Source organism: Thunnus albacares, chromosome 14 (assembly GCF_914725855.1).
Source record: "Thunnus albacares chromosome 14, fThuAlb1.1, whole genome shotgun sequence".
NCBI lineage: Eukaryota > Metazoa > Chordata > Actinopteri > Scombriformes > Scombridae > Thunnus > Thunnus albacares.
Window position 1 is genome coordinate 13696513 of NC_058119.1, and position 60948 is coordinate 13757460.

The following is a 60948-nucleotide window of genomic DNA, read 5'->3' on the forward strand; positions in this document are numbered from 1 at the left end:
ATCATTTTTAAATCTGATGTCATGCACCTCAGCTTGCTCCAATAATGTACTGTAAGTTAAAAGAAATTATAAACAGACTCTCAACATGCTCACTGAAGGGTCAGGGGCCCACAGTTGGAGAGAGGGCCCCTTCAGTGTTTAGTGTCAACAAACTCCGATGATCTTTAAAGTGCTTTTTTTGTTGTTTCTCTTATTCTAAATTGTTCAAATTAGATGTGTTTGTATGTTACGATAGTTGTGTGTGCTGAATTCTCCTGTAATAATAGCTAGAAGCTCCTACGTGTTATGTAGGAGGTTACAGCTATAGACCGTGGGATTTTGTTTCAACATTAGTGTGTTGAAAACGAGAAGTACAAGCCACAGAAACATAGTGTGATTAATCTTTCAGGCTAATCTGATGTTAAAACAGTATTGCCTCATCATAATTGTTTGATAATGTAAATTAAAGTGGTAACTATTCCATCGAAATGAACCATTAAATTCTAGGGAGTTTATTTGTCATGTCAAGGCCTTACTTCCTTTATCTAAAGTGCCAACTATGTATCATCTCTGAGAGCAATTATTTTCACTATATTCACTATTCACACATATTTCACCCAACAATGTATTGATGGGGATTTCAGACTCACCTATCTGTTTCTCCTTTCCAGTGTTCTGAGAAAATGTAGAACTTTTTTGAATAAAAAGGGAAGCCGAGCAGTTTTAGAAACTATTAGGGTGGGTGTGCAACCACAGCTTTAAATACATGCATGCCTACACATCCCCAATTTGATTTCCACTATTAGTTGTAATTCTACAGTACAGTATTTACAAGCCATGTTTTCTTCTTAATTCATCTTCTTAATAGTCTGCAGACACAAAACAGATTTGAATTTTCGTTGTATTGTTTTATTCTTGCCTTGCTTGCAAGTTGCTTTGGATAAAAGTGTCTGCCAAAAATAACAAAATGTATTGCATAAGGAGAAATATAATATAATTCACTATAAGTGAGTTATATTATTTGGATACTATTTGAATACCAATATTTGATATATAAAACTTGGCTAATCTAAAATATTTCTAATAGTTGAACACCTGCTAAGCAAAGAACCAGTTTAGTCATGAGTCATGATTTTTTTTTATTGGACACTCTGAAATTTATTGCTTCACAAACATACTTTGTTTCACGTAGAAGGCAACAAACACAACAAAAGCACAGACAGCTGCAATTTATTTTGTTTCATGGTTGCCAACATCAGGAGCACTGGCCATTACATCAGTCCTTTAATCATCGTTTTAACCATGTCGTCAAATTTCCTGACTAACATCATGTTTCTCAAGCGCTACTGTGACCACATCTTTCATCTCATCAGAGCTTTGGTGAATTGAGAAATTGTGAGCTCCCCCTGATGTCAGATGTCTGGAACCATAAATCATTAATAATGCAGAAAATACTGATATCCTCTTGAAGTAAAAGATGACATTTGATGACAATTTTAAGAATGCATTTCATTTTATAATTGTAATCTCAGTGAAGGATTAGTCGGGCTTATATGTACATTATATATATATATGATGTATGTATGTATGTGTGTGTGTGTGTGTGTGTGTGTGTATATATATATATATAATGTATGTATGTATGTGTGTGTGTGTGTGTGTGTGTGTATATATATATATAATGTATGTATGTATATATATATGTATGTGTGTGTGTGTGTGTGTGTGTGTGTATATATATAATGTATGTATGTATATATATATGTATGTGTGTGTGTGTGTGTGTGTGTGTGTGTGTGTGTGTATATATATATATAATGTATGTATGTATATATATATATGTATGTGTGTGTGTGTGTGTGTGTGTGTGTGTGTGTGTGTGTGTGTATATATATACACACACAAACACACACACACACTTTCAGGCTAATCTGATGTTAAAACAATATTGCCTCATCATATATATATCAACCAAATCAAACCTCTGGTTCTCAAATTTTTGAATGTTTCAAATATTTGGGAACCTGGCTGGATGAAAAGACTGACTTTAAAGACCCATGTGGAACAATTGAACAATTTATTTGGGGGTAATTTTATATTGAAACTAACCATGTTTTTCATCTGCTACTTGGAAAACCTTTCTACAATAATGTTTGCACCTGATAAAAGTGATATTGTAGCTTTTAGACTGCATACATAAATCTCCCTCCACCTTAAAGCCTCTTGTGTTCCCTGCACTTTATTACAGATGATAATTTCTTGACTCACCATTGTATCTTATGTGAAAAAAAGAGATGTTTACCAACAGAAGGGAGATGCATGGTGTATCTATGAGGCCCTACTAGAAGAACTGCTCTCTGATAATGTCTAAATACAATAATTATAGGCTAATGTCAGGTCACAGGATATTTTAGCTTCAGTTGTACCACAGTTGTTACCACTGAGTGTGGAAAAACTGCTTTATAATACTATTTTCCGTATAAATAGTTTGAATGCACTTGTAATTTTATCTAATGTGGAACCTTTCAGTCTGTGTACTGTACTGTATTTTGACAGGACTGAAACTGTGCATATGGCACCATCTAGTGAACAAATGAGGACCTTATCATAGCTTTGGGGGAAGATTTGTTCTTGCTGATGGAAAAAAAGGAAGGAGTGGAAATATTGCACCCATGTTGACATTAAATTCATCAATTAACACCCTGTCCGCTGGTTTGGGTGTGGGTTGGATGGGAAATCCCCTAAACAGAGGGACTAGTTGAAGTCTGCCTCCATGCGTCCTCTGCAAACCAGACACGCATGCGCAGATGCAACGTCTGCCTGCCTGTCAGTTTACATACTTTCACTTTCCGCATATATCAAGCCGCCCCTCGCTGTATGTTTCCATCCAAAACTACTACAAGAACAGCGTAAACGTATCGTTAAAGCTGTGTTTGATGAATTGGGAAGATTGAAGGTTAAATTTCGCCGGTTCACGTCTAACTGTTAAGTGTAAACACGAAGAAAAGGGACCGTAAACAACACGGTTAGCTAACTTTTAGGGCAACAATGTTCTGACATAAAGCGCTGAAGAAATGACCTCAGTCATCTATAAACTCTGACCTCCTGGACAGGTGAGTGTATCTGATCTTTGAGGAGTGGTGTGTTTCTTTTAGTAGACTTAAGCAAGTTATCTGCCTTCAGGAAACTTAAAATTGGCTTTTAACAACAACGACAACTGGCTTTTAATCCTGAGTTTACCAAGCTACTGATAGTATGAGCCAAATACAACATCTCAAGAGCAGTTAATATAATAAAAAGGTGAATTTAAACTGTTGATCCCCGTGGAAAAATAGGTAACTGTTGCAGCAAAATCTTATAATCAGCAACAGTATTAATTCTATGTGCACCACTAGAATATAAAAAGAAGCCCTGAAAGTAGAATAACATAACAATTAAGAGTTAAAATTACCATTAAACTAGTGTTAAGTGAGTTGAGGAATAAATCACTGGCTAACATTTGTGTTATTACAACTTATATTACAATACATTAATATAAAGCAGTACTGAACATTTAACTGTCCAAGCAGATGCAGACGAATACCACAAGTAGTGGAAAATCATGATTAAAAAGGTCTAAAAAGTATAAACAACTGAAAAGAAGCCATACTATACATATTTTGACAGTGACACACTTTTTGTTATTTTGGCTCTACTTCAGCAGACTACCTCTGACGCCACAGCAGACCTCACGTTATGGAGCGTGCAGCACTTAAACAGAGCCAGCTGTGTGGCTCATGGGAGATGAAGGAGAGACTTGGGATGGGAGGCTTTGGGCACGTCTACCTGTATCAGCACCTTGTAAGTGCTGTCATATATGTACCCATGTATAATCAGGAGAACATAAACTGCAGACCCAGGTGTGTCTTTGGCTTAGTTTTACCTCTGACCTGTGTTTGGAGCAGGAGTCTGGAGAAAAGATTGCTGTGAAACTTTGCCGCCTAGAGCTGAACTCCAAGAACAGAGATCGCTGGAGCAGAGAGATCCAGATCATGAAGAAGTGAGTATGAATCATCTGCTTGTGTTTGGAAACTGGCGCAATAATAAGCTTTGTTGTATATTTGCTTGGATAACTGACCACCTCTCTTCTTGTCAAACCATCAATGAATCTTTGGCTTTCTTTCTTTTACAGGTTGAACCATGTAAATGTTGTTCAGGCCAGAGAAGTTCCAGAGGAGTTGAGCTCGATTGCTCTAAATGACCTACCTCTGCTGGCCATGGAGCATTGCTCCAGAGGAGACCTACGCAAGGTACCCACTGTGTATTTCCTAAAGACCACAAGTAATTTATTGTCTTTTCATACATAACAGTATTCACCTCTTTCTCTGTTCCTCATTTTGTAGGTTTTGAATAAACCAGAAAACTGTTGTGGACTAAAGGAAAGTGAAGTCCTCTCGCTGCTCAGTGATATAGGTAATATTCCTCAGTTTCTACTCTGATAAAAAGCCACTGTTTTCACATGTTGATACATAATGTATATCAAATATTTTTTTTTAAATCTACACAGGTTCTGGTATCCAGTATCTCCATGAAAACAAGATCATCCACAGAGACCTAAAGCCGGAGAACATAGTTCTACAGGAGATTGGTGGGAAGGTGAACTAATTTCCTCTTGTACTTACACACATGCAGCCTCTGTGATCTGCCTTTTCGCCCCGCTCTCACTCTGAATCTATGTATTCCTCCAGCTTGTCCATAAAATCATTGATCTGGGTTATGCAAAAGACCTGGACCAGGGCAGTCTCTGTACATCCTTTGTTGGAACTCTCCAGTATCTGGTAAGTGTTGCAGTAGTATTACGCTTCATTTCATATTACAAGACGTATCATTCATTAAGCCCTGTTTTATACATGTCTGTTTATGTGTGCCAGGCTCCAGAGCTGTTTGAAAGTAAACCCTACACTGTAACTGTCGACTACTGGAGCTTTGGGACAGTGATATTTGAATGCACTTGTGGCTTTCGTCCCTTTTTACACCATATGCAGCCTGTACAGTGGTGAGTCAACCATGGCAGCAGTATTTTTCTCTTCAATACTCATAGGAGACCCTGGGGATACAGTTTTAACATCTCTTCAGTGTTTTATATTTATACAAAAAATACACACACTGCAAAAACTATGCACATTACAGTGAGAAAATCAAGTAATCCTACAGTATTTTTTCAAATGATAGTATTCAAACATACAGAAAAAGCCATTGTCTCAATGTTATCACAGGACATAAAAATACTTAATTAGGTTACAACAAATTGATTATCAAAAGATTCACTATATTATTACTATATATTCCAGCAGTGATATGAACCAAAAATTGATTGAATATTTGAGTGATAATATCTCCAGTTTTCAGTGTCTGGAGTATTTTTATCCTAAATAAGTGTTTTGGGACAAACTGATATTTTGTGGATCTACCTTGCAATTTGTCTGATATATCGTCAGTCTTTTTCTCTTTGCATGTTTGGCTGCTTTTGTAGGACAAGCAAAGTGAAGAACAAAGGTCCCAAAGACATCATAGCAGTAGAGGACATGAATGGAGAAGTCAGATTCTCGACACATCTTCCATATCCCAACAATCTCAGCAGGTAGATACAAAAAAAGAACACTTTTTCATTCCTACCAAAGTCAAGCATCCCTCATTCTACCTGCATCATCTAACCTGTGTGTGTGTGTGTGTGTGTGTGTGTGTGTGTGTGTGTGTGTGTGTGTGTGTGTGTGTGTGTGTGTGTGTGTGTGTGTGCGTGCGTGCCTGTGTTTGTGTGTTTAGGCCGCTGCTGGAACCAGTTGAGTCTCTTCTGCAGATGCTGTTACTGTGGGACCCTGCAACACGTGGTGGAGGGTTGGATCCTGACACAAACAAGCCGCACTGCTACACCGCTCTGCAGAATATCCTCAACATGAAGGTCAATAATATGAACCTCGCTTGTAATTACACCAATTTGAACCCGATTTTATTGAGTGCTTTTATGGTTTTATATTTGCCACAAGACTAGATGACAGTAGTCCAAAGCAAACCTCGTGCTCCACACCTTTTCCTTCTATCAGGTGATCCATGTGTTGGACATGACATCAGCCCAGCTGCACTCCTTGGTTCTGGGTTCTGAAGAGAGCTTACACTCCCTCCAGCTTCGTCTGGAGACACACACTCAGTCACACATCTCCCCGCTGAGTCAGGAACTGCTGTTAGAGACGGGAATCTCCCTTGACCCACGCAGACCGCCTGCACACTGCCTACCAGATGGGTTGGTATGTGACACACACACACACACATACCCGCACCCACACACACAAACACGCACTCACACACACACACACACACACACACACACACACACACACACAAACACAAACACACACACACAAACATGCACCCACACACACAAACAAAAATATCTAATGTCAAACCAGCTCAGCCACATGTAAATACACAGTAGCCCACAAGAGGACCTACTGTTTTTTTAACAGTTCTGCATCACACTGAATTTGCTGTTTCTAGCAGTAGGAATGGGTTGTTGTTGATTTTTTGCCATTTTTGCTTAAATGTTACAACAGTGCAATTCATTTAAAAGATATTTAAAATGCCTTTACAGTACAAAAGACAAACATGCTGATTTGTAGGAACAAATAGACAAATCGTTTGACATTAAGTTTGCAGAGTGTTTGTCTTTTTGGCTGAACTGGTAGAAACTGAAGAGTCAAATCTAAATCTAAACCTCAGCATAGATGTCTACCGGTGTGCTGTGACCCTCCACTAACACACACTGTAGTACACGCGGTGATATTTGTTCTCTGCTTTCAGCGAGGGTGGGACAGCTCCATAGTTTTCCTTTTTGATAAGAGTCTGACCAAGTACTCTGGGCCACTGACTGCCAGACCTCTGCCAGACAGTGTCAACTTTATAGGTGAGATATTTAACTTCATACTGAGCTGTAAATCATGTCCTAAAGTTACTCTTCAATTTCTCTGTGTGTTGTTGTCCTCAGAATGCGGGTTTTAGAAAAGTTAAATAAAACCTTGTTGTTTTTGAAAGTCAATCGAATTGAATTTCATCCGACGAGTTATGGAAGAGGCTTTGAATTTGATGTCCAAGTAAATGTGGGAATGTGTGTTGTCTTAGTCAGGGAGACCAAGACGCAACTCCCACTGGCTGCACTGAGGAAGGTGTGGGGAGAGGCAGTCAGCTACATCTGTGGGCTGAAAGAAGACTACATACGTCTGTACCAGGGACAGAGGGCTGCTATGTAAGTGCACACAAACACACACATATATATAGTATATCCATACACTTACACACACACACTACTGAAGTATCCTTCCCTTATGTTTGTGTAGGCTGAGTTTGCTGCGTTACAACACCAACTTGACGCGGTACAAGAACCTGCTGTTCTCCCAATCGCAGCAGCTCCGAGCCAAACTGGCTTTCTTTAAGACCAGCATCCAGCACGACCTTGAGCAATACACCAAGCAGAGACACACCGGCATCTGTGAGTGGATCTTAATGTGCTGCTGTAACACATACATACATTTAAAGTCATTACAGAAGTACTAATTGAAACAATCTGCTGTTGTGGCGTATTTATCTAAAGCTTCAGAAAAAATGCTGAAGACGTGGGAGGAAAATGAAGACAAGGCTGATGGGTTTACAAAGGTAGGACAAATGTTAAATTCCTAGTCATAGTGACAACCTTACTGACAGTTATTTAAAAACAACACGTGCTATGAGGGTGTTTTCTGCTGTAGGTTGCAGACGTGGGGTATCTTGATGAAGAGATAGTGGCTCTACATTCTGAGATTGTGGAGTTGCAGAGGAGTCCGTTTGCGAGGAAACAAGGGGATGTAATGGAGCAGCTGTCAGTATTTCTGTTATAATTATGCAATTATCATTTCAATGACTGTGATGTACAGAAACTAATCTAATGTCTCTCTTTTCAGTGAGGAAAAAGCTATTGAACTCTACAAGCAACTGAAAGCTAAATGCAAAAGTTAGTACACATCATCACATATATAAAATAGTAGAGACCATTTACTTTGCAGAATCTGATGATGCTTGTTGCTATGGATACAATTCAGTGCTATAAGAAATAAATATTTTATGCCAAGTTCACACTACACATTTTAGCCCTGATTTTCCACTCGGTGAACTCGGTGAACTGTTCAAAGACACGATCTGAGAGCTCACCGATGCGTCACAGACGCCCAAAAGATATCAAGCAGGCTAAATAGACAATTCTTGCTGCCTGCGTACGCTATGCCATTCTCTCACCCATGTTTTTTTCTTTTTCTTCTGGTTTTTTGCTCCAAATCAGTGCACTTTGCACTTGTGTTTTCATGACAAAATGTAGTTTGGAGACCTGACAGATTTGTCGGGGATTCCTCCTGGTGAAAGATCTTGTAATGTGTAACCCTTTGTCGCCGATCAGTCATGTCGTGCGCAAACCACGACTTCAAGACTCCCGATTACAAGACAGAAAGTTGTGTATTGTGAACAGTATAAGCGATCTGACGAGAAAGTCGTGTACTGTGTCCATGGCATTAGCTGTCAAAATGTATAGAAGGATTCAATGAACTAGTACACCACAGTGGTAGTAATAGGAGTATGTGTTCGTTCATACAGGTCCTGACCCTCCACATGGCTACAGTGACAGCTCGGACATGGTGAAGACCATACTCCAAACGGTTCAGAACCAGGACCGAGTGCTGAAGGACTTGTACACTCACCTGAGGTAAAATCCACCGCTCTAGAATAAACAGAGACACACACAACCATGCAAAGTTCAGCATGAATGAGGTATCATTTTACACTTCCCCATCTTTCTCTTTCTGTAGCACAATTCTGGTGTGTAAGCAACGCATCGTTGATTTGTTCCCAAAGTTGGAGAGGGCGGTAGAGAACATAAAAACGGCAGAGGCAGCAGTGATGCAGATGCAAATGAAGAGACAGAAAGAGTTCTGGTACCTCCTCAAGATTGCCTGTGTGAGTATACAACAAGTGAAACAACAGGAAATATTCTTATCTCTCAGTGAGGGTTTAGGAGCACTGCAATTCAGTATAATACTTAGCTAATACTGCGTGTCTTGTCGTGTCTTAAGGCGCAGAGCAATTCTCCATCGCAGTCGTTAATGCAACGGTCCAGTGACGGGTAAGATCACAGCCAGATGTCTCACAGAGCTCAATACATGAACAGCAACATATCATCATGTGACTGTTTTTCTGATATTAGTGTAGAAGATGATCTGATGAAGATGGTCTACTGTAGAATGAGTTGCACAATCAGCTGCTGGGTTTTGCACAAATCACAAAACTACCACTAGAGGTCATTCGATGCACCTTAAAGTTTAGTAGTTTGTAGAAACCAAACAGGACAACTCATGCGTTCCTGAATCACCATTGACTTGATGACTATAATACAGAGCCTCCAAAGTCCTGAAAGACAGTATTTTTTTGGTCCAGCATAAATTGGGTGAGAGATGATACACACAGACTCGCGCATAAAAACACATTCACACAGTCAATTTAGAGTCTCTGTTCTCTTTTAGTGAAACTGTTCATCAATTACTGGATGACAATCAGCGTTATCTGAGTCAACTAACTTCTCTGCTGCAAGACGCCACCCAGGAGATGGAGCACAGTGTTATGGTATGTTATACAGGTGTGAGGGAGTGTGTTCATGCATATAAGCAGATTCTTGAAGTAACAACTTATATATAAACTAAGCTGCTCACTATAAATATTTGACCAGAAGGCGTCTTAAAAAAAAATTAACATTGTAAATTTTATTAGACACCTTTATTAGAAGGTTCAAGATGGGAGAATGGCATGATAATGTTCAGCAGGGAGGGTGGAGAACGGTATGTCATGTAGTTCAGTATAAGCAATGTGTTGATGGTAAAAAGGTCTGTTTGTTCTCTCTCCAGGATGAGGACTGGAGCTGGACTCAGTATGGAGCAGTGAAAGCTCGATCACAGGAGCTATAAAAACTGACCAAAGACTCAGTGTTGTGAGTCACAGATACATGTTGTAAACAAGTGCCTTATCAGAGTTACACTATCCGAAAGCCTTTTGATTCCAAACTGTGTCATTTACCTACGTATAATGCTGTCAGATTGTGAATTTACAACACGTTAACGTGTGAAACAGACTGATGTGGTAAGCTACTCGTGTTTTAACTTAGGTGTATATTTTTTAATTTTAAAATCTATATATCCAGCCCTAACCAAGACTTATTTATTTCACTGGTAAAACTGATTGGAGTAAAGGATTGCTGCTGATAAACTATGCATGTTTGAATGTGAATAAATCATAGACTATATGACACTTACTTGCAATGTTTTGTCCCTGATCTATATTTGTTACTATCAGTCTAATTGTGGTTTGTCTACACTATGCAAGTGTCAGCATGTTTCAGATAATGAGTGTCTGGTCATTTACATTCACACACTGAACCAGACTGTTCGCACACATACAGGAAATTGCTTGTTTACAGGACCTTGGGTTCAAAATTCTTCTGTGAGCTGCTGAAATCCAGAAAGCAAGGAAGCAAAACAGAGAATAACATATAAAAAAATGAACAATACAAAAGTAGAGAAACAAGCCCTAAAAGCATTTCTTAGAACGAGAGGCTTAGGGGCAGTGTTATCAAATGTCAGCATCTGTAATTTCAACAGAATATTATCTTTCATCTCTATTTAAATGACTAAAAGAGGAAGTATCCTCCCATACGTGGAAGATTTCTTAGTAGCAAATTTTAGTATGCAAAGCAACACAGCATCGGTACCTGATGTTTTACTTATGTACTGATGTCCATTATGAAGGAACATTATAGTTTTTAAGGTGTAGTTTTCATATTTCAACCATGATCTCAACAAACATTTTACATTTCAAGTATGTAGTGCGTTAACAGTTGAGTATTTGATGTGAATACCAGGCACTGAAAAAATACTACACTGCCACCTTAAGTCAGCATGTAAGAACATACAGTATATTCATTTAAAACCCTGTATATAAACTCTATGTATTTTGACATAGGCTTCAGTGTGTCCGTTTTTTGAGACAACTTCTGCTGAGTTACATGTCAGTAGATATTATAGGTCTTTACTTCCCCACATGAATCTAATGGTTGTATCTAGTAAAATGTAACTTCCTATTTGCTTTCACATACAAATTATACACATGAATATTAAAATATGACATGTTTAGGAAGTTATTGCACTGGTATCAATGGGTTTATTTATTAGTGATTTTAACCCTCAGCCTACCAACATGTTTAACATACAAGGACTATGGACTGGGGTCCCTGGAGACCCCTAGAATGAACTGCTGTAAGAAACAACCACCATAGCAAAATGTTAACTTATCTCAAAACATTATTAGTTATGTAAATAATGTCATCTGAAAAAAGAAACATTATTATTTTCGGAAAGCTACAGTTAATTTGCATATTGTGTAAAATGAAAACGTACTTTAAAGATTTACAAATGGAGTCTGCTCACCTCACATGTTCAATTCTTTGTTAACAGCAAACTGTTTTTAAAGGGACTTACATGTGTCTGCTTGCGAGCCTATGAACCCTATTTTAATTTGTGTCATTAAGTAAAATGGAAAAAAATATGGCAATTTAAAAGATAATAATATATAATATAATAATAATATATTAATAATAATATATTCACGTACATATTACACCTACATAGACATATACATGAGAAAAGCCTGAAATTATCTTGTCTTTCATCAAGTGTATAAGCTAAAGCATTGCTGTTATTAATTTTCTACATAAGGTACAAATGGCTAAAAAGCTTCCATTACTGTAGACATGAGTTGAACTGTCAATGAGGACGCTGCCGGGGACTGTGTGTACATCTGTGTCTTTTGAAACGGTGCACAAAACATTGTTTTTTTCTTTCTGAGACTCAACTTCACAGCGAGCTACAGCGGAAGACGAGCACGCGCACTGATTGGTTGATTCTGGCCAATAGAAACGTGGCTCATCAACATATTGCCGCTAAACATCATGGGAAAACTACAAACTGGTCAATTTCGCTGCATGGTCTTCCGCTGTGTCAAAAAAACATCACCTTCTTGTACACTTTACAAACATGCCAGCGGACTGTTGACATAACGGCGATCCGTTCCCGGTCAAACACCGTGACAGTGAATGGTTGTTATATTACGCGCTATATAACCGCCGCGCCTCTCTTAGTTGTGCCGGATGTGAGGGCGATCTGGCTGCGACATCTGTCACCCCATTGATCGCTAGGGTTGATTCGGCTGATCTGGCTGGCTAGGCGGGTGTCCCCTTCCTCCCTCACCGCTCCATGTGTGTCCCTCCCGAAGCTCCGCGCTCGGTGGAAGAGGACGAGGTCCCCCCGGCGGACGACCATCCATCGGTATACCAGTAGCTGCGCTCCCCTGCTAGAACCTCCAAACAAGCTCAAGGCCCATTTGTAGGAGAAACGTAGGGAAGTCAAGCTCCAAGCTTCAGACACATCCAAATGCGGCGCTGCACGTGGCAGTCTGCCTTCCTTTTTTCATTTAAACCAGCTCTATTTTTACATTAATTCATTATAAGACCTCATAGAAGAAGATAGCCAACAATGAGGTAAAAAACAAGTAAACGTAGCAATACCACAGTGTAGAAACACTCTTACAAATAAAAGTTCAAAATTTTAAGTAAAAGTTAGCATCAAATTATACTTAAACTACCAAAAGTACCTGTTATTCAAAAGGGCGTATTTCATAATGATAAATGTTATATTACTAGATTGTAATTGTTGATGCATTCATATGTAAGCATTATACATTTTAACTACTTTATATGTTGTATATTGTATATTATTATTATTATCATTACAACTGTTTAAATTATTTATATTATTATTTATCTGTTTAAATTTCTTTTGTTTGTTTATTTGTTTTAGCCCACTCACCTACCCCTGTACATATTCTGATTTAATTCAAGTACATTTGTGTATATGTGTGTTTGTGTGTACAAGCATGAGTGTGTACATCATTTTGTATTACATTATTCGTGTGGATGTATGTGTTGTATATGTGTGTGTGTGTGTTGCGATATTTGTTTGGGGAAATTAGACTGGTTCTTTTGGTTATGACATGTCAATACCCATAGTGTGTTTAGACTGGCAGCCAGCCAGTCTAAACACACTTTTGTTTGTTTGTTTGTTTACAGTTTATGTTGTATATTATTTGTCTCAATTAAAAGCAAGACCATTTAACTTTTTTTTGTGGAAAAACCATATCAGACACAAGTTCTTATTCAAAGTAGAGTATTTTATATACATCTTAAAACAGGTCTGGAGGGGACCTTTAATAATTTCAATTTTCGTGCAGTATGTTTGGTGGTCCCATTCACCAGAGTCAGGGATTTGAACTAGATTTTAGTCCGCAGAAAGACCTACTAATACCTAACTACCTAACTACACTCGGTATGCCATAGCAAATGAAATGTTTCCGAGGGCCCCTGAAGGTAGCACAACGTTACCAAGTACACTGTGCTGCCTTCAGGGGCTGTCTGAACCTGTGGGAGGCGGGGTGAGGTGAGGGGGAGGGGTCGTTGAACGAGAAGAACAGGAGGGGAGACTGCTCGATATAGTGGTAATTTTCTCTATCTTTCACCAGCCCTTTATCCTAACGCTTGAATATTGATTATCCCGTTTACAGGTGAGTCAACGTCGTTTGCTTGACGCCGGCTAATATTAGCTCTGAGCTAAAACAAACTGACTTCCGAGCCCACCCGATATAATGGGAGCTAGCTTGCTATGAGCTAACCCCGGCTAGCTGCGTTACCAAGCAAACGCACCCAAATGGTCTGTCAGCATTTTGCATTAGTTGAATTGAATAAGTTCAGACATTCAGTGTGATGTTAGTTAATATTGAAGGGGACGTATTTGTGGTGCAAACATGTGTCTTCATGTGTTGACAGGAATGTAACGTTACTCGTTAAGTTGTGTCTCTACAAGTCATTCAGTGAGCTAACGCTTGTTAGCGTTAGCTGCTCAGTTTGGGCTACTTTTGGAGGAATTTCTAATCTAAACAGTTAACTGTAACGCAGTAATCGATGTCATTTTCACCAGTTACAGCAGCCATAAAGGGTTATAACAACGTTCGACCTGTCGGGACGTGAAACTCGCTGTAAATGTTCAGTAAACTACTTTGAATGACTGTTTGTTACGTTCAGTTAACGATTTTGACTTGTGTGCATCTGTATTCAAACTGGAAATAATGTGATCATGGATGGGATGCAAGCTGACAGTTTGTGGTGAAGGTGACCGACACCTAAAGTTGTTTTGTTTATACTTCAACATTAACCTAAGCTTTTTCAGTAAGAAAATGCAACGAACTCATAGATAGATAGATACTTTATTAATCCCAAAGCGATGTTAGAGCAGCCAACAGTGAGGTAAAAAATGCCAAAGAAACAAATGCAATTAAAGACTAAATTATATACAATGACTAAACTAAATGTATAAATAATAAATAGACCAGACAGAATAGCACAGTCAGGTGGATATTGCTACGGTAGTAAGGTGCATCATTGTCCATGCATGTCAGAATTGCCTGTACTAAGTATTGATGCCTGATTAATCTACACAATATACTGTATATTGATACCTGAATAATCTGCACAGAGTGTATGCATATGATAACAGTAGCATATACAGACAGTGCCCAAAGATGATCACAGTATGAATCGGAAATACAACAGATGTGATGGACAATGTAATAAATAATGAAATAAAAATCCAGGTGAGCAGTCTGTCTTCACTGTCAGAAGAGGAGTCTCCTCTCCCGACACAGAGGAGAGTCATCGTACAGACTGATAGCAGTTGGCAGTTATGACATCCTGAGGCATTCTTTGTAACTACCCAACAGGCTGTGCAATGTACTCTGCATAATGTTTTGACAGTATACTGTCTTACAGTATACTCTGTCAAACAGTGCTCAGTGCAATAAATGATACTAAAATACTTTTTCTGCCTCATCTATAGCTTGTTGGATTATTGAGAGGTGATTATAATATCTTGTCCCCTTTATTTACATCAGTGAGGATAGACTGAATATCAGAAACACCTCTCAGTATTACACTATACAAGTCAACAGTGCCACAAACGTATACTTTCAAAATGATCATGTTAAAAGGCCAGCACCAAACTGGACATTATAACCTTCACAAATGTAAGATTTATTGCAGGGCTGTTGTTGTATTAGACTGCATTAGTTTTGGTTAAATCATGCATGTATTTGCTGCTAATTGTTCTAATGGTTTGACCATAGGCTTAACCATTCCATGTGGTTTACATACATTAATAAACATGTAAGCATGTCTATGCTCCTTTCTCTACCTACAGGTGAATGCTTGCAAGGATGACGATGCCGCATGTAGGGGCAGTATTTGCAACAATAGCAGGACTGATGGCAATCCTGTTACACTCCTCCATTCACAAGATAGAGGAAGGACACCTTGCTGTGTACTACAGGTATTGTAACACTGACCTTGCGTTCTTTTTTGCAAGAAGTTCATTTCCTGGTAATAATAATTATTATCTAAGATACATGATCTTTAAAGTCTTCATGTTTGTACTTATCTGTGCTTAACTGATTCATGTGGGGAAGTAAGTTTTGGCTGTCGTTCAGTTTAGGGGAAATGAAATTGAATAAACGTGCACAACTAGCATATTTAGTATGGCTTGTAACCAAGATATGAGACCTTAACTGTTGATAATGTTGACAAGAAACAAAATAACACCCTTTAAAATAATGCAACCTTATTCTATGATAACATAAAAACACCCAAATAAATACCTTTCTGTCCTTTTCTTTTGTCCACCCTCCTTAAACATAATCAAGTGTTGAGAACCCAAACCTAATCATTTGTTTGTATCTGTTTTCAGGGGTGGGGCTTTGCTGACAATTCCCAACGGCCCTGGATATCATATTATGCTGCCTTTTATTACCACCTACAGATCAGTGCAGGTAAACTCACCTTTCAACCTTGAAGCTTGGACTTAAAGTGGAGGCATGAGGAATATAAGACTCAGCTGCAAGACACTGCACATGAAAACCAGAGTGTCATCTTCTATAAATAAATCTGCTACAGTATGCAAACGGTTGTCATTCAACCGTGGCTTTAGTGCCTTTATTTTACATTTCAGAGAAATAGGTTATGCACTATTAGTTGTGCTTCGAAATATGTTTAAAACATCCTTTCAATTTGCATTAAACATATACAGTTTCGTCTTTCACGATATAGGTATACATTTCTACTTGGTTTTAGGAAGGTAGTAATAACTAATAAGTAGGGTGTGCAAAACTAAGTAAACCCCTTAATGTTATCAGGGTGTATTGGTTGTCATTAAGGATTTGTAATCAGCCTTTCATGTTTCATGAGCCTATCATATTCAGGTTGTAGCCATTGTAGAAACTTAATTAACATTCAGAAGTGCAGAAATGCTGCTATACCTCTTTGAATTTGAACCCAAAAATCATTCAAATTCATTTGAAATGAAACCATTTTTAAAAACCTGTAATAGCTGCAACATGAATATGAAATCAACCGTTCACATTACAATATAACAAAACAATTTCATCTCATGGAAATTGAAATGAAAGGGGTTTGTTCAGTTTTTATACATTTATATTTTGTCATTTGGTAGATGCTTTTATCCAATGTGACTTACAAGCGAGGCAAGAGAGTCAAGTGTTAGAGGACAGTGACTCAGTAAGAGCCATGGTACAAATTCTCAAGTAGCTGACCAGGTACAAGTGCAGTGAGAAAGATTGCTAGACAGAAAGTTTTTTTTTTTTTTTTTTAAATAGATCTGAGTAAGAAACAACTGGAAGACAAGTAAATAGAAAAGTAGACAAGAGCTTAAGAAATATCATAAACAACAAAGTAGTGCAGCAAGTCGAGGTGTTCAAAGAAGAGCTGAGTTTTCAGGCTTTTCTTGAACGCATCAAGGGAGTCAGCAGTCATAGAGATGGTTCAGTTGTCATCACTTGAACTAAGTTAAGATTCAATTTATTTTGTCAAACTAATATTTATAAAGTCAAGAAGGAACGGAATATGTGTTGTATGTATTACAGAGAGAGGTTAGTTGTAAACAAACGTGCACAGCTGTATCTCGGGTTGTGTTGCATATATTCATAAACAGGAAGGTTGAAAAACAACTTGTAGAAATGATGGTCACATGTTGAATCCAGACACATGTTAATTAGTGTACCCATGTAGTAGGAGAACTATCGTGATCAGTATCAGATGATGTTTTGAATCTCTGTGTTTCAGACTACTCTCCAAACTGATGAGATCAAGAATGTGCCTTGTGGAACAAGGTAAAGAAACATGGAGTTATGTAGCTGCTGAGATATTAATTCATTCATAAAAAAATACATTATGTATTCAACAATTTTCTTTCTTTCACAGTGGTGGTGTGATGATCTATTTTGACAGAATAGAGGTTGTCAACATGCTGGTCCCCTCAGCAGGTAGAAAATGTTCTAACATAACTGCAAAAGTTCCTTATTTTGTTGTCTCATCAGCATTATGACAGTCTTAACTGTTTCTTTGGTTTATTTATTTGTAGTTGTGGATATCGTGAGGAACTACACTGCTGATTATGACAAAACTCTAATTTTCAACAAGATTCACCACGAACTGAACCAGTTCTGCAGTGTGCACACACTACAGGAGGTCTACATCGAGTTGTTTGGTTAGTACGCATCTTTAATGAGACGGAAAGTTTGAACTCAACACTCGGAAAACATATGCTGTGTATTCAGTCCTGAAATAACCTGAAAGTGTGCCACACATGTTGTGTATTCAAACAGCTTGTGATTTTTGTTTTGCAGACATCATAGATGAGAACCTGAAGACTGCCCTGCAGAAAGACCTTAATTCTATGGCCCCGGGACTCACAATACAGGTAGCTATTTATACACATACACACACATAACTTGAGCAGTAGACTAAAATAGTAATTAGCTGACTCATTGAAGACTCTGGCCACAATATACTGGATATAAAATAAAATTTGGTTACTTTGCAAACCAATTTAGTCACTGCTATTTAAAAACTGTTTGTTAAATGACTCCTGCTCCTGTACTGCTGTGGTGAGATACAGTACATTTGGTTAAAATGGAAACATGAAACAAAGGAACACGTGAAAAAACTCAACCCGTCACATGGCATCATCACATATTTATTGGCATATACGTTGGCCGATAAGTACTCAACAAAGTGAAGTACGGAAAGGCTAAAAATATGTTTGAAGTCATTTAGAAACAGCGCTTACCCACATATCTTGGTCACGATAACTGACAAAAAACTCTTTCATCAACCTAAAACCATAACTATCCTCACTATCAATCAATCATTCACTCTCTGAAATCTGTTGGCAGTTTAATTGTGAGCAAAGGGTCATTTTCTTTCTCTCTGTTTTCTCTCTGCTCTATTTAAACATCCCGATTAAGGCAGTCCGTGTTACCAAGCCAAAGATCCCCGAGGCTATAAGGAGGAACTTTGAACTCATGTGAGTTTGCAAATCTGCACTTACCAGCACAGTCTTAGTGTAGATTTCACATTCTTGCATGTGACCCACCCACTCAGTTCAAGTAAGACCACAGCGGAAAGGAAACTATTTGTGAGAACTTTTATTGTTTTCTTATGTGTGTGTATATGTGCAGGGAAGCAGAGAAGACTCGTCTGTTAATCACGGCTCAGACTCAGAAGGTGGTGGAAAAGGAAGCAGAGACTGAGAGGAAGAAGGCCATTATTGGTAAATGCAACAGCTTTTTACTGTAATTCAGCCAGCTAGCCAGTTATAATTTACATGACCGCAATTACAATTTTGTCAGTTTCCCCTCTTCAGTCATTCATGTATAACTACTATCTATGATTCGCTCGCAACTTCCTTCCTTCAGCTGTTGAAACTCATGTTTGTGTTTCCTGCAGAGGCTCAGAAAGTGGCCCAGGTAGCAGAGATCCAGTTCCAACAGAAAGTGATGGAGAAAGAGACGGAGAAGAAGATCTCTGAAATAGAGGGTTAGCCTCTCCACTTTATCATGGATGGATGTTTGTGTTTGTGTATGAGTGCGTCTGTCTCATTGGACACCATCTCTTTGTTTCAGATGCTGCCTTCCTGGCAAGGGAGAGGGCAAAGGCTGATGCAGAATTTTACACTGCTGCCAAGTCTGCCGAAGCAAACCGGGTAAAAGATGATGGTGACACAGTTTCAAACACAAACACATGACCAATTACAACATCTAATACCCACATGTTCTTGTCTTTCTCCTTATTTGTTACAGTTGAAGTTAACCCCGGAGTACCTGCAGCTGATGAAGTACCAGGCCGTAGCAGCTAACAGTAAGATCTACTTCGGCCAGGACATCCCCACCATGTTCATGGAGGGAACAAACAGCCCTCCAAAGTCTGAGCGCTCCCCTCATAAGTCCAAAGCCGAACCAGACTTGATTAGAGAGAAGCAAGACGGGCAGTGACTCGGCCTCCGCGCAGGACAGGACAACCTGTTGAGGACTTGTCTTGTTTGTGAGGTAGAGAGCACTGAGCTTCAGATGAAGGGTGGGATAGCTTTGCAGCTGGTTTGGTGAACAACACACTTCAGTCTTAAATCTAAGCAGCAAAGAGAGAAAATGTAAGGATTTAAGGCAAGCGGAAGCGAGAGGTAGGAAGGACAAGATAAAAGGGAACGTTTTTTTTTTTTGTTTTTTTTTCACCTTCCACTCTTTTTGGAAAAAGACATTTTTTTTAGGAATGAGAAAGATGCCATAGTTTAAAATCAAAAGCATATTAAATGCTTATGCCTGCAAGGCGACAGCAAGTAGTCGCCCTAATCTACATGTGCTTGCAATCAGTGCAGTGTTTATCTTTGCTTTTGGATCTGCATTAATTTCTGTTAGTTGTATGCAAGAGGAGTGATTCGTGCTGAAAATGATTTTGACTCTGATCATTAATTTCTGGTTTAGCCGAACTGGAATCCGACAGGTGACACTAATTATATGCAGAACGATTTGTACAAGTGCCATTTTTCTCTCACACTGAATCACTAGTCGGCTCTTCTCTTTGAACACAAGTCAGTGAGAGGATTGTTTAATCAAACGTTGCTGGTGTATGAACTTATTATTATTAAATGTGGTGATTGTAAGAGATTCATTCACTACATGGAGCCCACCTATATGAAATCATACAGGTATGAAAAGTGAGCTGTGAAATATTTTTGAGAATCACAGCTTTTTAGAAACAAATGGCCTGATTTAGTTAAACTTCCACCTGTATAAAGAGAGATACAGTATGTTTCTATAGGCACTCAAGTCTTGAGGTTGAATGGTTGTCTCAGTTTCTATATTTAATATACACTTGTGTCAGATTGGTAGTAATGTGGTTTATTTTCTGTTAGACTGGTGATAGTTTGGTGTTAATTAGTTGTGGGTGAAAGGGCAGCCACTACGGACAGACATGAGATGCTGCACCAACACTTGCTGTGGCGTTAACTGTGAAACCACCTGAGAGGAAAGAAAAAAACGTTCTGGTGCTGCTAAAAGAAAATCTGCCTTTCTAACTTTAAATTCAAGTCGACTTAGTAAAATGGGAAGAGTAACGATAAAACAGCTCAGTATCAGTGGGGCTTTCCACTGGAGGAAGTTGTGATTCGTACTCCTCATCAAGAAGTCATCCATCTTGTTTTGATTATCAGGGCCGTGCATGAGGAAATTTATAGTGGCTTGATTGAGATGATTAGTAGTGCCTGTAACTATCTGCCAACTCTTTTGTTTTAGAGCTTATTGAGACGTGGTTAAATGTTAATTCTCAGGAAATTGATTTTTTTATTTTGTGTAATCATTCCCCATGTTCACACTGGCCATTAAGAGATCCCCAGGACAGCTGCTCGTTGTTAGACAGAGCTTATTGTGCAAGCAAATGTTTGAACTTTGGCATATATTCTGTATATTGAAGTCTATTAATTGAATCTGGTAATACTCAAGTAGATAAAGTGAAGTTGTGAAACAAGAAAGGAACTATTTGATTTGAGGATATGCAAAGTTAATTCAAAAAATTAAAGTCTGCTGATGCAAAAAATTGAAAAACACATTCAACTAATGTGACATTTTTATTGCTACATCACCATTTTATTGCACCATTTATTTACAGTAGATGTCTGACATTGAAGATTACGCGGACAGGCTCTCACAAAGGAAATAATACAAACAAAAGCTCTGTTCTACTGTAAATGTTTACATTTTCTGCACTTCAAGAATTGAAGGACTGTGAAGTATTTCAGTCTTTGCTAAACAAGATCACTTGAAGGATTTAGATTTCAACACACAACTCCTAATAAAAATAGTATCTCACACTTCATGAGTTTGTTTAACTTCCAGTTAGTTTTGTGTGACGACATGAGTTCCAGTAGTGCACAAAAACAAGCTTTCTTCCTTTTTTTATTTTAAAGATGAATGTCGTTAATGCTCGAGCTAAAACAACATGCAAGTTGGTGCTAGTTTTATTGTGTGTGAAGCTTTTTTGATTTTGTTTAGCTTTGTTTTTCAAAAACAAGGAAATACTTCCAATATTCAGATTCAAGCCTTAAATAACGAAGGGATACCCGAGGTTTAAAGTGATTCTTATTAACTACACGGCTCCATGTGAACTTGGCATGTGATATGTCTGAAGAGCGTGCACAGAAACACTGCACAGCCTCACAATAGACTCCAGGTGAGAAAGACACAACTAGCAGCGGACACTACTCGTGTTTGGAAGGCGTCCTGATGTTTACTTGACCTCTGAATGGCAGTTTAAAGGCTGCACTCTTCATTTACTTTGGTGATGGGTTCAAATAAAGATGCAAAAGAAGTGTATGAATCACTCATGAAAATCTTTTTTTTGTCAATATTTTGTACAATCTGTGAAATTTAAACATTGTCTTCTTGTTTTAAAAAGTTTATATGCAAAATGTTTTCAAGTTTTGACAATGTTCTTATGTAAAATAAAACCTATTTTGGTACCTCTCTTCTACTGTGTTGATTTGTGTGTGAACATTGTTTGGTTCAGTGGTTTCCATCCTGTTCTCTCTGATGTCCCCCAACAGCCTTCAACAGTATTTATTATGTCTCTTGTATGTTATTTAACACCATTATTTAAATAAAAGTGTATGTTATGGTTATTTTAAATACAAGACTGATGTTCAAGTTTACATTTGTGCTACCATTTGGAGTGGCAGAGGCTGGATGGATTTAAAACATATTCCATCACTCAGCTTTCTATTTAGCTTTCTCTCCTTGCACACTAACTAGTGTACGCAAACTTAATCACAGTTCGTAAAATGTCACAATTGACTCAGGTTGGTGGGAGATGTCCCGTGCACTCAACTTATCAGCTGATGGTTTAGTAACAGGGACTAACACTAAACTTGTAATGCTCTTTGTGTATTTATTTTCTTCATAAACAAATATATGGATAAATGTACAGCTTTGGAAAAAGTTAAGAGGCCACTCCAAAATGTCCTTAAATCAGTATGTTTACATGTATGTCAGCCATTTCACTCCAGTGTCTGTTGAATGCCAGCACAAGCACACCAATCATTCTACTCAATGAGGTAGTCATTATTTAATTGATTATTCTTGACTATTCTAACAAGGAAAAGTATAAAAACCACTGCTGTGGTCATCACTATCTTGCAATAGGATCAGCTGGATGGCTAAAACAGTGCTGGTAGTACCTCAAAAGTAACTGGAATCAAAAAATAATTATTGACCACGCCAAAAAAGTTGAAAAGAAAAGTTTTGAGTGAGGGAAAGAAAGGTTCAGTTATGGCTTTACTGGCAGAGGGAGGCAGTGAGCTTCGGGTTACTTCCATCCTTAAAGTTTCTGGGAACAACAAAGCTACAGACCGGCAGAGGGTGAAAATGACTCACCACTGACTGGGATGACCACCAACTCCTTCAACTGTCACTCAACAGCTGTAGGATGACATCAATTGACCCAGAAAAAGAATGGTAAACAGCAGCTGGGGTGAAGTGCTGGGCGAGGACGGTTTGAAACAGGCTCGTAGTGGCAGAGCTTAAGTCATACAAAGCTAGAAAAAAGCCCTTCATCAATGAAAAGCAAAGAAGAGCCAGCTGAGGTTTGCAAAAGACCATAAGGAAGACCGTAGAGGTTTGGAGTAAGGTAATCTTCTCTGATGAGTCCAGTTTTCAGTTTTTCCCAACACCTAGTCCTCTAATGGTTACACAGACCTGGAGAGGCTTACAAGCCACAGTGTCAGTGAAGAAAACTTGCTTCCGTTTGCTCTGACAATGTTCCCCAACTCTGACGACTGATGCTCCATGCCACACAGCCAGGTCAATCAAGGTGTGGATGGGGGACCACCAGATCAAAACCCTGTCATGGCCAGCCCAATCTCCAGACCTAAACCCCATTGAAAACCTCTGCAATGTGATCAAGAGAAAGATGGATGGGCACAGGCCATCAAACAAAGCAGAGCTGCTTGAATATTTGCACCAGGAGTGGCATAAAGTCACCCAGCATGCCAGGACGCATGAAAGCTGTGATTAAAAATCAGGGTTATTTCACCAAATATTGATTCATGAACTCTCCTTGAGTTAAAACATTAGTATTTGGTTTTTTAAAAGTGAATATGAACTTGTTTTCTTTGCCTTAATCGAGGTCTGAAAACACTGCATCTTTTTTTCTTATTTTGACAGTTTTGGAGCAATGTTGTCAGTAGTTTATAGAATAAAACAAAAATTAGATCAAACACATGCCTATAAATAGTAAAACCTGAGAAACTGATAATTGTACAATGGTATCCTCATTTTTTTCCAGAGCTGTATATATGTTAATTAGCTGTGCTTTTAAATAATCTTTCCTCTTGGCAGCTGCCAGTAGTACAAAATAACTAAAAACATTTACTCAAGTGCTATACTTAAGTACATTTGAGGCACTTTACTTGAGTATTTCCATGTTATGCCACACAAACTTATACTCCACTACATTTCAGAGGCAAATATTGTACTTTTTTACCCACTATGTCTGACAGCTGTAGTTATAATTTGAATTTTAGGTTTTATCCATACAAACATGAGCTCAAATATTCAATTCATTTTCAAAGACTGAACTACCTGAGTATTTAAAACTAGCTCAGCATCAACCAAAATATGCTACGTATATGTCAGTGAATCAGTATTAACAATCTAATAATTTACTAATAATACTTCTGCACTTTTACTACTTATTCATCACTTTTACTTGTAAGCAAAGTTAAGTAATGTTATATTGTTGGATTGGTAATTTCACTTATCTAAAGACTCTGAATACTTCTTTCAACACTGGCAGCTGCAGAAGTACCAACTGGGGCACAAGTGGCCCTGGTTGGGAAACATTAGTGTAGTACACATAGATACCAATAGGAGGAGAACTAACACCATGTTACACAAATGCTCTGGTTTTATCACAAACGGCAGCAAGAACTTAAAAAGACAAACAATGGACCAAGATCAGCTTAAGAGCACGAAGTAGAAGAATACAGATGAAAATACTGTTGAAAAGTGGGAATTCATATGACATGCATGTGAGGAAATGTTGGATAGTCACTTATTTTCATGGCTGGGTGGCTGTGACAACGTGAGGATGACTCAGTGAACCTATACACGTTCTATCACACAGTCCCTGTTGTTCGAATCTGCATTATGTGTTGTAAACATTACAAAAACAGACGTCTGGGGAGTTTGAATGTTGTATGGTATTCCCAAGAGACTCCTTAAACCTCAAGTCCTGCCCTCAGCAATGCCAGTCAGCTGCACACAAAGGCTTTCCAGGAAATATTCAGAGTGTGTGCGTGTGACCACTGCCTGAATGAGCAGAGGGTGTTTAGTTTAAGTCTGACCCCAGTTTTTCCTGATGTCAGGATTTGTGAGAAATATGATCACAAAGCATGTTTATGAGTGTAAATAAACTTCACTCAGCCTCATCATGTTTTCTTAACTGAGGAGGATTTTTTTGTTTTATGCTCATTTAAATGGGTGGTCTGATGTGGTGTCAGGAGGGCAGAGTCAGCGAGTTTAAAGCCCTCCCTCTCAGGAAGTGAGGTGAAGGTCAGGTTTGCTGTTTCCTGGATGAGCCAGCACTCCTCTTTCCTTCCTGTGAGTTTCTATCATCTGATCCTGCATGATCCCTCTATCCTGCACTGCCTAGGTCGGCGTACCTCTATAGAGACTGAAGGGTGTGGTCACTCATGTCTGAGTGTAGCGGAGTAAATCTAGTCCCCAAACAACAGTATGGTGATGAATATGATTCATCAGCAGTCATCAATAGCTGCTCTGTTTAGCAGTTTTGCTTCACATTCCTCTCCTGTGTGTTGGTGCAACACACACATTCATACAAAGAGAATTATCTTTGCTATTTATCAGCACTTCACGCTGTTTCTCCTCTATATAATCCTCTATTGTAGGTGTTGATCCTCAGGAATGAGTTTCTGGTCCTTACCGTACAGCTCTTCCATTATTCTACATTATTCCAGCTCTCATTCTGTGTTGCACCCTCAACATTATTGTACTCTGTCAGCAACGTCTTTAATGTTGGCTTTAAAGTTCATTCAGGACCTTGGAAGCAACAGTTGACAAAATAATCTCAACACAATCTGTTAATAGTATTATTTATACTAATATACTGTCACATCATGGACGAGAAGTGCTCAAAATGATCAGAAAAATCAACATCTGTAATTGCACGACAACTGGAAAAACTCCATCTGCTGAAGAGCATATAATATGATCAAAAGCTCCAGAGCAGCTACTAAATGGACCTTGTGGTGACTATTTTGTCAACTATTTTAGTACTAATTTATAGAGCAAATTGGCCTCATCATTAAAGATTATAGTAAGCTACCAACATCATGTTTGCTGCACTACCGTATTGTATGATTTTGTACTTAATATACAAATACTGCAAACTAAGGTTTGACTTTGACTAATATTTTTGTCGATAGCTGATGTTTTGTACTGGTTTCTCCTAAAAATATTTTCTTTTTCATGTTTGTCCTTCCTTATTCTATTTGGGACCTTGATGTTACATGAGATCAGGGATGTTTAAAGGGTCAGTTAGTTATAAATATATGTTATGTTTTGTCTTGAAGTGTCCTGAGTGAGATGGAAATTCCTTTAAAGAAAGAAAAAAGAGACTGTAGAAAAAGTTTTTTTATGTAGTAAACATTCTTTCAATAAAATATATAAGGTAATTAATTAATTAAATTATTTTTTTTATACAAAATAGATGATAAAGCAGATATTTATAATAAGCAGATGTGCTGTTTCTCTCAGAACTTCACTCTCATCAGGGTAGAAAGGTCTTCTAAATGGAAACAAACTCAAACCAGTGAGGTTAGATGGTGGTTTTGCGGCAGCTGTGGGCAGGTGATTCATCGCACATACTCAGTGGTATATAATACGTTGCTATATTTAATTTAATTATAAACAGAAATGTATGATGAAATTAACTAAATGTGGAAACAAACTGCAGGTGTTACAGACTTTTTTATGTTTTTATGTAGCTGTAAACTCTGCCTGGACAATGTCTGCATTTTAGTAAACTGGTGAATCAGTCTAACCCACATTTACACTGTATACTTTGTGATACCGGTATTACAGTGTTATTTATTGCTAAATGTATTTTTTTTATTTTACTTTTATTTAATCTTTATTTAGTCAGGCAGTCTTATTGAGATTAAGATCTCTTTTTCAAGAGAGACCTGAGGACAAGAAACATACATAAGACAAAAACACATCAGCAAACAGAAACAACAAAACTACACAATCAACAATGAATTAATAAAAACAGTTACAAGAATTGTAAAAAACCAACAGATATTAAAGCTTTAAAATCTCCACGAGGAATGAAAGACTCAAGTTTGAGGGCAGTTCATTCCTGAAACCAGTTCTGCCAACATTAGTGTGAACATGAGGGATATCTAAGTAGTTACTGGATTGTGTACTGTAGTTACTAGATTCAAATGAGAGAAACGATGTGAGGTAGGTTAGAAGCTGCAACATTAGAGATGAGTAACATGATATGGTTATTTCCTTTTGACTGTAAGGAAGTCCAACCAACCTTGTGACACAGAGAACAATGATGAGTACGAAATTTGTCATTTGTGATAAAGTGTAATGCACTACGATACACAAGGTTTAACTGCTGAAGTGTAGATAGGGCAGTATGACAATACAGAATATCTCTATAGTCAAGGACAGACATGAAGGTTGACTGCACAATAGTTTTATGGTTGGAAGAAGACAGACAACCTTTGATTCTATACAAGAAGCCTACTTTGTTTTTTAATGTCTGAGTCAAATGTTGAATATGAATCTTGAATTATAGTCAAGCCAATACAAAGTATTTGTATGACTCAGCAAGAGTAATATGGGTGCCATTTTAAGTTTTAATGGCAGGATAGTCAGAGTCAAAGGTGGAGGTGGAAAATACCTGTAATTATTAATAATAATAGTCTGTGATTAAGGAGTGGTAATTTGAAAGCATCAAAGGCAGACTGAAACTGAGTCATAGCCCGGGATGGGGGGAACCTGGGGCATATAAAATTGTATCATGTGCAAAAAAAAAAAAGGACATTGAAGTATTAATTAGGAAGAATTATGTTATTTATGTATAATGTAAACAGCAGTGGACCAATGACAGACCCCTGTGGCACCCCATTCCTGATGGTAAGAGGTCTTGATTAAGCACCATCAGCAACAACAGTCTGAGTTCTCTCTGTAAGGTAAGAGTGGAACCAATTAAGCATGACTTCATCTAAACCTACAGGCTGTAGTTTATGAAGTAGGATTTTATTATTGATGGTATCAAATGCTTTTTAGAGGTCAATGAAGAGAACAGCACAAGATTGTTTTTTTATCTAGGCAGGAGACAATGTTATTAATGACTGAAACTGCAGCTGTTATTGTGCTGTTACCTGGTAGAAAACCAGACTGCTGAGGGTGTAGTAAATTTAGTGAATCAGCAAAGGCGTGTAGTTGTAAATTGACCAATAATCCAAGGATCTTTGCTAAGAGAGGAAATTTAGATATTGGACAGCAGTTGTTGAAATCTAAGACGTCACTACTTTTGTGTAAGGGTACTACAAAGGTACTTTTCCACAAAACTGGAATCATACCTGTTAAAAAGGTTTAGTTAAAAATATGTGCTAAATGTGAACAGATTAAGGGGGCACTTAAATGAAGAAGATATGGGTCAAGATTATCTGCACCAGTGTGCTTTTAACCTAAGCAGAGTTTTGTGAGCACCTGCACTGCTTACCAAGCTAAAAGGTAAGCAGTGCAGACAAAATTGATTTCATTGTATTGCTTCAAGCGTAACAATGCTGGTGATTGATCAGGTGATATGAAGGTAATTACCACAATAGAGCTCAGTCACAGCAGCAGGCAGCTGGAGAAGATCAGCTGCTCCTAAACATCTCAGCAGGTCACCATTCTCCTGTTATTTTACAGATCAAAGACAACACAGGGACTGACAGAGACGCAGCACTTGGTCTTATCTGATGTAATTTGACAACATGGAGCAACTCACCCAAGCCTGTCCCAGATAGCATACCAGGCAATGGTGCGGCACTGCTGGCCTTCTTCTGGCCTGGACAAAATGGATATGAGCCTGAAATGGCCCACATGTAAAATAGCAAATATGGCCCAAATATTCCCAATCAAATGTGGGCCTTTTCTGGTAAAGATGCGGTGCTCTTGGGAATGTGTATTCTGGACGTTGGCCAGTTCTGGTTTATCTGGTTTTCCTTGGTTGACATATGGCATTGCTATGGCTTGCTTGTGGCCCAGATCTGGGAAACAGCAGCGGACCGCCCAAGTGCCATCATTCCATGCAGTATGTAGGCCAGATGACAGTGCCGAAAGTGTTGGGTGTGGGCCAGATCTGGGCTACAGCAGTTTTGCTATCTGGGATGTCACTTGCACAATCAGATACTTTGTGTAAACTTTACATGTTTACAATAGAACGAATGTAGGCTGTGGCTGTTGTGTCAGCAGTGCTTTACTATATTTGGTCATCTGTCAGCTTCATTATGCATCTATTCTGTGAAAATTCAAGTAATTCATAACCGCATTATTACAGTGCACTGCTAACTGATGATGACGCCCTAAACAGGAAAAAGAGTGTCGTAGAAAATGAATGATGTTTTTCAGACTTGGAAGGAAGTGTCGGTTGCAGAATATAAATTTAACACTGCATATCATCTAGTTTGCAGCAGCAAGCTTCCCATCTGCGCTCTGTTTATTTGCTGCACTCTGCTCATATTCAAAAAGACAATTTGGAAAATTAAAGTGGTTACTTGATTTATTGAGCACTTTGGCGGTCAGAAGACAGAGGCTGTGTAAAGGCACAGAAGTCAAAGAAGACTACAGATACTGAAAACACTCTGCAAAACACATTTAAAACTCAAGGCAACTATTTATATTGTTAATCAAACAACTCCTTTTTCTCACAAAACAGGCTAAATATAATAAATCATTCACAATAGAATCAAGGACATAATATGCAATATCTTTAGGGATGCAAAAATATCTATTACATAAAAGGCAGTTATTGCATGGCCTCACACTCCAATCTCCACAAAATATGTCACTAGTACCTACATTTCTTGATTTTGAATGGTGTAACTAATGTTAATAAAAATGAATTTACTAAACTCTGCTTTTGCATCACAAAAACACTACTTACTGAAAAACAGACAGTATTGAAACATAACATCTGTAAAGCTGACAATGCATTTCAACAGATATGATGCTTTTAGCTGGTAGGACAATAAAGAACTTATCGTGTGCCATGATGGACTGAAGTTTTCTAAATTATAGTTTATTGCAGTTGATGATAAGACTTATTCTCTGTGTTTGAGTCTGTGTTTTACATATTAATAGTGTCAGTGGGTTTGGCTTTTAGCTTTGTACGTCTCCAGATGCCGCGTCAGGTCTTCAATGCGCATATCTTTCAAATGAATCAGATGCTCTAACCTGTTGACTTTCATCTGGAGGATCTATACACACACACACACACACACACACACACACACACACACACACACACACACACACACACACACACACACACACAAAGGGGGATGCAAAAGGATGTGGTAAAAGGAGAGGATGTATTATTCTGAAACTGATGATTTCACACCCTGAAAAGTCAAAAGAAAACGTTGCACGTAGGTGTCCGTATTGTGTCTCTTTCTTAACATGCAGATGTGGCCACAGACGGGAAAGAAAGGAAAAAAAGATTTATATCCGCTGAGCTGATACTGAGTCACTGACCACTGCTGAAACAGCTTGTGACGCATATGTATCACACACACACACACACACCTAAATTTCTGTGTCACATACACACACATCTGCAAAATTACAGCTGGTGTCTGTATGACATAGCTGTTCCCCTACAGAGCATCAAAACGAGAAGAGAAGTTTGTTTGCAGATGTTCTACCAGTCAGCAGCATGTGTTTCCTGGATTGAACTGTGTGTGTGTGTGTGTGTGTGTGTGTGTGTGTGTGTGTGTGTGTGTACCTCCACTGTCTCCTGCAAAGCCATCACAGCTTGCTCCTTTTCTTGCAGAATTAGTCGTAAAGTAGGGTCCATGTCTGAGTAAAACTGCACCGTTTGCAGTGGTTTTCTGTACAGCAAAAACCACAGAGACGTTATTGTCAACACTGCAACTGATTCATTTGATTCATGTTAAACTTTTTGTGATTTTTGTTTTTGGTCATACCCATTTTTCAGTCTACTCTTTTCATCTTTTTTCATTTCTTCTCCTGCCATTTGAGCCAGATGTTTTGTTTCAGTCTGATGAATTTCTGAAGACAACAAAACAAAGCTATGAAATTTCCCCAACAAAAATATGAACCACTGCGACTGAAAAATCTGCTGTTGTTGGAAACCTTCAAGGACACAAATCTTGCAGGCAATGAGAAGAAGCAGAAAGAGGGAGGAAACGAGAGGTACGATTAGATTAGAAGATGGAGAAAGAGAGGCCTTGAGGTGTAGCAGTGCTGAGCTCAGGACACCGATCATGGCCATCTGGTGATGTTGTGAGCTGATATGAGGACCTCAGCTGTGTGTCTGATAGCGGATGGGGTGTAGATGGAGGAGGAAAAAGCTGTGGGAGGAGGCGCTGGTCTGAGGTCAGCTTAAAAGGACAGTTTCAGGGACAGATGAGGTGTGGGAAACGGAAGAGAGACATGTCACCCTTTCACTCCTTGAAGGTCTCTAATCATTACTGTAGGTATGTTTGTGTCTGTGTGTGCTAACCGCTATCTCTGGAACAGATTAGCATTGAGTTGTTAGCAGGGCACAAATGCTGACAAGACAGGAAGAGAAAGGCAGGAGAACATAATTTCAGAGGCAGAATCAACCTTCACAGCCGTCACTCAACCACAAGAACCACGTCAGTGCCTCTTGAATATGCTGATTTTGTGTTTGTCAGCTGACCAGTAGATAGAGCATCATTAAAAAGTGTCTAAAATTACTCCCACTTCCCTCCCTGTGCTAAAAAAAGTTAAAATTTGGACTATGCAGTTTGGATCTGGGTCAGTGACTGACTGTGTCAGCAAATACCTTCCACAAATGATAATAACAGAAAGATATTCTGCACAAGGATGATATGTCAAAATACAGTCATCACATTCTTATCAATTCAGCAGTCCACATTGTGTAATTCTGTTGACGTCACAATTTCCCGGACTTACAGTTGTTTAACTTCTTCATAAATAACTTGTAACTTCTTGTTTCTGTCCTGTGAGGTCAAATATGACGCCAGGCATCAGAGGATCATGTTTGCAAGACAATTATTACTAATGTGTGGAATAAAAAGTGTGTTAGGTTTTGTGTGAATATACTAACATAAAAGCTACTCCACCTGTATGATGTTTCTCCTGGTTCCTGGTGTCATAGTATTCCAAATCCTGATTCAAAAAGGGGGAAAAATGTTTGAAAAAGTGGTAATCTTTCATGGAACAATGCTTTGCTTACTTATACAGAGGAAAGGTTTGTGGAAGAAAGAGAGTAACGTATAGAGTCCAAACAAATATACACACCGGTATATTGTCTGTGGTGTGCTCAAGTTTCTTTTCTATCTTCTCCCTGAGGGCGCTCAGCACAGGCTCTATCACTCCTGCAGTGCTCAATGCAATCCTCTTCACTGTCTCCTCGGGCATGTGAAAGTTCAGCTTGGAAAACACCTTCCTGTCCACAAGAAAAAAATAAATAAAATAAAAACAAACACACACAGCTGTTTTTAGTTTACAAAACTAGTCACAATAGGAGCAGCAGATTGAAAGTGATTTCACTGATGATGTATGGTAATGATGAACATCACAGGGGCCAATATGTTTACTGTGACTTAAGACTCATAAAATCTGTGGCTGGCTTTTTGCCAGGGAGACGATTGTTTGAGTGTGTTTGAAGTGGTTCTCATCGCCAGACACAGAGGCCCATCGTGGTGCTCAACAAAAGGTCAGCCTATATTCCCTCTCTGTGTCAGTGTTTAGATAAGATATTACTGAAAATTTAAACATTTGGTAATGACTGCCATATGGATTAAAGAGATATAAATCGGGGATGACAATTTTGGTTTATTTTAGTGCTTTTTCCAGCCATGGGGTTACATTTTTGTTGCTTTTTTTGTTGCTTTTCATGCAATCATTTCATATCCTATTCACAGCACATGCAATTTAAGTAAACAAATCAATAAAAATGGCAGGTGTCTTGCCTGTTGAGAAGGTTCCAGTTACTGAGCTTCTGCTGTGTGGAGTTTGCAGGGATGTAGTTGTGCAGGTCGACAAGCTTTGGGAAAAAATATTTTACAACCTCAGCAGCCATCACTGCAGAGGGTTCAGCAGAGAGTCAATCCACAAGCAAACAAACAAACAGATATTTGAGCTGCTAAACTGCGTTAAAACAACCAAAAACAAGATGATTGTAGCTGGATATACGTGACAAAGTTATAACACGGAGTTTAAGACTAGGTTGGGTCATATTTCTGCTGCTGCCTGCATATTTTATCCCCTCTGTGGACCGCTGGCCTAACCAAAGACATCTACCTCCATCGCTGAAGTCTCTTGTGATGTGTCTTTTGGGCCGGGACAGAGGTATTTTATCTATCCATGCGTACAAGTCCTGCAGTTCTTCTTCATTCAGTTCTCGATCCATTATTTACAAAGCGACATGTGTTTCTGGGCAGTTTGTAAAGATCCAAACTGTTTCACTGAGCTAGCTTGTTAGCTTCTCTCGACAACAGGTTGTTTAAGGCGTTGCTAGGCAACCGGCCATTAACTATGGCAACACAGACTATAGGCCTGTGTAAAAAGAAAAAAATAAATAACCACAACACATATTGATGATTGGTTTTTATTTTAAGCACAATTTCATACACATAAATACATAAAGAAATTCTTCATAAATATTCAAATTATTTTTCAGTTTAAGTTTGCAGCATTAATCCAAGCAGAGTCCTCATTGTAAGGAAAAAACACAATCATTGGCATTATGAGTGAAGAACTGCTGTATAGAAAATGCAATACAAAAATCCCTTGAATAATTACAATCAACATGTGTTTAGTCAACAAATACAAAAAATCTTAAGACACAGTCCCACAAATTCAAGCATACTTTACTACAAAAAGGTTCAAGGCAAAATCATACCCCTTGTGTTATGTCCTTAATACAAAAATCTGAAAAAAGTTCCCATGTTGGTGCCACATTTTAAAATCCCTTAACAACTACATTATCTCTTAGAAAAGCAGTACCAAAAACTATGTGCAGCAATGGTAGCAGTTAGTAAAACAGTTACAGCATCAATAGTGCAATTGCTCCATAAAGTGTTCACATGTCCCAGGATCAAGGCAGAGAAACATTTCCCTTAAAAACACATCATCATGGCAGCATAACCATTTGTCATTTATAGTACACAAGCTGAATCTGTCAATCACAGCCTCAGGTTTTCATCAACATCCTGAAGGCCTACAAAAGCAAGACACAGATGGCGGTAATCCTCGGGGAGGCCACAATTGACAGAAAAGCTCTGTCACTTATTGTTGCTGATCCTACAGTGGGATCTCGTTCCCCACATTAATACAGACAGACGTCTCCTGAGAGGATTTTGTTGGTGGGACAACAACAACAACAGTGTCCCCTGTCAGAGGATCTCAAGGTTTACTCCAGGCTGAATTATTCCCTCAATCATCTGGGCCTGTTGGGGGGCATCAGGGCAGCTCTCCCTGCAAGCTATAAAAACAAATACTATTAGCAAACATACTACGGATGAGGTTCTCTCAATACAACTCTCTAATGTGTAGATTATTTTTCTGTCTACTCACTTTTTTATACTGAGGCTACAAGTTATTCAGCGGTGGCCAGGAGATGTTTGTGTGCTTACCAACTGACTAACGCTGAGCCACAGTTTGTTCATTATACTGCTATGTTGGGGCGATGCCCAAAACCACTGATGTCTTTTTTACACGTGAATTCCTTGACTAACATTAACAATGTCTGAATACCAACTGCCAGGATTTGGAGGGTTTAGGAAAGTCCGGTTGACTCTTGCTGCTGTCATTACATACCAGCTGAGTGTGTGGCAGCGGAGTCCGGCCTGCAGAGGGCTTCGGCTTCACTGGAGGCATCGGAGGTTTTGGCTTTATGACCTAGAGAGCAGATGATCACATTTTAAACAAACATTGATGACAAAAACAGTAAAATAGGAAAACTGTGGCTAAGTAAGTGACTTGTAATGTGACTTACTGATTTTGTTGCAAGTGGTGGTAGAGGTCTGGACGGAGGTAGCGGCTTCGCCTGAAAAGAAAGAAAACACAAAAGCAATCAATACATCATTAAATAAAGCAAACAAATATTATCAAATTCTGTACGCATTTTTACCTCAGTGTAGATTGGCTTGCTTGGACCAGTTGGTGACTGCATGACCGGCTTTACAAACTAAAGAAAAACATTGTTTACTGGTTAAAATAAAGTAGAAAGATAAACATTAAGGATGGTAATGCTACATTTAAGTGTAATACGAAACAGTGGATCATGTTACCTGTTGAGGTACAGTTGGTACCTTCTTGGGGGGCTGTAAGGAACAAGGACAGAGAAAAGTGAAAGCAAAAGCTTGATTAGTCTTTTTTTTAACCATAACCCTTTCTGGTTCTTGAAGTTTAATTAAAATAGTGACATTATAGCAGCTGCATGCTCTCTCTCTAGCTGGAATTTCAACCTTTAACCCTTTGGTCTTGCAAACTGACAAAGCTTATACTAACAATTATAATGATTTCATTAAAGATACAAGCAAAACTATTGTGTCTAATGTAGGAAAAAGGTTAAAAAAACAACTCAGGTGCTCTGGTGCTGAAGCTGTTAGATCAATAATAGATCAAAATGTGAACTCACCTCTGGAGCTGTTCTGCTGGGCTTGAATGCTCCATTAGGTGGTTTGACAGCAGCAGAGGACAGAGGTTTACAGGCCTGAGTGGCTGAAGACTCAACAAATATAGGCTGACTGATACTTGTAGACCCGAGACGAGGGCTGCCTCGTGCGTTGCCTTTCTCAAACAACGGGTTGGACTGTCCTGAAGTAGATGGGAGTGCTCTGTAAAGAAATACACACAAAATCTAGACTTAAAGATGGGCAAGATAAAGAGCTCCGTCTGCACAGCTTCATGTCTTTAATGCCATGTGCACAGATATGTCTTCTTTCTGTACCTTTTTGCGGGTTGTTTTTTCCTGATGCAGCACATCAAACTTCCAATAACCAAGACAAACAGCAGAAGTAAGCCGACAACCACCGACACAATCAACGCTGGACCTGCTCCTGCACACACAAACACACACATTGATTACAACCGTATCCTTTTATTGCTCAAGGACAAGCATGTAACAGCATACGTCAAATTGACTGTAACATCATTACTGTATTTGTACGAAATAACTGGGGAATTCCATTAAATCAGTGTCTGTTTGTGTTCACCAGAACAGAGCGTAATTGTTTGAGAGTCCATGAGGAATCTGTTCCAAGTCTTGGTGAAGAAAACAGAGCACCAGAGGAACAGATACTAACAGTCATGTGTAAATCATGGTCATTAAAAGGTCAAGCATATGAACAGACGCATACAGAGACACTAACTATCACTGCTTACATGTGAAGATATCTGAAAATAAAGTGCACTGTACCTTCAGGCAGCTCTGACAGCTGCTTATCACAGAAAGGCGGTGCCCAGCCGGGTTCACAGTGACACTCACTCTTATGGTTACAAACCTGCCATAAATCACAGTCAGTTATGCTGTCTTTGCTATCAAGTGCACTAAAGTTTTTAGAAGTAGACAATTTTTTTTTACCCCACGGTTGTTGCATTTGGCAGAGCAGTCATTTGTTCCGTACTCTTTTATCTTTTTGATCTCCTGACACTGTTGATTGTAGCATACCTGCCAGATAGATGGAAACATTGTGAGGACATTGACACAGTGTCCAGATTTTGAGTCTATGGTAGTTTTGCTAATGGTCAGCAGCAACACGGTCAGTTTTCTTACCATGTTTATGCCACACGCTGTACCAGTAGGCACCATGCCCAGGTCTGCTGGGTAGTTGTCTTCAGGGTCCATAGTTGCCTCATTGCATATACCATTTCCTACTCTGTAGAAGGATTTCCTGGATGTTACCGGAAACTCCCAGCCTCCAGAGCAGAAAAGTTTCCCACATAATTTATCTCTGCAACCAAACACCACAAAGAACTGATTAACAAAAAACAAGAATACCACACTATTAATATGCGCTATTATAGTGCTGTTGAATAACATACTGGCTCGAACATCTCTGCTTATACGGACTCTTTATGCAGCTTCCGTGCCAGTTGAAACAGGCTTCTGTACCTACTTCAGCATCTTATGAGAATCATATGAAAAACACAAGATTAGATTGAGAGTCTTGATGTGGCAGAATCAAAGTGATGAGTTGAAAGTGTAATTCGATGGTGTTTTACCTGGACCCCAAAGTCTCTGGCAGTGTTGCCGCCGTGATGGACACTGTCCATTGTAGCAGTATCCTTTCCCACGGTTGCAGGTCAGGCCATTTAGGGTGTAGACGTCAGTAGGACAGGAGGCGGAAAGTCCTGTGCAGTATTCTGCCAGGTCACAGTCTCCTCCTTTTGGTCTGCAGATGCTGCCTGTTGGTTTCAGCTGCAGAGCGAAAAAGAAACACAGATGGTGGTGTACCAACTACTGAAATACGTTCACACATAAGCTGCCAGACGGCGCAGTCAGACTGTGTCTAGCTATATGGTAACACAGTTAGTATCAGTGTGACTTCACTCATCTAGAGAGCATAGAGTGAGGATTGCTTACTTGGCAGTTGTGGCAGCATTCGCCCTCTGCGCACTGAGCTCCTGTATTAAATTTGCAGGTAGTTGCGTTGCAGCAGGGATTCTTGCATTCCTAGGAGGCAGACAGAGGGGTGAAGAATATTATGATCAAGTCTCATTTGCGTTGCTTTGGTTACGTATGTGTTTGTGTGAGTGCAGCATACCTCTACAGTGCCACAGTCACACTGCTCTCCAGGCTCTAGGAAGGCGTTTCCACACACTGGCCCTCCGTGGATGCGATCAGTAGAGGGAGTATCCAGCAGACAGGCAGGGTTGATCTGCTCCAGGAATGTGCTGAGCTGCTGCTGACTGCAGCTGCTGAACTGCTCTGGATACACATTGCTAAAAGAATACGTAGAAAGAATAAGGAAATATAAAGTATTTGCTTTATTTTGGATTTTAAGAATAGTAAATTTGGGGTAGTCTAGGTGCAGATGAAAAACTGAGCTTACCCAACACTCTCAGCCATGATGCAGCCTTTTTTCGATATTGAAGAGCCACAGACACAATTTTCAGTATCATGGGACAAGCCCAGGTTGTGACCCATCTCATGGGCCACAGTAGACGCCACTCCGATTGCATTACTGTTATGATCCTGTATGTACAGTGGACAAAAGTGGAGTGAAGTAAAACTGAAATGAAGATTACAAAGTCCCAGAAATGTTATATTAATACTTTTATTAAATGAAACAGTGTGTGTACCTCATTGACAGCTCCAGATTTAGAGGTGCACATTGCATTTGTGTTTGCAAGGCCGACAGTGGAGCCATCAAAATCCACACCTCTGAGTGAAGAAAAGACAAAATGTTTAGACACTAGCTCTAACGTATCTTGACACTGGTCTTTTCAGTGGAAGACAGGAGTGTCTTACGTGATGAACTGTGCGTTGTCGTGTTTGATCCTTGGTAGCAGGCTCTGCTGACGCCATTTCAGGAAGTCATTGAGGGTATGCTCAGGATTTCTGCTGACGTAAATCTGATCTTTGTATGACCAGATATCCAGACCGACCAGCATTACACGAACACCCACGGGGCGATAGAGCTGAAACAGAGCAGCAGGGAGCATTGTTAGCACACAAGTCAAAGTGAAAATCCACCCTTAAGCTGAATGAATTATCAGATGAATAGTTTTTAAGAGTACTTCTGAATATGAAGGAGTCTCATATCTCATGCTACCACAGAACCAAGGGTGTATCTATAATGCTGTCACCTTCAGGGAAACACTGTTGGGTCTAGTGCTGTCTGATGATGCATTCATGTTGGCCCTACTCCTTCAGAGTATGCAAAGGGAATAGTGTGATATGTGTGAAAATTTTTCAGCCAAAGTGTGAAAATTCACAGTTAAAGTTACATTTTCACAGCAAGAGAACTTTTCTTTTCTCCTTTTATTGGTCAGATTCCAGTCAGTAAAGAGCAGATAGTATCAGGACAGATTTCCTGCATTTCTGTAATCCACAGTAAAAGTCTGTTGAAGTGCCTGACACGTGGATGTGCTGCATTGTGGCAAAAATGTTTGCCTTTTTTTTGCAGCCAATAAAAATATTTTAGATATCTAAATTATTGGTAAAAATAGATGGCGTGCTTTATTAATCCAGAGGGAAAAATGCATAAAATTACACTTGCATGAACTTAGGAATGCCCTATTTTACGGTTCTGGCTGTTTCTGGCCTTGGGAGACATTTGTTCACAATGTTTTTTCAAGATCAGTAGATTTTAGAGCATAATTGGGTCAACAGTGAAACAAAAGGTACCTTGTCAACGTGGTTTGCTATTTCAAGCACTCTGCCCTCTATTGTCTTCCTACTGCCAAAATTCTTATACTGGAAAGAAATTATTATTCATATTAGTAATACAATCAACAACATCTCAGATATAAAGATAATCACTACACCTCTTGAAGGACAAACGTATTACTGATGAGAAAATGACTATTGACAAACTAAAGAAAGGAAAATAGGAAGCAAACCTCTGTGTTGTCGACCACCACAACAAGCTCCACTGTTCTGGGTTTTCCTCTTTGGTCTTTAGTCTGGGCTCTGCTTTTCTGAATAACACAGAAAGAGGAAAGTATTAACAATATTAAATGTGGTTGTGCATGAATATGTACCTGTAATGGTTAAGTAAGTATTGATTTGATAATCTACAGTGTTTTAGAGAGTTTTAGTGTTTCATAGTCCACATGTTTTCAGAGCAGTGTTGTGCTGTAGCAACAAAACGAATATCATGATCATCCCACAGACATATTTTGATGAGAAAGTATGACTTTATCTATGAAAATATGCAAATTGAAGCAAATAGTTATGCAAAATTGTATTAAAATTAATCTGTCTCTCTTCCTCATTTTCTTAGTATCTATTTTTTCCATGTCCCTCTTTGTTTTTACGTTTCCCCTTTATCTTAATTTGTTACACTGAACTGAATGCTGAAGTGAAGTGCAACACAACTTTTTAATTTAAACTAACTTCCTTTTCCGCTCATATTGTAACATCTTCAAAATATCAAGAGGAATGTGTTTGTTTTTATGATAAATTTGATACAGAACTTTCTATTGTGATAATTCACCGAGCTATAGTTAATATCAGTGTTTTACTGTCACCACCTTCCTGTCTTTCTGGACAGGGTTTTTGCATAAAAACAATCAAATTTAAGAATATAACAGAAAATACTGGGTATCAGCAGTCTCAGTCCAAAGATATTAGCTGTAGGCTTGAAACACTGGTGTATATCTGGATCTGTCAGTGCTGTGTAGCTTTACCAGACTGCTGAGCTGGAACAGTCCAGACGGACGAGCTCCATGGTCGTAGAAAGTGGTTGTGTTTCCATGGGAACAGGAGCTCCTCTTCCTCCTCAGGTGTTTGTAGTTGTAAACAGCATGAAGACTCTCCTCGCTGTGAGCTCCAGAGCTCTGTCTGCTGGCCTTCTGTCCAGCTCCTGCACTGTCCAGAGGTTCGATAAGGTACATTTCGTCCTGGAGATGCACGAACCCCCTGCAGTGCAAAAACAAGAACTTTAGAGTGGACAGAAGAAAATGTCTTTTTTTTCTTATGCAAATCTAATTCTCAAACAGATCTCAGTTTGACTACTCAAAACACATTGATCCACACAGAAGTGTCTTTTATAGCAGGTAGAAGGCAGCTTTAATCAGAGAGTTCTGCATGATTTTTGCTGATTAGGTTTTCAGACAGAGTCGTGCAGCTTTAATGGTCGTCGTGATGGAGGAAATGGATGCTGAGGGACTGATCCTCTCTTTGGATCAGGCATGCTGATCATGAGTCACAGCAGAACACATATACAGTCCCATTGATCATGAGATTAATTAAATTTGTCGCTCTGTTTAGGGAAACAATTACCTTTTTGTAATTAGCAGTACACGATGAAATTAAAAAAAAAGACTCACTTCATTCCTGAGCACAGTTCCATGCTGGCAGAGGAGTCCTCCACTCCCACAATGTTTCCATGGTAGTAGCAGTGACCCTAAATAGACAGACATGGAATTAAATGAGAGATTTTAACTCATATATTGTTTTTCCTCTCCCTTAAATTGACAAATATCTCAAGCACAGTGTAAAAACGTAGTCTAATTTGAGGAAGATATACTGTATGTGTCATAAGCGACAATCTTGACCTTATATGTTAGTGGAGCTGAAAACTTTCCAGTAAGAGACGTCATCTCTCATAATGAGGAACATTGTAATTGAGAAATCCAGGCTTCTCATCAAAAATAAAGCAGACTGGCATGTATTGCTTAAAACGTCCTCAACATGACTTTCTCAAAAGCAGACGGTGAAAACGACTGGGATCTGTAGCAATTCATCTGAATTACTGTGGATAAAATATGCATTTCATTACTTCTGTGTGTTTTCTTTTTTGTGTTGTACAGCCTTAAACAACTGACTGATAAGATGATGAAACATGTTCTGGCTATGTTATATCAGCATTTTACAAACCTCTTTATCTATTTAACAGTTCAGATCTGTGACTGAGATTTTAGACTGAGAACAAAACTACATTTGCAGAAGAAGGCAAATCTAACAAAACCACTGACACTGAATCAGTATGATGGCACAGGATATCCTGTGCTTGATTCATTCAAGGCTGTGCGCCCTATATGGTAAGATGATTCGTTGGTGGTACAGTATACACCAGCCTGGTTTCAAACCACTGAATCCACCACCAGCATATCTCATATGTTCAGCAATTAAAGTAGTCAGAAGAAGTGAAATTTAATTCAGTCTGATTATCAAGATAAGTACATACACACTCTCAAATAACTCAGTCAAGTGTGCAGTGACAACAAAGATAATTTCCTGCCTTCAGACATTTCTACCTAATTAATTAATTAATAACACATTTATGAAACACAGGTGAGGATTTTTATAATGTAAATGAGCAAACATTTAAAATGTATAGTCTGAGTTTTAGCAACACAGACAGCTGCTTTTGACTCAGCTAACACAAAGATAAAGTACATAAATCTGCAAGTTCTGTGTGAAAACAGGAGTTTTCTTAATGTTAGTGAGATAGTGGGGAAAGAAAGCAAAGCTGCATACCTGAAGATCTGGAGTCGTTGTGATTTGGGTGCCCTGCTCTGAGTAGTGTGTCACAGCAAAGTTTTTCCCAACAAGACCTCTGAAAAGACCAGAGTTTAATGTATAAGTTCAGTTCAAGGAAGAAAATACAGTAAGCACATTAAAAAGAGATGACTTAAAGGAAACAAATATACATATTAGGTTTTCTCACTTGTTTCTTTCCAGATGCAGTGTATAGTTTTGTCCTGCAATCGTCAAAGAGTACTGGAGTTCATCAGGGTACGTCTGCACACACAAACACACAGCAGATGAGACTTGAGAGCTTTCTTCTAGAGGTTAAAAATGATCTAATGACACAGTCCAGCAGAGTTTGTGTGTTACCTGATGTGTAGCAGCATCATTAAAGTGAGAGGAAGCCTTCAACTTCTGAGGTATCACTGTTTGGTACTTCATCACATGAGGTAGAGTCCTCAAACCGCCCGCAATTATTCCTGCAAATATCAGGGATATGTTTAGAAGAAAGACAGACAAAGAAAGAAAGAAAAAAAGAAAGAAAGAAAGAAAGAAAGAAAAAGAAAGAAACTCGTACCCCATGAGGAGAAGAATATCCATATAAAATATCCAGTATGTAGCATGTTGCTCTATTGGACGGACTCTTTCATTGTGTGCTGTCTGTCTGAGAGAAATAGTCTACAGAGGATGTCCAGCTCTCCGCCCCTCTCTGCTGCAACATCCTCAAAATTACCATTTGAGGCTGAGAACCACATGAGTCACGAACGAGCCTATAAAAAGTTAAACGTTTTTCTTCCTCAATGCAAATGTATTTTATGAGGTGCTAAGAGAGACGAAATTAGCTAATAGACATGACTTTTCCGTAGGTCAAATACGCTGTGATGAGCCTCGACTATAAAAAAAGTTAAAAAAAAAAAAAAAAAAAAAAAAAAAGTGCAGTAATTTTGCGGTAACAAAGAAAGCAACTGCTACAAGATAAGTTTAGCATCCAGTTTTATTTATGTTCAAGTTTTCTACAAATTGTTATAAGGTAGTGCAATACCGGTATTTGCAACTTTTTTTACTGTGTCTTGTTTTTTTTTTTTTTTTAACTATGCTGTTTGGCTCATTTTTTGTTTCAGTTCCACTCTTTTCCTTCTTTTCACCACTGTTGCCACTGATTGCTATAAAGGTCAGCTAGATTAATATCGAAATAAATCTGAATGTAAACATATTTAATTCTAGCAGATCAACAGCATTACATTGACGTAAATCCCTAATTTACTATAAAAATGTCCAATTCACAATATAGAGCGCACAACAGCAGAGGATTGGCTTTTGTCGCCATCTACTGGCCAAACTGTTGAATTAAACAGAATCACTCATAGGCAGGGGATATTTTTAAATATATTTCATCCCAGAAATGCATACAAATAAAGCTGAAAAATGACTATATTCTTTATGATTAAAATAAAACGATGAATCAAAATGATCACAAAACAATTGCAATAGTGGTTTTTGCCCATTTAGTAATCCAGACTTGACTTAAAACACTTAATAGAAAAGATTATAGTTCGGATTTGTGACTGCCGAGCCAGAAAACCAGAAAACTTACTTTGTGGCTCAGATATCAGATGCTCACATTCAAACCTGAGCTTTTTGTGCTACCTGGAGCAGAAATATAATTTTATACTTATATTTTTGCTCAAATATTACAACACAAACAACAGTAGGTGCAGGAGGTATTGGGGAAAAATAAATAAAATAAACTGATCACAAAAACACAAGAGGAAATAAAATTGTGCAAAAAGTGAACAAGCAATATTGCAAACCAACTTAAATCATCTGGCAATGTTGTCCACAATAGATGAGATGTCTTTAAAGCTATTTGTTTTTAGATACTCTACAGACAGAGTCATAGACTGAAGTTCATAAAACAAGTTTTTGTTCGGGAAGAAACTGAAGAAATCTGCTTTGTGACTATGATGTTTTGCCCAAAAGATATAGTAGTTTTATCAACTTCACTGTTGTTAGACTCTACATTCAAAAATAAGACCATACTTTCTGTAATCGGGACCTCATGAGTCTTCCAGATTAATGAAGAAATTTGAGTCCAAAAGTTACTTAAATGAGTACAGAGTACAACTACATGAGAAAAGGACTTTCTCCAGATTGAGTCCATAGTTGAATCTGGCCAGTTGGTGGCAGTAACACACCATTTTGTTTGAGAAAAAGAAAAAAAAAAAAAAAAAAAAAAGAAATAGTGACGTGATCATTCTGCGACAACTACAACCTAAACAGAAACGACTACCATGCGACCGACATTCTCACGACAGTTATCCTTCTTTAGATAACAGTCAAGAGAGTGTGACAACGTTGAGGGAGAATGTTGCAGCCAGAACTGGTCCGACTTCTGACAGAGGGAGAGGTTTTAGTAAAAAGCTGTGATGAAGACTGTGTGACAGTAGACACACGGAGGAAGGGGGAGGAGGGAAACCCGTTTAACTTCAGCCCGCAGCTCATCCACTTGCACAAGGACCACGAACTGTTGGAGGTAACATAGCAACAGTGTTTCTGTATCTATGGCAACAACAACCTGAGCCGACTGTTACTCGTTCTGTTTGATCACTGCGATAAATAACAGCCAGCTTATTTATTTATGTATTTATAAATAATTGGAAATACAAAACACATACGGTTAATACACGAATACAGGAAAAGCACCACATAAAACAAACAATCGATATATTTAAACAAAACAAAACAAAACACAACAATCAAACGAAAAATCCAAAAGAAATAAGACCACTGAAGTCAATAAAGAAGTAAATGAATAGATAAAGATTACATGTTTTACACAAGTGAGTTGTGAGTGTGGAGACAGTAGTAAGGCACTTTTGTGGTTCTTCATGTGCCTGAAAGACTGCAGGAGACTTTGAATTTAATTCTCCAAGAAAAGGCAGTGAACTAGGTGGAGATTTTTGGAAATTTGCGTTGTGGATATAAAATTTAGCCATCAAAGTATAAAAATTGACAATATACTGAAAGGAGCTGCTCTTGTGTTGGACAAGTATAATAGCTAACGTACCCAGCATAACGTAAACTCCTGCATGTGACTGGTTGTTTACAGGATGGAGACGTTCACAGACACATGTATCTACAAGACCTTTACATCTCAGAGGCAGAGGACAAGCCCACGATCAGGTATGATGGTTATATCCATGCTTTTATTCAAAGTGCTTTACAATATTGCTGCTTCTCATTCACCCATTCACACACTGATGCTAGCAAACTACCATACAAGGTGCTGGCGTAACCATCGGGATCAATCTGGGGTTCAGTATCTAGCCCAAGGACACTTTGATATGTGGACATGCACCTGTTCTGCCTCCTCAGGAAGTATCATACCCAAGTAACCATATTGTAAATGTAACCTCAAAATAGTGAGTTAAAAGTATTGTGATTGATTTTGTCAATAACCCCCCTGCATCATTCTGGGTATAGATAAATTGTGTCAGACATATGGTATTGTTTGTAATATTTTTGGTTGGTAAATAAAAAAAGTAACATGGTGAGAGAAGACGACCTTGATTATTACAAGCCAATGCCAAAACCTTGATTTTCTATACTGTCTATAACTTTGTTTTCTATCAAAATTTCTCGTATGTGTTGTAGATATATCTGGTTGTGATGCCCCATTGTCTTTTTTTGGTCAGCTATCTCCAAAAATAGGAAAAATAAACCACCAAACAACAAATTGGACTTAGAAATGTACATTACTTTCCCAAATGCTCTTGAATTTTCTTCCCTCTGTAACACCAGTGTTGGTCAGGCTGTCACTCACTCCTCCTCTCATCCTTTCTCGCAGTGTGTCCGAGTTTGCCTGTCACATCTCTGGATGCAGTGCTGTCCATAGCACTTTGGAGGAGTATGAGCATCACTACAACTCCCTGCACAGACACGTGTGCTGCTCCTGTCGTCGCTCCCTGCCAACTGCTCGCCTACTAGATATTCACATTCAGGAGTGGCACGACTCTCTCTTCACAATCCTCGCACAGAGGCAAGATATGGTAAGTTAAAGAAATCCTCTGAGCTTATTTTTATTATCACGACATCATTAATGTCTGACACTCACCCTTATAAGACAAATTACTCATGACGCTTCCTACGTATTTTTCAGTACCAGTGTTTGGTGGAGGGCTGTGGACAGAAATTCAGGACTAGTAAACACAGGAAGGATCACCTTATAAGAGTTCACGCGTACCCTCCAGACTTTAGATTTGACAAAACCAAAAAAGACAAAGGGTAAGACTGCACTTACCTCATTTTGCTCACTAGATGGCAGCAAAATGTCATTAGAAATAGCACTTAATGCAAGCTTTTTATCTTGGAATTCTTGGTTTAATGTCTCAGATTTAAATGTTTTTTTTTTTACAAAATGTTGCTCTGCTGAAGCCATGTAAATGTTTTGAGTAAGGTATTTCATATTTTTGCTTTAACATAACATGATATAACTTGGCTCATTAAAGCCATTTAAAGAGTGAGATGCTCTTTGCTGTTTTAATAACACCAATCAGTAGATTTGGTGTTTAAAGTAACTTTACCTTTTAAAACTCTTTGTGTTTTGCTTTGAATGTATATTTTGTATCCTAAGTTTCTCTGACCGTAATCGTTATATTTTTTCTTAAACACCCTGTTTTGTGTGTATGCTATTTTTAATATTTTGACATTATTATCTTTGTCAATAGAGCTCGAGAGACAAAGCAACAGCAGCAGAAAGACACAACAATGGAGGTAGTGGACGATGTGTGTGAGTCTGAGGGTGTGTGTGAGGTTATGTGTGATGTGGCATCTGACCAACAAGAGCAAGGGGAATCCATGGAGACGCATGTGTCCGAGGAAGAAGCTTCTCAAATGGCAAAATCTGCGTCTGCCGAGGAGCATGCAGATTATTCGGCTGCAGTTCACAGCACCGCAAACACAAGCACAGACCCCCAGAAACCACGATACTCCTACAGGTTAGTCTTTAAACAAATCTGCTGCTGGATATATTCTGAGGCTGGTTTAGCCCTGTGCTAAGAGAGACTATTGCAGCCACTTTGACGCTGTTAACTCTGTAAATTCAGGGCAAGTTTTGTTTTTCAGCTGTTAGGTAAGATTCCAGTCTCCAGTTAAAAAGTGTAAATATTTAGTTCACTCTGGATGAAGAAAACTGTAAGAAGGGTTTATTTAATCATTTAGGTGCAACACTGTGTAGCTGAACTGTATGTGATTTGATATCTTCATAATATTTACTCCAGTTTTGCTTTTGAAATGATAAATTATCTGAGATACAAAATTCAACAGCCTTGTTCTTTTCTCTCAGGGTCCCAACAAACGTGTGCTTCGGTCACGGCTCCGTCCGTGGCTTCAGAGGACGGCGTGGAAGGAGGAAATGAAACAATGAAGTTGTGTTACTTGTACTAAATATATACTTTTACTGTCAAATGTGTCCTTAACTTAAAATAAAATGGGTTTTTTTGCACAATATTATGTAATGTCCTCAGATGATCATTCAGGTGATTAAGAATACTTCTTGTTGTATGAAGTTTGTTTCCTGACTCCCGTCTCACTTTTCTCCTCTCTGGTGACCTTCAGTCTGTTGGACTGACAGGAACATCAGCACAGAGTTGTTTGCAATCCATCAATGTTAATTGTCTGTCTTTATAAAGAAACTCTATTTGTATATCTGTTTTTTTTAAACAGTACAAAGTGCTCCATATGGGATGCTCTTTGTTACTTTGAGCTGTGTTGAGTTTTTGGTGGAAAAACCAACATCACAATTACAGTTGACATGGAAATTGCAGACCAACTTAACAAGTGTACTGGAGGAGCCTTTGAGTACAAAAATAAGACAAATGTCAGAATTTACGTAATAGATTTTAATAATTTTACAAAACATTTTTTCACCCATCAAATATAAAATACACTGTACATTAATGAAATCCATCATTATCATTTTGAGTGTTCTCAAAAATAGTCGATTTTTATTTACAGAAACTGACACTGCCTGCTGTGAGAGCTCTTTGAACATCTGTGCAAAGAAAAGTTTCTTCTTTTGAGGTAAAGTATAATTTAAAGGACAATGATAAAGCATATTTACAGTTGAGTCATCATTTTAATCTGGTGAAATAAAAAAAGAAACAAACATTGACTGGAAATAATGTGGTTTCGATGTTACTAAATTCCCCTTGAAAGACCATGATTCATAGCAACTTAAAATAAAATGGATGGGCAACTTTTAACAGCTCCATAAAAATGCCAAAGGGAACATATTTGTGAAGATGTAAACTGCTAAAACACGTTTTTATTGAACTCAGAAGTTTTAGATTGGCTGTTTATAGCTTCTGATCACAATTTTAGGGATGATATAACCAGTCAGACTTGATAACTTTTTGGCTTATCCATCTTATAAAAAAACGGAGAGTTGTGACTGGGCTTAATTAAATTCCCAATACAAAAAGTTTCAAAAAAGTGTTTTAGACTGTGAAGGCCTGAACGGAATCATGTGGAAGATTAAACCTAGATGCTCCTGAGTGTTTTTCTAAACATTTAGAAATGATTTCTATTATAAGGCCACTGGAATATAGATTTAACCTTCACATGGTCACTGTGGTGTTATCGCGACTTACTGATTTTCAGGCCTTTAAATGATTTGTTGATGTCATTTTTGACTTATTTTGACTTGATCAAATAGCTCTTTTGCAACAGAAAAGCTCAACATCCACATGAAATTAGAATTTTTAATCCGCAAAATGAGCTCAGTGAGACTCCGTCATTGAAAAAAAAAAAACTGAATACACTGCAGAAATGACCACGTTAACGAGTAATTGACCGTTGAGTAAATCTTATTTGAGGATTATTTTAATAACCCATAAAAAATTAAATAAAATATTATGAAAAATTACAATAGAGTGAAAATATTTCACTTGTTTCAGTTCCATGTTTTTCTTGAAAGAAAAATACTATTTATATTAAAGCCAGATTGTTTTATGTGTCTCTGTGAAAAAATAATTATTCGTCTCACACCATTAGATGTTTTTCACTGTAACGAGAAAGATTTTATAAAATATTTAATAGCTTATAAACTTTCAGACGCTGTGACTCATTGAAATGGACATTTTTGCAGTGTAGATTATTTGCTGTATTAAGGCTTTTTTTTTTTAAGGCAGCTTTTCCAAAGAAGCAGTTCAGAGTTAGTGAGTGTTAAGACAAGTAGTACATCCCATATGGTCCACCGAATAGTCCTGGGACAGGTAAGGCAGGCCGCGGTCCGTTCAGGGCCCCGTAGAGGGACGGTGCGCCCATGGGTGCGCTCAGGGGGAAAGGGAAGGCGAAGGCCGGCAGCAGCGGCTTCGCGGCCAGCTTGAGCTTCTCCAGCTCGGCCTCCTGCAGTCTTTTGGCTTTGGCCCTGCGGTTCTGAAACCAAATCTTGACCTGGGTCTCTGTGAGGCAGAGGGAACTGGAGAACTCTGCTCTCTCCGCGATGGACAGATACTGTTTCTGACGGAACTTCCTCTCCAGAGAAAGCAGCTGAGAGGTTGTAAAGGGAGTTCTGGGTTTCCTGTTGTTCTTGTGTTTCCGCAGATTGCACGGTGGTGGGCTGGGAAGTCCTGCAAGTACATTTAGAAAGTCACATCATTGTGATTCATTTCATATAAGTAATCAACCAGTGACTTTGCCTGTTTGATTTTTTGCATAAAAGCAAAGCTAAAACAGGGAAAATACTACAAAATGAATAGCTGCATCTTTGACTTGCAACCTTTTTAAGCAGCACAGCCTTCATTTCAACGTTTTTACGCCTCTCTCTAAACCGCCCTTATATTACATCATCTCATTTCAGGAGAAATATTATAAAGGATAATGGCTTCATTTTTTATCTTGATTTTCCTCCTCCGCAACTCCATGAAAAAAACATAGGATATCAAATATTATGCAAAGATCTTTGGATATCTCCAAAACCGTTTTAGACTGTTGGAAAGATGAAAAATTGCGCATGTTTCCCAGAAATGAGAAAGAAAAGAGTCAACACTCACTTGGAGGGGATGTATAAGGAGCCTGGAGCCAGGGGCTCGTCTCCTTGTCGCTGAGGTCCACCGTCTCTGCTTTGGACTGATAAAGTCCACTCGGTGGCGCACACTCAGTGTCCTCCGGCCGGACGCAGCCTAAACCAGGCTCGGGGGAATGGAGACTTCTAGTCGGCGTCCTGTCCGATATGAGGGATTCCACGCTGAAAGGCAGATCTACAGTTTTGGTTTTACATCTTCTGACAGGTGACAGGTCGAGCTCGTCAGTTCCCATGCCTCCAGCGGCGCGGTCCTCTGGTGAGGTCTCCCCCGGAGCAGCCGAGGGTGGCGATCCCTGCGCAGGATTCATTACGCACGACTGAGGTGCCATACAACCACTTTTCCTGCCGCTCTCTCAGTTGCTGTTTTGTTTGTCGTATCTTCACTCCGATGAAATCTTGTGTTATTGCCCTTGTTCCCCCGATGCTGCACAGCTGCGTGGTAAACTTCAGTTTTTACGCACAGACTTGCCTCTCCCTCCGCGAAGTGCCATAAGTTCCTCTCTCACCTTGCCGCCTGCCTATCTGTCAGTCGATGTGTCCACGTGACTCCGCCCAAGCCGTTTCTGATAGGTCAGGCTTTTAATAACAGTGCTGTGGTTCATTGCATGGTGGCTCGACAGATGTAAACCTCCGATCAGGGGCGGAGCGCGGAACTCCCAGTCCTCAAAATAATGTCTTATTGCATGCATTGCTGCCCCCTCGCCCCTCTCCCCCTTCTCCCTTCACAGCAGGATTTTTTTACTTCCCTTCTCTTGCTGTGGGCTCCTAGATCAGATCATTAGTACTGATGAAACTGACCTGACAATCACATTTATAACAGTAATTGTAATAGTAATACTTTACATCTATTGCAGGAGGTCCCTCATTTTGATGAATGAAACTTTAGCTAATTCGGGCTTATTTGTGTTGACATATGCAAATTAGATGTGGGCCAACCTTACTGTAACCTTCCCAAAACTCTTTTTTTGATTTAATGGCAACTTTAAAGCTGCACCAATCAATATTTTTATACTAACAATGGATCAAACAACTATAAAGGGTGCGGCTGGTAGTGAAGAAGGAACAGATAATTATTACCCGACTCCAATTGCAGTTTGCCTCAGTTCTACAGAGCATTTTAGCATCTTTCATTGCATTGTTTTGGTTTTATGGCCCGCCACTGTTTTGGTTCGCTCTCACTGTTCTCATCGACTTTGTTTACAGCAGCAACAGGCAGCTGTTTTCAGTAAGAAAGCTCTTATAAACCCACTGTGTTCTACCTGCCCAGCACCAAACAGCAAAGTTAGCATCTAGTCAGTATGCTGTTGGACAAACATTTCCCTCTGGAGTTGGTTGTTGGGTGGCCAGAAATTGGACTTCAAATGAATGCTAATGTTGCTCCATATCTGCAGGATGTGTAAACAAGCATCTGTTTACTAACATGCTTGTTTGCCATATAAGGGCATATTATGTCAGTGTTGTGTTTACTTCTCTTTCTGCTTCCCCTAAATGTCAAAAATATCAATTAATGCAGATTTAACAAAAAAGTGAACCAAAACTTCACCCGATAGGTACCATAGGAAATTCAGATTAGAAAAGTTTACTATAAAAAATTGCTGTAATGTTATGAAAACTATAATGCCTTAGTTTTTCTAGGGCCTCATCTGAAAAGTTGTTCTCGAGAATATGTTGACAAAAGCTTCCTTTGTGTTTTATTAAAGCAGTAAGGAAATCCAGGCTGTGATTTACAGTACTTTTTATACACTTAAGAGTTATTCTCACTGTAAATTTCTGTCTTGTGGCCTGTTGGGTAATCAAATTATCTATGGCTGTGTATTGGACATATTGTGTTCATTGTCTGTCATCCCTTCGAGAGACAGTAAAACCCCAAATGAAGTTGGAGAGGCCCATTGAAGAGGCCCATCCAAATTGGTCTGGTTTTGCAGCTCTTCAAATCAAGTCAAATCATTTCCAGCGAAACCCAATATGAGAGTTTTTCTTTCTTATGGGAACTGTTGTTGGGCCTGCAGCGGCACACTGACTGTCTGTCTGTAGGACAATTGGTTAAATGGAGTTAACTGTTTCTCTCCCCGAGGTACATTTCTGCTTTGATCCTGCTGCGACTGGCGCCTGTCTGCTCTCTCTCCCCCTCTCCCTCTCTGTGTGACAGTGATAGATCGCTGGGTAACTATACAAGCTTTCAATGACTGTAATTTAGTGTCCGACAACATTACATTCTTCCCTACTTAATGTGAATATTACCACTCTCGCTCTGATTCCTCCCGTTTGAAAAGGGATACAGGGCTGTCTGTAATGTTTTCTTTCTGTTCCATTGTTTTATAATGAATGAGTAAATGATATTTCCTGTTTCTCTCAGAGCAGCACGCACATGCCAGGAAAGTCAACAATGAATATTTTTGTCTAAGAAATGAGGGAGCTGAATTTATCATCTTTTGTCTATTCATGTATTACTTTTAAATACATTTGGAAAATAGTAAAAAAGAATATTTATAATTCTATGATATGCTATTAGACCTATCAGCTGAAGTATTCAGATAGTTTTCCAAGGAAAAAGATCTTGGCAAACTTTGGCTATTCAAGATGACATTAAGTTTTTGTCTTATTTTTTACTTGATTATGTTCTTCCATTTGTGAAATGGGAAAACTGAAAATTATATATACTAATATACTGTATATATGTCCCGATAACAGTAAACGCCCCCTTACCTCCCATCCCTTACCCCTTACCCCAAACCCCCATTACTATTTCACCATATTTCAACATAGTCCACCCTCCGCCTCCCATGACCTGGTCTTTCCTCCTGTCTTGAAATTATTCTGAATTAAATATTGTAAATTACTCATTAAAATTCAAATATAAAAGTTCACTCACATTTATCTATCTATGCAGTGTATACACACACACTTACACACACTTCCCTGAACCCTGCTGGCTTACTAGAGTGGAGGATTATTTAAGGAGGTAATTGTGGTTTCCAAAAGAGTTTTCCTTTCGAACCAAACATGTTGAAGCAGGCTTTATATATTTCTTTTTTTTTATTCTTCCTCTTTCATGAGACTTGGCAGCGCTCACAGCTATCCTAAGCAAACTTTGGGGAGGGGGCTGGAGTAATGTGGGATAAACATTTATGAAACACACAGCAGGGAACTCTGTGGTGAAAGTGTATCGTCTTTAAAAGAGACGAGAGGCCTGCCTGGTGAAGCATAACAGAACATTATCCTGTGTTTGAGTGGACCTGCCAACGTTGGTATGTCAAAATGTTAATGGACGTGAGATCACAACCTTTTCTTTTCCATACTGGCATTTATAATGAATCTCACTCTATATGACTGCTCTCTATCCTTACAGCCAGAATGAAGTGTTGGTTGCCATTCACATATAAGTACAGTATCACATTTATGATTGGGTCAGTTTCATGCAGAGACGTGACCAAGTCAACTCTGCTTGTGTCCTTAAATTGGTCTCTCATCATGAAATACAAGCAACAAGTCAAATGTAAATGTCATTAGTGTCCAGTCACAACTCAAGTCTCAATTGCAGATATTCCAGAGTTCACTATCCAGTTTAATGTCTGAAATAAATCATATCTTGACAATTTAATGGCAAATTATGTTTTGAGAGGAACCAAAGCTACTCTGTCTCATCCTCATTTTATGCAGTCAGATGTGAGTTCAGGTCATTTGACTTGAGTCCACAACTCTAAATTTACAATCCAAGAACTTGATCTGGTTTGCATATCATTACACCATTATTGAGGAATATTAACTCTGTGACAAGTTCATCTCCTGCCATCACATAATGATAGTATTACATGGCAGAATCAAGAGGACATACTGAGAACCTTAATATGAGCAAAGCTAAAACTTCGATGAGATAAACTGGGATCACTGATTTTCAGGGCTGTTTATTTTGTTCAGCCTACTCATTAAGCACCAATTATTGCTTATATGCAGTGCCATGCTTGCAGCACTCACCTTGCAAATTAGCGTGATTGATCTGGGTGTTACATTAATTACTGAAATAATAAAGTCAGGCATACATGCACACTTGGCTCTAACTCAGTTTCACTCAGGCCCAGTCATGCCAATCATGCCAAAGAGGGCCTGAGGTCTTCTTGTGATGTTTCTCCTTATCTGATTGGAGCTGGAGGGGGACAGCCTTGATTAGTTGTTTCATCTTTCCCACCGTCAGCATGTTGTGTAATGTAAGCCGCTACTCTATCTGAACCCTTTCAAGGTCAGGTCTAAACTGTCGACCCCAACTGCGAAAAAGGTCACTGATTATATGAGTTGCCAACCCTTTTTATGTACTTACCCTTTTCTCCTTTTTCTAACCTATCCTCTGGTGGTTCCAAACCTGAAATATCACCTAAGAACATTTCTGAGGGTGTCAAAAAGTAAAACACCACAGGGGGTTTACACAAGTAATTAACAAGTGTCAGTATTCTTTAACCGAAGTGCTTGTCGGATGGTTGAACAGTGCCTCAAACCCCCTTCACTCTCACCTGTCCGACATTGGGATAGGGAGAGTTTCCAAAACCGATAATCATGCCCACTTTACGCAACGATTGGCCATTACATGAAGCCAGTGTGGAAGTGCCTTAAACCTGCATTCTCTCTAAGTGCCATAGGGAGGCAACTCCACTGGCTCCAAAAAGAAGTCCAATTGTATGGAAGACTATGAGAAAAATCTACTTCTCACTTGATTTATGACCTCAGTAAACAGTTTCTAATGAGTTGATGGTCTCAATTACTAGTCTTCTTCAATACAGCATGATGTTCATTTTGTAAATTATGGTCCCATTTAATTTACATTTGACAATAAAGCAGGGTATGCTTTAGGCTGTGGCTACGTTGTGATAGTTTGCTACTACGGCAAAAATGTTGGCCGTCACTATTTCAGTGTGTTTTCAGTTTATGAAAGTTAATTGTAACATTTTGGTCGCCTAAAAAAGCCTTGTTAAGTGTTTGATTGTACTAAAAAACCCTCTAAGGATGTTCCGTTTTTTTGGTAAGTACGTTTTGTTTTTAATGGTTTAAGCCTGTTTTTTGCTAGTGAAAATTGGTATTAGCATTAGTATACTTAACCATAGACTGTAAATGCACCATACTAATATAGCTAGTAGCTAGCGTTAGGGTCAGCTTCACCCTGTCATCCAACTATGGTCACCTCTCTTCACTTCTGGCTCCAGAAATCCAAGATGGCAACAGTCAAAATGCCAAATGTCCACAAACCAATGGGTGACATCATGCTGGCTACATCCATTATTTTTTATGTCTATGGTTGCGGCTCCCCCAGTTTCTAATTTTGGAAAGGTGTGGGGGGAGGGAGGTTTCAGACGCTGTTTGATGATACAATGAGCACTTTGATTGAAGTTTACTGACCCCTTCGCAAGGCCCTGAACAAAAGAAAAGCATGTCAGAAATTTTGGCTTTTATTCACCTAGTTTGCCGACACCTACAATATACTCCATGATTGTTTGGACAACAAAGGTTGTGGATATTCCTGACCTTTGATGTCTAGTGGAGCACCCTACTCAATCATCTTTGCATGTCATGTAGATTTTGAAAGACTGCAAGCTATGATTGGCCGTGGTTCAACATCTAGTCTCAGCCAAGGTACAGTAGGACCACGATCACCCAACATCTAGTGATCTTAAGACAGAAATGTGTAATATGATCCTTGAATTGACCAAATTAAGGCAATTGAAACTAAAAATACAGGTGTGCTACAGTCATTACCTGTTTTAAGCATTTGTTGTTAGGATAATATATTAGTAATTTCCTTTTTGAAGAGAACATACTGGGACATACATGGCAGATGATGCTTGAAACCTTTGTAATTACCTGATGGGTCGCTGATTGGTTAAGTGCTTTTCATTTATCCCCTGTATGTTAGCATGACTCGGCTGTCAGGGGAAAGTGTTGACAGGCGAGCAGCGAGCAGGTTATTATGCCTCTGTGTGTTTTGTATGTAGGATATTGGGTTTGGTGACAGGAAGGCGCGTTCCACATGGCGTCTTGACAGAGATGAGCAGAGTGTTTGGCTGATGGGGACTGGGCAGTGAGTCTTGCCGGCAACGCCAGGTGCTAACAGGTGAACACAGAGATATTGTTGCTGTATTGTTGTGGTCTGGGAGGAATGGTGGGGGACAAATGGAACCAGACACCCTATCTGGACCTGGAGCGAGCCAGGGGTTGGGGTGAGCTCAGTGACAGCGCTGACAGCAGGGAGGGGGGGACTCAGATGGTAGCGTGCACTAAGTGATGATAATGATGATGATGTTAGAAAATGACACACTAACTGAGGCTAGGGATGTCATATTATCATAGGCTCTTTATTGTCTGGCCATGATAGCAGATGTAGGCGTCATTAGTATGAGGGTGATGACAGCAGAGGAGCAGGGGACATCACAGGACTAATGGAGCAAGAGAAACCTGACACACATACACAAACAAACACACACACGAAGGTACAGCTCTCCCCATGCAGAGTCTGAGTCTTGAAATACAGAGAGGCTCAACTGAAAACTATTGAAAAACTCAAAGTAATGAGAGCAACATTCCAGTGGCTCACAGTGGGACACGGAGGACTGGTATGGCCAAACAGTACTTGTAGCCATTTTGTGGCTGACTGGAGAATGTTACCACCACATATATTAATGTTATTCACTCTCATTCTGTTTCTCATCTGTTTCTGTCCCTCTTGTCCGCCACAGTCTATAGATCTACAGTTATTAGTTCTCACAAAAGTCTGTCCCACAGCATCAGTTTCCCACTTTGCTTCTCAATGAGCTGCAGAATGAAGTAAGACCACAGCACAGTGAAAGACAACAAGGAACACAGTTTGGTGTAGGCCCACTTGAATGGTGGAAGCAAAATGATTTGTGTCAAACAGCTGTTCTTGATTGGCTATTTTCAAATTAGTTTAAACATTTCCCGAACATTATATAAACTGACTTCTCTGAAAACCACCGATGGCAGTTGCAACACACAGTGACAAATTAAACTGCAATAAATCACACAGAACCAAAAAGCACTTGTTGGTTAGGAGATAAGTGAGACACTCAAAAACAAGACACCTTATTGTTTCTTAAAGAGTCTACACACACACACACACACACACACACACACACACACACACACACACACATACACATCAGATCATGGTCACTTTTGGGGACATTACATAGACTTACATTTATTTCCTGGAGACTTACCCTAACCCTGACCATAACCACTGCTTGCCTAACCCTAACCCCTCACCCTAACCCTAACCCTAATCCCTAAACCTAACCCTAATCCCTAACCCTAACCCTAACCCTAACCTTAACCAATGAACCAAAACTTTTTTCCTGATTGTGGACATGGCTTTTGTCAAGCCGTCCCCAATTAACTGGTCCTAAGTCTGAAATTAGTCCCCAGAAGTAGCCTATGAGAGACCACACACACACAAACAGGTGTTTTCAGTTACTCTGGCTAATTAGACCTCTAGTTGGGTTAAAGTTGGGTGGAGCTATGTTTGGGAATTACATGATAACACCAAACTCAAAGAATAATTACAGGAGCAACAAAACAGGAGAATGAGGGAAATTTCAATTAAGTGTGCTTTAGACACACAGGGTCCATCTTAATACTCACACTTGTGGTATTTGCAAGTTGTCAAGTGGCTACTTCTGTGACGTATTTCCAGTAACTGCCACAGTGCCCAAGTATCTGTTAAGACTGCAAAAGTGTGGCGGTTCATCAGAGCTCACTGGGACACTCTTGATTAACAAGGACATCCCTTCACTCATGTAAATACCTATAGGTTACTGTCCATGACTCAATCGAGCTAAGACAACAAGATTATTTATCATGACAGTGTCAGATAATTCTTAATCACATCAAGAAGAACAGATTGTTAATATTACATGCTAACCATTAGTGGAGGTTCTGCCATAACTATTGCAGAAAAAGTCTTTGGATATTAATAATAATATTTATGCTAAATCCAAGATGTCTGTAGATTATTGACGGTTTTAAAACCAGCCTATAGGCGCACTACTGCCCACAATTGGACTGGTGTTGTACAATATAACGTTGTGAATTGAGGTATACACTTGGCTCTGAATACCACTTCGAAGTGAAGTGGTACTAGGAGAGGTGTGCATCTAGTGTGGGTTTAAGTGGACTGTGTGTTGGCATTTTTCAGATGTGGGACACACTTCGCAGCACGTGAACATGCACTTAAGTGCTTAAGATGATAAGTGTGGGTATTGGGATGGACCTATAGTCTTGAAAAGAGGCCTAATCAGGCAGCTTACATGAAAACACTTGTATGGGTGGACTGTGGGTGTGAATTGGTTCATAATTCAAGTCATACCCCTTTGAGTTCAAAAGAAAGTTAGCAATTGACATTGACATTGAAGGACTGGTTCATAATTTTTCAAGTTTGTCTTAAAACAACAGTCAGGTGCCCATAGGAACAATGAATATCCATTCTAAATGCACTTACATTGTAATTGATGGGGGACAAAATTTTGTGCAAAAATGTAAATAAGGCTTCAGCAGTCAGTCAAATCAAGTGGATATCTTCAAAACTTAGCCTTTTTAGTATAAAATTCCCTCTTTGTGCTTCCTCAGACAGTGTTTTCATGTTGAGCCTCAGTGGGAGGATCATAACAAAAAGAGGGAATTTGCCACTAAACTGACTGAAAAATGGCTGAAGCTTTATAGGAGCTTAAAATAAACTTTTAAATACATTTTTGCACAAAACTAGGACTTTGGATTTTGTCCCCCGTTACTTACATTGTAAGTACACTGGGAAGAGATCTCTTAATGGCCAATATGAACAGAATGAATAATTACAGCAAGAAAAACCTCTTTTAATGTTCATTTGGGCACCTGAATATTGTTTTAAGACAATATTGAGAACCTATCCTTTAAACATCAACAATTACTATGAAGTCTGCTGTTTGTTGCTCAAACTTATTAAAAACATTGTAACTGTTTGGGATATCTGATGGCCCAGTAGTTAGGATGCACCACTGTGATGCACTGTACCATGTGGCTCTTCCTTTCTATGCATTTCCTGTCTGTGTCTCTTCTGTCACTATAAAACAATGGCAAAATGACACTTTTGTAATCCTCAGTATAACCTAACCATATCAAAAAATCCTTATTGGATTTCTCATCTTCTTGTTTGCAAACTGCAAGAGTTCATTTGACATTTAAGAGAACTTGCTGTGTGTTTTAAGCCATATTTCAGTATAAGTATACTCCTGTTGGCTATTCAGAGTAAAGGCAACGGATTTTATCCGAATAATTTAATGTTGAGAGAGTGACTTGTTCGGATATATATATAGCAGTATTGCACACATTTTCAGTCCTTACTTCTGATTCATATTTCCTCAGAGCTTGTGACTCACATTGACATCAAAAGATGTTCTAGGCATGTTAATTATGTCAATAAATTATGGTATCATCATCTACCAGAGGCTCCGATAGTGTTGGCCACAGAGGAGCCGAAACTGGAACAAATTGGGGTTACATGCCTCACTCGGGGGCATTTTGCATTAGCTCTCGATGGTGGGAATAGCCCTTTGCATTCACTTCCCCTCATGCAGATTTTTTTAAGGCTGTCAGTGCATTTGAGCCAGTATGATGTTCTGGTCACACGTCTGCCTCTGTGACATTCAGGCTAATGCTGTACTTGTAAATCTCACATGTAAACACAGATTCTGTATAAAATATAGTTAAATTAAAAAATATTTAGGGCAGTAACCTGTGTTTGTGTGAGAATGTGAGGCTTGTGATCTCAGCACAGTGACAACCTGAACAAATATGCTGAGTTGATTCTTCTGAGATTACAATAGATTCCACGTTGTCTCATGAAGCTCTGAAAGAGATGGGAGGGCACAGCAGAGGCCCCTGAATAAACAACCATTAAATTCTCCCTACGCCTGTATGAGGGGAACCTCCAGACTCGGGACTGTGCTTTAAACAAACCAAAACACAAAAGCCAGACAGAAATAGAATTAAATATAGGAATAAGGAAGCCCATTTTACCTTCACTACTTAATCTTTTTAGATTGGATGCTTGGAAAGAAGAGGCAGATTAGAGGACAGCCGGATAAAGGGAGGAAGATGGGTGGAGGGAGAGAAGAGGGGCATGAAGTGGATGAAGGAGAAGATGAAAGCTTTGTTGTGCTGATGCTTAATGAGCTGGAAAACACAATTGAACTTCTCTGACTGTGGAAATCGCTGTGAGGGCATCGTAAATTAGCGCCAGTGTGGGAGCTAGCCTGCTGACAGAAAAGGGGCTTTGTGTGGTAGGCTCCTTCACAGGCCTGCAGCCTCTGGGATCCACACAGCAGTGTCATAGGCGAATCTGTTGCGTGACAAGGAGCTCGGCAGTTTCTCTCAAACATGGATGAGCTAACTGCATTTTTGTGACTCTTGTTTTTTTTCTCTCTACCATCCCACCTGATCTGCGCTTTACCCAAAAACTTTACTTACCCCTTTCCTGTTGCACTTTCCTGCTGTTCAGACAAAAAACAGACAGACAGGCAAAGATAGGAGGTAGGGAATAAGGGAGAAAGGGAGTGAAGATGGGTCTAACTCTTCTCTGATATTTAGTGAACTCCAAAGGGTGACTCTTCATTCTGGCTTTGCAGGCTTGGCACATGCCTTCTGTTACTAAGTGGCTTCATATTGAAAGGCTCCACGGCCGCTATTCTCTCTCCCACTGGGTGCCAGCCTCTCTGCCCTGGCAGCTGCTGGGCTTTAGAATAGACTCATAGTTTCCCCTCTGCAGGTGAGCTGCACAGCCAAAAACAGGGCCCCTCAAAGGCCCTTTCAGTGCCTCAATAGGAAACTGACTCGGGGAGAGAGG

The 60948-nt window shown here is 39.1% G+C and overlaps 6 protein-coding genes across 10 annotated transcripts; 3 read left to right on the forward strand and 3 right to left on the reverse strand.

Moving 5' to 3' along the window:
* The first annotated feature begins 2783 nt into the window (after nt 1-2783).
* Nucleotides 2784-10327, forward strand: LOC122996812 (inhibitor of nuclear factor kappa-B kinase subunit alpha-like). Of its 2 annotated transcripts, none has more exons than XM_044372515.1 (22): nt 2784-3092; nt 3680-3819; nt 3924-4018; nt 4151-4268; nt 4362-4431; nt 4526-4614; nt 4707-4796; nt 4890-5014; nt 5492-5599; nt 5782-5917; nt 6060-6260; nt 6814-6916; nt 7132-7255; nt 7347-7498; nt 7601-7662; nt 7755-7864; nt 7947-7996; nt 8629-8737; nt 8841-8988; nt 9105-9154; nt 9552-9651; nt 9930-10327. In XM_044372515.1, exons 2-22 carry the CDS (start codon nt 3715-3717, stop codon nt 9987-9989), a joined length of 2205 nt encoding a protein of 734 aa, XP_044228450.1. In that variant the 5' UTR covers nt 2784-3092; nt 3680-3714; the 3' UTR covers nt 9990-10327. The 2 variants fall into 2 exon arrangements, with proteins under 2 accessions (XP_044228450.1, XP_044228451.1); XM_044372516.1 differs by having other exon boundaries at nt 3683-3819.
* Nucleotides 10328-13526: 3199 nt separating this feature from the next.
* erlin1 (ER lipid raft associated 1) lies at nt 13527-22049 on the forward strand. 3 transcript variants are annotated; one of them, XM_044372517.1, is made up of 12 exons: nt 13527-13626; nt 15381-15509; nt 15924-16005; nt 17315-17361; nt 17453-17514; nt 17613-17738; nt 17878-17951; nt 18499-18557; nt 18712-18803; nt 18980-19069; nt 19156-19235; nt 19333-22049. In XM_044372517.1, the coding sequence occupies exons 2-12, from the start codon at nt 15385-15387 to the stop codon at nt 19522-19524; spliced, it is 1029 nt and encodes a 342-aa protein (XP_044228452.1). In that variant the 5' UTR covers nt 13527-13626; nt 15381-15384; the 3' UTR covers nt 19525-22049. The 3 variants fall into 3 exon arrangements, with proteins under 3 accessions (XP_044228452.1, XP_044228453.1, XP_044228454.1); XM_044372518.1 differs by having other exon boundaries at nt 13593-13692; XM_044372519.1 differs by lacking the exon at nt 13527-13626 and adding an exon at nt 13782-13838.
* A 7319-nt stretch (nt 22050-29368) lies between these two features.
* On the reverse strand, nt 29369-33353 carry spef1 (sperm flagellar 1). 2 transcript variants are annotated; one of them, XM_044372996.1, is made up of 7 exons: nt 33142-33353; nt 32811-32922; nt 32137-32284; nt 31959-32004; nt 30813-30897; nt 30611-30716; nt 29369-30083 (listed from the first exon to the last, which is right to left on the reverse strand). In XM_044372996.1, exons 1-7 carry the CDS (start codon nt 33248-33250, stop codon nt 29970-29972), a joined length of 720 nt encoding a protein of 239 aa, XP_044228931.1. In that variant the 5' UTR covers nt 33251-33353; the 3' UTR covers nt 29369-29969. The 2 variants fall into 2 exon arrangements, with proteins under 2 accessions (XP_044228931.1, XP_044228932.1); XM_044372997.1 differs by having other exon boundaries at nt 32811-32884; nt 33142-33233.
* A 99-nt stretch (nt 33354-33452) lies between these two features.
* adam8a (ADAM metallopeptidase domain 8a) lies at nt 33453-43224 on the reverse strand. The gene is made up of 25 exons (XM_044373684.1): nt 42564-43224; nt 42356-42465; nt 42186-42259; nt 41996-42074; nt 40843-40919; nt 40201-40432; nt 39412-39489; nt 39197-39265; nt 38318-38487; nt 38149-38230; nt 37899-38041; nt 37611-37788; nt 37430-37519; nt 37069-37264; nt 36889-36970; nt 36620-36797; nt 36428-36514; nt 36263-36347; nt 35795-35903; nt 35483-35681; nt 35133-35165; nt 34973-35029; nt 34838-34888; nt 34660-34740; nt 33453-34324 (listed from the first exon to the last, which is right to left on the reverse strand). Exons 1-25 carry the CDS (start codon nt 42607-42609, stop codon nt 34280-34282), a joined length of 2631 nt encoding a protein of 876 aa, XP_044229619.1. The 5' UTR covers nt 42610-43224; the 3' UTR covers nt 33453-34279.
* A 992-nt stretch (nt 43225-44216) lies between these two features.
* znf511 (zinc finger protein 511) lies at nt 44217-47497 on the forward strand. Its single transcript, XM_044372452.1, has 6 exons — nt 44217-44519; nt 45096-45169; nt 45834-46035; nt 46146-46270; nt 46714-46983; nt 47331-47497. Exons 1-6 carry the CDS (start codon nt 44352-44354, stop codon nt 47401-47403), a joined length of 912 nt encoding a protein of 303 aa, XP_044228387.1. The 5' UTR covers nt 44217-44351; the 3' UTR covers nt 47404-47497.
* Nucleotides 47498-48060: 563 nt separating this feature from the next.
* msx3 (muscle segment homeobox 3) lies at nt 48061-50723 on the reverse strand. The gene is made up of 2 exons (XM_044372456.1): nt 50041-50723; nt 48061-49617 (listed from the first exon to the last, which is right to left on the reverse strand). The coding sequence occupies exons 1-2, from the start codon at nt 50399-50401 to the stop codon at nt 49211-49213; spliced, it is 768 nt and encodes a 255-aa protein (XP_044228391.1). The 5' UTR covers nt 50402-50723; the 3' UTR covers nt 48061-49210.
* Between the last annotated feature and the right edge of the window lie 10225 nt (nt 50724-60948).

Excerpts from the sequence above, each read along its gene's own strand:
- LOC122996812 (XM_044372515.1), top strand. The coding sequence starts at position 3,715 with ATGGAGCGTGCAGCACTTAAACAGAGCCAGCTGTGTGGCTCATGGGAG. Across the intron at positions 7,997-8,628 it reads ACTGAAAGCTAAATGCAAAA|GTCCTGACCCTCCACATGGC; the intron begins GTTAGTACACAT and ends TCGTTCATACAG. Across the intron at positions 9,652-9,929 it reads AGATGGAGCACAGTGTTATG|GATGAGGACTGGAGCTGGAC; the intron begins GTATGTTATACA and ends TTCTCTCTCCAG.
- erlin1 (XM_044372517.1), top strand. The coding sequence starts at position 15,385 with ATGCTTGCAAGGATGACGATGCCGCATGTAGGGGCAGTATTTGCAACA. Across the intron at positions 17,952-18,498 it reads CCCCGGGACTCACAATACAG|GCAGTCCGTGTTACCAAGCC; the intron begins GTAGCTATTTAT and ends ATCCCGATTAAG. Across the intron at positions 19,070-19,155 it reads GAAGATCTCTGAAATAGAGG|ATGCTGCCTTCCTGGCAAGG; the intron begins GTTAGCCTCTCC and ends TCTTTGTTTCAG.
- spef1 (XM_044372996.1), bottom strand. The coding sequence starts at position 33,250 with ATGGATCGAGAACTGAATGAAGAAGAACTGCAGGACTTGTACGCATGG. Across the intron at positions 32,005-32,136 it reads ACACCACAGACAATATACCG|GATTTGGAATACTATGACAC; the intron begins GTGTGTATATTT and ends TTTTTGAATCAG. Across the intron at positions 30,084-30,610 it reads CTTTGCAGGAGACAGTGGAG|ATCCTCCAGATGAAAGTCAA; the intron begins GTACACACACAC and ends GTGTGTGTATAG.
- adam8a (XM_044373684.1), bottom strand. The coding sequence starts at position 42,609 with ATGCTACATACTGGATATTTTATATGGATATTCTTCTCCTCATGGG. Across the intron at positions 36,971-37,068 it reads CCAGAGACTTTGGGGTCCAG|ATGCTGAAGTAGGTACAGAA; the intron begins GTAAAACACCAT and ends GATTCTCATAAG. Across the intron at positions 36,348-36,427 it reads CCAAATGCAACAACCGTGGG|GTTTGTAACCATAAGAGTGA; the intron begins GTAAAAAAAAAT and ends GATTTATGGCAG.
- znf511 (XM_044372452.1), top strand. The coding sequence starts at position 44,352 with ATGTTGCAGCCAGAACTGGTCCGACTTCTGACAGAGGGAGAGGTTTTA. Across the intron at positions 44,520-45,095 it reads AGGACCACGAACTGTTGGAG|GATGGAGACGTTCACAGACA; the intron begins GTAACATAGCAA and ends GGTTGTTTACAG. Across the intron at positions 46,036-46,145 it reads TCGCACAGAGGCAAGATATG|TACCAGTGTTTGGTGGAGGG; the intron begins GTAAGTTAAAGA and ends CGTATTTTTCAG.
- msx3 (XM_044372456.1), bottom strand. The coding sequence starts at position 50,401 with ATGGCACCTCAGTCGTGCGTAATGAATCCTGCGCAGGGATCGCCACCC. Across the intron at positions 49,618-50,040 it reads TCCTTATACATCCCCTCCAA|GACTTCCCAGCCCACCACCG; the intron begins GTGAGTGTTGAC and ends ATGTACTTGCAG.